The following is a 72,089-nucleotide window of genomic DNA, read 5'->3' as shown; positions in this document are numbered from 1 at the left end:
TCTTTAGGGAAAATTCGTGGATCTAAATTGTCCAACAGCACTTTGTCTCTAAGTTTGAATTGGTTTGTCCTCTTTAAATGCATACCATGGCATTGCTTTGTTACCTCTTTGAACGTTCTCAGGTTATCATCAGTCTTTGTTCGCCACTCATCTAATTCATCGAGTTGCACCATTCTTTCTTCACTTGTCCCTTGATTTCTATCACCTTGAACAAGATATAGTTCTAAAATGTCTTCATGAATGATTTCCTACAAAGCATGTTGAGATACATGATTACTAACATTAATAGAAGAACGAGTATCATCTCGCTCACCAGAAACTCTCACAAAATCACGTGTTTGAAAAGTAACCTCTTCATCACCTACCCTCAACACAAGTTCACCATTATCCACATAAATAATAGTTCAAGCAGTGGCTAAAAAGGTCAATCTAAGATCATGGACACCTCAATTGTAATAGCTCAAAATTGGGTCTAGTTGGAACAGAAGTTTCGGGACCACAAAATCTGAGATATAAATAATTATTTTATGATTATTTTGAGGTCTATGATATGATTACATGATTATGTGAAAATTTCGTGAAGAAATTCTATGCATAAAGTGCTTAATTTGAAGTTAGGGACTAAATTGAATAAGTTGCAAAACTTGCATTCTAGAAGTTTCTAGTATGAAATTGCTTTGAAATATTAATTAGGAGGTCTTAAATATAAATTTTACCAATTTCTAAGTTATGGACAAAAATTGGACATGGATGGAATTTTTGGAAAGTTTAGTAGTAAGGGCATTTTGGTCATTTAGGGGTAAAATGAATTAAAATACAAAATTAAAAGTCAATTTTGCTCATCTTCTTCACCATGGACGTGTATACCAAGGGAGACTCCATGGCTAGGGTTTTCAAGCTTCCCAAGCTCAATTGTAAGTCCGTTCTAACCCCGTTTTTCAAGTTCTTTACGTTTTTAGAGTCCCGGTAACTTGATTTAGCTTATGCTAGCAATAATTCAACCTAGGGTTCATATTTGGAAAAATACCCATAGGTAAAATTTGTGTATTCTGGTGTTTTATAATACAATATGAGGTTTTAAATTATGTTAGACAACTTGTGCTACTCGGTTTTAAGTGAAAACGAGCAAAAGGGCTTATTCGGTAAAAATACCTAATAGTCATAAGTATATGTTAGAGTGAGAATTTGATGTTGCCATAGAAGGGAAAAATGATTAGCATGTCATAAAACATAAGAATAAGGGATGAAGTTTAATTCCCGAGCCTAGGGGCAAAAGTGTAAATATGCAAAAGTTTAGGGGTAAAATTGTAATTTTTCCAAAGTTTGAGTTAAGGACTGTTTGAATAGTACATTAATTAAATAAGTAAAATATGATGTTTTAGATCCCGGAAAATGAGATTTGAACCTAGAATGAGAGAAAAATCGAAAATTAGGAAAGTTGGTAAAATGGCCGTTTTAGTATCGAGGTAAGTTCATATGTATAATAAGCATTAATTTATGCATTTTTCAATGTAAAATTGATATATTTACTATGATTTCCGAGGTGTTGAAAGTATGTAAGTTGGTATGATAATAATACAGCAATAATGCTGTAATTTATATTTGAAAGTTAAATTTAGTGAATTAATTGAATTATGTTAAATTAAATGTTTATGGTGCCCAGTTTATGAATTGATTTAAAAATATGTCTATGGTACATGAAGTGCATTGAATTATCATACGTAAATGTGATTTCTATGATTACGGATATTATGAGAAATTGTAAGTTCATATGATTTTTAATAAGGCAATGTGTAATTTAATGTTATTGCCTTGATATTAAATGAGATGTAAGTTTATATGTAAGTAATACATCACTATTACTTGTATTATGATATTTTATAATAATATTGGAAATATGTTTGTGGATAATTACTTGATTGGTGAAATTGTTGGAAAAGAGAGAGAAATCCCGGTTGAACCTTCGGAAAGATTGGATGATACAGATGGTATGTAGCTAGGTCACATGTATGGTGCTGAGTGCACATCATGTGTACAAGAGAGCTACGAGACATTATGATGTAGCTAGGTCGCATGGGTTATACTATGTGTACACCATGTAGACAAGAGAGCTACGGGATATATGTAGCTAGGTCGCATGCGTGGTTCCAAGTGAAGGACACCATGTAGACAAGAGAGCTACAATATAAACTGGCTAGGTCACATGGGTGGTACTAAGAGTTCACCATGTGTACAAGAGAGCCGAACTATATGATGGGTGGAGCTATGTGCTGAAACCACCAAGTATCGAGGATTGATCCGAAGTGTTCAACAGGAGACTCTCTATGTATTGCTTTGTGAGTTTTGTGATGAATAAATGCAGGAACTTGGTTATGTGAATGATGTGTTCATTAAGTGACCAGGATGTGGTAAGGTTATAAACAAGTAAGTTATACATGAGAATGATTTTATGGTGACCTTGTGATCATGGGCCTATACTTGTGATGTATGAAATGCGGTGAAAATGATTTGTGATATGTATGTTAAAATGAGGTTAATACAAAGAAAGTGTGAAAGAGTGAATTAGCAATAAAACTGTTTTGGACAGTAGCAGTGACGTGATTTTTAAAAATCACCAAAAATAGTATAAATTGAATCAGAGATTGAATGAGATATCAAATTAAATCTTAATGAGTCTATTTTCATATAAAAGAAACAGAGAAAGCAAATGAGTCCTATATTTTGAGATATTTATGTTTTTGTGAGACTGGTTCAGAATGATTACGTGATCCCCTGTTCTAACTTTGGAAAATCACAAAATTTTGGATAAAAATAATTAGAGGCTCAAAATTATATTTTTAAAATCCATAATGAGTATATTTTCAAAATAAATTAACAAGAACATTATTCGAGTTCTGTACTGTGAGATAATTATTTTTTAGTGAAGAGAGGTCAGAACTGTCAGAAAGTGAAACAGGGGAAATTTTAATGAATAAACTGTACTAATTGGATAAACCAAAAATTATGAAAATTTTATGGTGGAACGATATGTGAGTCTAGTTTCAGGGGAAATTTACAGATCTTAATTTGGAGCTCTGTAGCTCGAATTATAAATAATTAAGTGACTATGACTCGTGTGGACAGTTTAATGTGAACATTTATTAGTAAATTGTGAAATCGTACTTACAAAAATGCTATATACATTAAGGATGTGGAATGGAGAGGAGGAGGAGGAAAATAAATATATGTGGAATACATGGAAACTATGGTATATGAAATATTGATATAATGAAATAAATGATATGTGTTTATAAGAAAACAGAAAGAGAATGTTATATATCATGACATGTATATATATATATGACTAGTCTCAATGTAATGCTTGTTGGGTATGTAATTGAATTGAAATGTTTCAGGCAAACATGTTATTCTGCGTATCTGAATTGTGGTATTTTATAAAGATATGATCTAGCTTTAAATATGAATGCTTGATGATTAAGCTGAAGATATTTGATAAGATGATAATCTTGGTATAAATGTATAAGTGGTACTATAATAAACAAGGTAAAATGAGTATGAGAGACACATGTATGATGACATACAAATGCTATGTTTGTGGTTTAATTGAGGATGTTTAATCATTAAATGAATACCATGTTATATGCTTTTATTTTGTATAAGTGTGTAAGAGATCAAGGTTGACCAAAGCTTGGAAAATAGCCTAGGTATATTCCACACAGGCAGAGACACGACCATGTGTCTCAGCCGGGTATGGAACACGACTTTGGGACACGGGCGTGTGGAGCCTTAAAGCATGAAATTTCCAAGATTTTCGTAAGTTCTCGGTTTAGTCCCGAACCCTTTTTAAAGTATGTTTTGGGCTCCGTAAACTCAAATAAGGGACTATGTGTAAGTGAATGAACGCTTTGAAATATGAATGAAATTTTATGGCCCGTATTTTAGTTTAATGTTTGTATGTTTGTCCGGTAACGCCTCGTACCTTATCCCAGCGTCGGGTACAGGTAAGGGGTGTTACATCAATATCCTCATCCATGTCCAATGTAATGAAATCAATAAGGAATATGAATTTATCAACTTGAACAAGTACATCCTCAATAATAACCCTAGGATACTTAATCAATCTGTCAGCTAATTGAATACTTATCCTAGTGGGTTTTGGTTCCTTAAGACCAAATTGTTTGAACATTTTATAAGGCATTATATTTATACTAACACCAAAATCAACCAAAGTTTCTTCTACATTTAAGCTACCAATAAAATAAGGAATAGTAAAACTCTCTGGATCTTTAAGCTTGGTCGGTAGTTTGTTTTGAAGAATGGCCGAGCCCTCTTTATTGAGCTCCACAGTGGACAGTTCTTCTAACTTCATTTTATTTTTTAACAGCTCCTTTAAAAATTTTGTATACTTAGGCATCTGTAAAAGGGCCTCAACAAAAGGTAAGTTAATATGCAATTTTTTCAAAAGTTCAAAAAACTTATCATATTGTTCATTGATGCGGTCTTTCTTCAACTTTACCAAATATGTAATTGGTAGTTTGTATTCTCTGACCACTAGGTTATGTTCTTTCTTGCATTCCTCAACCCCATCATTTTTCTCAACAACCTCTAAATTTAACTTCTTTTCAGGCTTGACTACACCTTTCCACTTCGTACAATGATTGCGTGGACTTGCTCCTTTGGATTGGTTTTAGTGTTACTAGGTAAACTTACTTATTGTCTTTCCAAAACCAATTTAGCAAGCTAGCTAATTTGATTCTCAAGTCCCTGAATAAATGTTTGTTGATTCATCAAAGTCGTTTAAGTGTTTTGAAATCTAGATTCTGACACTGAAAAAAATTTAGTCAACATCTCTTCCAAATTTAACTTTTTTTCTTGTTGATAAGGTTACTGAAAACCCGAAGAGGGTTGTGACCTTTGATTTCCTTGCCCACTTCGAGAGAAATTTGGATGATTCCTCCATCCTAGATTATAATTGATGTTGTATGGGTTATTCTGAAGTCTAGAATGATTATTTATAAAGTCAACTTACTCATGCTCCATGTTAGACTTGAAGTGCAAACATTCCAGATTGATTATCCTCGCTATAGTCACATTGCATTGCATTACTGAATTCACCTGTTTACTGAAACTAAAACAATCAATCTTTTTATTCAATGCTTCCACCTGACTTGCCAACATAACAACTACATCTATATTAAAACACAAGCTACCTTAGTAGGCTTTATTCTCATAACTAGTCACTAATAATTATTCAGGGTCATCTCCTTAATGAATTTTTGGGCTGCCTCAGGTGTCTTGTTATTAAGAGTTTAACCAATTGTTACAGCAATTATCCATGATGATGACACATTCTCAGAAGATTCTTATATCTTTCTCATGTATCATACAATGTCTCAAGCTCAAATTGAGTAAAAGAAGAGATGTCATTCCTCAACTTTGTTGTTTTGGCTGGTGGAAAATACTTCAACAAAAACTTTTTAGTCATTTGAGCCCAAGTAATGATGGAATCTCGTGAAAATGAATTCAACCACCATTTCTCTTTGTTCCTCAAAGGGAATGGGAACAACTGTAAACGTATGGCATCATCAGTAACACTATTGATCTTAAATACGTCGTAGATCTACAAAAGTTAGCTAAATAAGCATTCAGATTTTCATCTTACAACCCATCAAACTAAACATACAACTGCACCATCTGAATTGTGTTAGGCTTAATCTCAAAATTATTTACAGTAATAGTCGATCTGACAATACTCGATTCAATCTCAATCAAAGTAGGCTTAGCATAGTCATATATAGTCCGCGAAACAAGACGTACAGGAAGTTGCAGATTAACAGGATTATTATCTATCTCCACAATAATGTCATTTTGCTCTTTATCATCTATTAAAATCTGTTAACCTTGCCTTATTTCTCTAACTTCTCTACAATTTCTGCGAGCAGTTTTTTCGATTTCACTATAAAGAATTAACGATTCCAATGGGTTACCTCTAGTTATAAACCAATGGAACCTGGAAGAATCAAACAAAATAAAAATTAAAATGTAACAATTAAATTAAAAACAAAAAATATTAAAATTAAAATTAAAAAAGGTTAAATTAATAGAAATAAAGTTTTCATTATATTCTAGTCTCCGACAACAAGGCTAAAAACTTGATGTTCACGGAACTAATTAAAAATTTGACTAAGACATAGGCAACTATCAATTAATAGTATAGCTACATGAGTAAAGATATCATTTCCACGAAAACTAAAAGTACTAGTAATTACTGTTTTTCTATTATTTAACCGAAAAATTCGAGTAATTGATTTAAAAACTAAAATTAACTAGGAAAAATAATCAATTAACATTCAAAAAAATGAAACAATAACTAAAAAAGAATTCACCTAGATCTCATTTGCCACTATCAATCTAAATTACACAAATTCTTTACTTAGCACCTTGATTCATAGAAATCCCTAAATTATGTTAATATCTCTTTCGAGCATAAAAGAAACTGACTCTAAGTTGATTAGTTGAAATTTCTTTCTAATTAAAACATTATTATCGCATTAACTCGTGCTATGAATTCTCCTATTAGATTTAACTCTAATCTGGTAAATTTATGTTGTCCTATTTCTAATATTGTACGCAATTCTACTCAATTACGCAAGATCTAATCTTAAACAGGATCTATTCAATCATCAATTTAAGCACATCAAACATGGATCAATACTCTAGAAATATTAAATCAATAATTAAACACGCATAGTTCAAAATAAGAAACTAAGTATTTATTGTGTAAAAATAAAAATCAAATGACAAAATCAATAATAAGGATCATTTCCCCTAGATATTTAAAAAATTAATTCATGCTTGAAAATAAAAACGTTCAAGATATAATATAACAACAAGAAATAAGAAAACTCATGATAACTTCCTAAGAAATCAACTGAGAATCTTCAATTTTGATGGAACAGAAATATGCTTCAAAATCGACTTCAATGGTATTCTTCGAATTGTTTTCTTGAGTATTCTAAGATGGATCCCTCCTATATTCTTATTATTTTCATATATAAGTCTCAGAATGCTAGAAAAACTTAAAAATTATGACTTTTCGCTATTCGATGCGTAATTTCGTGAAATTTACACTGCCTATCACATGCCCGTATAGCTCTTGTAGCTTGCTCCGACGCTCCGATTTTCGCTCATTTTGCTCCAAAATGTTCTATCAAGTATTAAAACATGAATTTAAATGATTAGAAGCATAAAATTCACAATTAACATTGAATAATCATCCAAAATCGCATTAAGAACGAGGTTAAAATATGTTACTTTTAGCACTTATCAAAGATGAAAAATAGGTTAAAGAGTTAAATGCAAATAAGACATTGTCAGAATTATATGCTATCCAATAATTGACGCGGAGTGTATTGAAAGATGTTTTATAAGATGAGAATATCAAAGTAGGTTTTCTTATTTCTTCCAATGAGCTTATAATCTTAGAACTATGGAAGAATTCTTTAAATGACAAATGGTAATTATTCTAGTAACTCGAAGTGTTGCTGGCTTTATATTCTGGTAATGCAATTTTTTGTGGTAAAGTAAACAACCTTGGCTAGTATCATATTAGAGAGAATTAAGTTAAAAGGTTCACAGTTCTTCAATAATAATCTCTATAACAATAAAAAAAATCAAAGAATTTAATTGCTAAAGAACTTACAGTGATCCAGTGAATACAAGAGGCTCAACTGTGAGTGGTGCAAGCAAGCCAAAGAACTAAGGGAAAAGTGCTAGTGACCAGAGGCGAAGAAAGCAAGGGAGGCTGGGATTGAGAGGCAAAAATAACAAGACAAGTTCAGTACTAAAAAAAGAAAAACAAATAAAGCAATATGTTTGAATAAGTAAAGCAACATGCCCATAACACAACGAAAAAAAAAACAAATAAATAACATAACCCAGCAAAGAAGAAAAAGCTAAATAGGAATATTTCATAATGTGAAATAGGAGATGAAAAACATTTCAAATTTGAAGGAATTTATGTTATTTGGTTTCATAGTCTAGGGATTCATCGGCTAACAATTAGACCAAATCATTGGTCCAAACACCACTCTATGAATGAGTTTCTGCTTAGTTTCAATGATTTTTAACTTGGATTCATAGTCTTGCTCTGCTTAGCTTTGTTATGGGAAAAAAGTTACATTAAACTATAAACTCATGGTGACAAAGCTTATTCCAAGAAATCCATTAATTACTTATTCAATTATGTTTGTAGGTACCACTGAAGGCACAGTAAAAGAATTCTATCTTAAAGTTTTTCTTAATAAGGAAAGTTAAAAAGGAACAATAATCAAACATGGAGCAAAGTGTGTGTGATGAATTTGTCAAAACAAATTTGCTGAATAACTTAAAGAGGAACCTAAAAGCACAAATGATAGATTTGCATCCTAAACAAATAAAACCTTTCTCCTCTTTTAGTAAGCAATTCACCATTCACTTTAGCATACTCTAAATGACAACAAAATCAGTCACCCACAAAATAAACTAATCAAATACATTGCAATTAACACCTAGTGCTTTCTTTTACACAACAAATCAATAAGAACAACAGAAGAAAACAGGCAACCCCAAATCCTCCTTAAAAACACTTCTTTTCCTTTGACTAATTAATGCTTTTAACAATTTAAACCCTAAATAAAACAACATCCAATTTCCTCTTAGAATGAACCAACAATGCCTATATACTTAATCATGAAGTAAAGAAAGAAAAAAAAGAAATCATCCATTAATAAAAAAAGCATAAAGGTCTTTTTTTTAAATGGTGCAATATAAAACTAAAAGAGCTAAAACCCAGTAAATGAATGATATTAAGTTATTAACATATGAAGAAAAGGATCATAGCTTATGTGAAGAAAAATACCTGTATAGGGTTAAAACTTTTGGGTTTGTTAAAAAAAAGAAAGAAAGAAAGGAGAAGCCTTTGAAAATTTTTATTTAGAGAGAGACAAATAGAGGCGACTGTCTCCTTGCCTTTCTCTATGGCATGCCCGAGAAGAGTTTGGAGCTAGTGGTCGGAAGCGAAGCAAGCAATAGAGGCTAGGTGAGAAGGGCTATCGGGTTGAGTAACAAAGGTTTCAGAATGAAGAAAAACAGAGGCAGCTCTCTTCTTGCCTTTCTTTATGGCATGCCCAAGAAGAGTTTGGGGCTAGTGGCCAGAGGCGAAGCAAGTAATAGAGGCTGAGTGAGAGAGGCTATCAAGTTGAGTGAGAAAGGTTTCAGAATGGTGAGGGTAAAATTGAAACATTTGGGGCTAATTTTTTATTTCACACACCCTAAATCACCCATTCAGTGGGAAGGGCAGGGAATAGTTATGTTCTCTCTTCCCTAATTAAGCCCGTATTCAACAGGGGCCGTAATAGGCAATTACAATCAACCAAATAATTGTTTGGTGATAAGCCCGCTGAATTAAGCTATAATGCATTCATACTCTCCCCAACCAAACATGTTGTTAAGGGATTTGTTGTATGAATTATATATATTATTGGATCAATTGCAATTTACATATATATTTACATGTATTTTGGGTATTTAAGCTATGTATATGAGTAATCAAGAGTTCAATACTTTTCATTATGTTTTGCAATTTTAAGAGAGATCGAATGGAAAAGAAAAAGGTTGAAAATGAGGCTTATTGTATCGTTTTGCAGGGATTTTTGCAACTTGTTAGTTTTTAATGAGAAACTCTTTTCCCTTCCGAATCTCTTTAAAATGAAAGGTTAAATATAAAATTTTATTTTTAATGCACTGAAGTTGATTTTTGTTGCTGTCGTTTTTTTTTTTTAAATTTTACATGCTAGTTAATAAGTTGCTATGCATCTATATCATGTTCTTATTATAGCTTAACAGATATACACATCATCACTTCAAGTCTAATAATTCTGTTATATGTGATTAGATTAAACTTCTATATGGGTTGAGTTTGAAATAAGTAGTGGATATCTATATTATTCAAACTTCGGTGTGAATGTTTGAGACAAACTATGTTCAATCTTCTTTTAAGAATTTGGTATATTTGGATAACCATTAGAGGATTATACTTTCATGCTCAAGTTCTGATATGCATCAATAAAAATATTGAACATAATTTAAGAAACATGAAAAGTTGGAGCATTGAATATGGATATGCTTACCTTACAGTTTATGCTGTTATTGGTTATGATCTGTGTTGAGGTTTCTATTACTTCGATTGAACTAAAATTGCTATGATAATGAGGTCTTAATTTGAGCCCTAAAACTACCAGTGTAGGTCAAATTTTGTAAACTTAACCTCTTCCTAGCACAACGAGAACTTGGAAGTAGGTTAACATTATAACGATAGTCATACATTAACTCAGCTTTCTAAGAGATTAGAGATCAAGTATTTAGTAACCCTATAAATAAAGAGAATATTAGGTTAGCAAATAGCAATGAGCATGATATCATTGCACAATCTTTGGTGACTTCTGCATACAAATATGCTCCAAAAGCTAGTAGAGGATCACATAACTGTTATAAACCCCATCCCAAAATGTGCCTATTGCAAAATCACAACCTAATTCCCGAAACAAATCCCCAAAGCTTGTCTTTCTAGCAAAATTCAAGTAGAAGGCTATAGATTAGTTTGCACACAAAATGTCTGCAGAAAAGGTCAGTCAGAAATCAAAGTTGCCAATCTATAGGGGCAGTTCCCATTTGCTCCAAAAGCTGATTTGTGCAAGAGAAATGCCTGTTTAAAAAATATGGATAATTAGATAAAAAGATGGGGACTTAACCCTAGTCATTGATAAGTGATATTTTTATATAGCTTGTAAAAACAAATTCAAAAGGGCGAACAATAATCACTGTTCAGTTTTGTACGTTCCTACTATTTATCTGTGTTGCTCCAACGTTCCATTTTTCTTCAAATACACATGTTCAATGCCCATGTCCAACGCATATCCAGGACAATGATACAGAAATATGATCTTTCAAGGATCCTCCAAATACATGGAAATCTTGAAAAAAAAGTATATATACCTGTGTCGGAACATACTCATGTCCAACACTCTTACCCAAGCCCTAGTAACATAGTTATTTAATACCAAGTTCAATTGGCCCATTGTTGTAACCATAAAATCCAATAATAAACCAACCAATACCTTGGAATCCAAAAACTGAATTATTTATAACAAAGCCAGCAGACTCTATGTGCAAATCACAAAGTGAACTTGTTTTGACCCGTACTAACCTGCAACCAAAGAAGCCTCTATTTGCAGACAAACCAGAAGGATGAGCTGCCTTGAGAATGTGATGCTTTGTCTGATCAATCAATCTGTGACCAAGTTTGCCAATATTATAATGGTGAACGTTTTAGTTTTCCTATTGGAACAGTGCACATTTTATACCTGACATTGCAGTGCACTCTTAAACATACCAACATAGCAGGATACATAAAGCAAGTACATATAGAATAACAAATATCTTAGATTTCAACTATTTTCAACCAATGTTGCTCCGACTTCTTTTTCTTGAAATATTCATGCTCAACAACCACATTTAACACTCATACCCGAATTTGAATAGCATAACCCACACCCATGTTTAGTTGTACTAACACTAGCATACTGCCCTAAAATGGCAAGTGCATGCAAGACGCTAAACGTATATAAGATATTGAAAGGAATTATTCTTTCAAAATGAGCTGAAGAGCAGAATTTAACTTCTGCAAGAAAAAAAATTCCCCGAATTTACAAATATAAAAAGGAAGTGTGGAAAGGGAAGGAATAGGATTGAAACAAAGACGCACTTGGATTTTTCTTGAGCAGAGTTCCCCCATAGAAGAAAAACAACACCTTCCTTCTTTTGTGAGATAGTCTTAATAACAGCATCAGTAAATTGCTCCCACCCTTTCTTTGCATGAGAATTAGCTTGCTGCTTCCTTACTAAATATCAAGAATGAAAACAAAAAACAAAGAATGCTATAGATTAGAAAAAAGAGATGGACAGCTTCATCTCAGTTAAGCATCCAATTGTCGATCTTGGGAAACCCAATATTTAACATATGTGGTATAACACCACTCAACATTCCTTTTCACGAGTAGCTCACATAACACACACAAGGACAACCTTACAAAGGGCCGTCTACCACATTGGATCAACAACATAACAAAGCTTTGACTTTGATCCCATGTTAAGCACCCGATCTAAAACCAATTAGCAATAAGTGGAAGGCCAACTTTAATTTATATCACAGAAAATCCAATATTTAAGAGATGCAATATTGAACCACTTAACAATCTCCAAAGGAGATGATGCCGAGAGGTAGCAAAACATTCCCTAAGTTAAGATTTGTATAACATGACCATGACTCTTATATGAACAAGCAAGGTAACCATGTTAATCTTCACAACCCCTGCAAATCCCTAAAGAGACAACACTTTGATAAACTGGTACCTGGATCTAATTTGAAAGCGTGAGTCATGCAGACTTCTCCTAAAAGGTTTATCTTGCTTCTTTTATAAACTAGCTATTACAATTTGCAGTTGCTGAATAGTTCTCTTTTTAGCTCTTATGGAGTTTACAGTTAAATGATGTTTCACCATACCATTGCCATAATCATCTTTGTCATGAATGCAGTGTACATATTTCCATGACCAAATTCATAAGAATCCATCGTAATCTCACATAAAAATAATATCACAATCTGAAATATGGGTAAGAAAATTACCAGTGAGAACCGTGTTAAGCAAAAGAACACCCTACAAGATATAAAAACAATTAGAGAAGAAGTTACTATGAGAAGAAATCCATATTTTCTTCATTTATGGGTTCAATTATCAGTGCATTTTGATATAAAGTATGCAATTTTCACCTGAACAGCCCATTTGTGTAGATTCCCATGAGATGGAATTGAACAGCCAAGATCTTGCTTGAGTTCCTTAAATATATTCGCCAGGCTTGAGGGAATTTTTACTCCCTCTGGCACTGAAAATGAAAGCCCCATTGCTTGACCAGGTCCATGATATGGGTCCTGAAATCAGTAAAAAATCTATGTTACTTCAAACTCCTGATTCCTTAATACAAAACCCTACCAAACATTGGTATCCAATACATATTAGAGCGTGTAAGGATTTAATCATCCAAGAAGTCTCCAAATACATTTTTTTCTTAAAATTAAACTCATGTGGACACGCCCAAACTCGAGTAACATGGGTAAATCCATACGCTCATAAGTAAACAAAATGGTGCTCTATTTTCGAGGTTTTACCAACTGCCATATCAAGTCTCCCGTTGATGGAGTGTAAATTGATGGCATACATGAAGCTATGGAATTTTACCTGACCAATGATAACTACTTTGACCCTGTGAAACGGAGTAGAATTGAGAGCATTGAAAATTAAGTGCTGAGGAGGAAAAATAGGGACGGCGCCACTGGATAACTCGGCCTCCACAAATTTGCACAAGTTAAGGGCGTAAGGCTTCTGAAACTCTCCGGGTAAGACCTGAAGCCAAGTGTCCTCCACTAAAAGCTCCTCCAGCTTAACATAACCTGATCCTTCAACGTTTTGGGAACAGAGTTTGAGATTCCGTTTTGAGATGGCAAGGCATTTGTTTAATTCAATCCGAGATTTTTGGTCGGCTGTGAGAGAGGAAAATGGTTGATGATCGGAAGAAGTGGAGAGTTTCCGCCGCTTGGCTGGGGCTGGGTTTGGGTTAAAGAAATCAGTTATTGTTTTGGCGGCCATTGGTATGAGATGGGGATGGGGATATAGATGTAGTTTTAAGGAGCTGAGGGAGGAACCAAAATGGAGGAGCATTTATTTTGCTTATTCGGAGGGAAACTTGGGAGGGATTTGGAGGGAATGACGTATGCGATAAAAAATCATCCCAATTTCCCAATTCATTATTATCGCTCCCGCTATCATTCGGTTTTATCCAATTTTTTTCTACTTTGTATTAATTTTATTTTATTTTTTAGTAAAATGTTTTATATTTGTGTTATATTTATGAATGTATTGTATTTATATCACCCACTTATTTTACACTTCGCGTTTAAAGCTCGTAACTATTATACAAATAACGTCTCATGAAGATTAATATATTAAACGGGACTCATTTGACTCATTTGAGCTAACTTGATTCAATAATAAATGACGAAATTCATCTACTTGAAGCATTGGTAGCCCGACAAAGTACTTATGAAAAATTAGGGCTATCTTGGTAAATAGGAAAAGTAATCTTAAAATATTTATAATATGATAAGATTTAATTTTGTAATTTTGAGAATTATTTAAATCTCTTAATTGTAGATATGTTTTGATCTCGTCTGTCGATATAAAATTAGGTATACTATTGGATTTGGGGAACTCAACTATAAATAGAGAATCTCTCTCTCATTTGTAATCATCCATTGTATCATATTTTTTAAGTTAACGAATATATTGAGAACATTTACTAAAACACTTGACATGCTTTTGTTTTTATGTGATTATTTTGTTATTTTGAGCTTTATTTGTCTTTAAGTTGTTTCCGTTTTATTTTCAATGTCTTAGAGTGTGAAAATTCTCATTTTACGAGAGTTAGATTGACTTAAATATATTTGAAACAAAAAAATCATCTAGAGCCGCACGGACTACAAGATAAAAGTTTTAGTCCTATAACACTTACAATTATAGTAAAATTTCATATTGTAAATTGATAAATTATTACAAATCAATTTAAATTATATGTTATTAAATTAAAAGCATTAAAAGCTATCCTTGCTTCAATTCCAATCAATTAATAATCACTTACACCAATTTGTTTATATTAAATTTATCTTTTAAAAAATATTTTTTATTAAATGAAATCACAGATGACTGTGAGGTCAATTTTTGGTTAATGCATCTGTACTAGATTAACTTTAGGGTTTACTAATCTTTACATAATTCGATTATTCTACGTAATATTATTAGTTAATTGAAGTAGTTGATACTCTTAATTATTTTTTTATAGAACATCAAAGTTGAAATGTTCTTAAAAAATCCATTTCACCTTATCATGTAAAAACATTTTTTTATGTGTTACAAAATATAAAGACTAAATTCCAAATATAAACACAGTAAATTGAAGCTACAAATTTACTATTATGCTATAATTACTAAAAAGAGGAAAAATTAATCATGTTTTTAGTTTGTCCAAATAATTAGACAATTTTGATAGCTGACATAGGTTTTTTAATTTACTTATTCTAGCTCATCATGTTGAAATATTTTTTTGTTAGAATAATACTTATTTAAGAAAAATTCACGTTAATAATTTAATTAAATATTTATTAAAATTAACTATTTAAATTAACTAATAACATTATAATTATATAAAGATTAAATTATATTAGAAATTAAAGTTACACGTAAGATATTATTAAGTCTCATCAAGGGGCCTACAAGTCACATCCTCATGCCCTATGGTAGCTTAAATATATTAGGCTATCATTACTAAAGGCCTATGTACTCTAGTTGCCACCATCTAATCTCCATTTGGTCCTAAACTAGGTGAAATGATTGACTCTGTCGCAAATCAAACCTTGCAACGACAATTGGTGTGATCAGCATGTACCAACTCTCAATCTTCAAAATTAGCTCCTCCCAACGAAAGCACTCCCAAAAGTCGTTGGAATCACTTATGGCTATTAATGGTAATTTTAGATAAGTGGCACTAGCAAATTAATTTCTCCCAGTCAAGTCCTGCAATTGACCACCACTCACTACAGGAGAACAGACTTTTAGCGGCGTTTTTTTTGCCTTTAGTGGCGTTTTCACAAGCGATGTAAAAAACGCCGCTATAGACGACGCCGCAAAATTTTGCGACGTTTATTTAAAAAAGCCGCTAAAGGTCATGATTTTTAGCGGCATTTGCGGGAAAAGCGCCGCTAAAGACCATGGTCTTTAGCGGCATTTGCGGGAAAAGCGCCACTAAAGACCATGGCCTTTAGCGGCGCTTTTCCCGCAAATGCCGCTAAAAATCATGACCTTTAGCGGCACTTTTTTTACAAACGTCACTACAGAACAAACCTTTAGCGGCGCTTTTCTCACAAACGCCGCTAAAGAATATAACCTTTAAAAAATATATATTTTATTAAATAATATTTATTTTCTATATTATATTTTATTTTTGAAACTTTAAACTATATAATTTTAAGGATAAATAAAAATATTAATTAATTAAATTTTCTATTAAAATTTTAACTTTAAAACTAAATATAAAAATTGATGAATTTAAATTTAAAATTTAAATATTATGTTTAAATAAATGGGCAATCTACCAGCAACAGAGAGATAATACAATTTATGAAAATTTATGTCGATGAGAATTTTTAAATAAATTTTAAGCACATTTACATTTATGGAAAGAAAGAAAAACAAAAAGACCGTAGTTTTCAATTTTTGTTTGCCTTGCCTATGAGGATGACAATGAAGTTCAGCTTCATTCACAATGATACAACTTTCATCACCTCCTGTTTTATCCAATGGTGGAACTGTTCGACTTTCTTTCCTACCAACAGCACTCCCTGAGCTATCCATGGTCCAGTTATTTGATTGTCCTGCAAAGTTCACGACACGAATTATACCATACAGCTTAGCAGAAATAGACAAAGATAAAAAAAAAAAAAAAACTTGCATATATTACTTGTGTAATAATTTCCCAAGAATTTATATATTTAAAGCTGACTCAATGTATACATTTAAAGATGATAATACAATAGATGTAATAATTGAACAAGAAACTATCTTACTATAATATTTTTGTTATTTATTTTACATAATAAATATTTAAAACTATTTAATATGAAGCAATTTTTGCATTTTCACAAAACAATTTAGAAACTGGAAATATTTTTTTCTGGCCAAGATTTGTAAAGCTTAGTGCTAGTAGGCAGATGCAGTAGCCTATGCATCGCATTTTTATTTTTGTTTTATTTCACTGGAATAATCCAATAGTTTATGACTTATTCCCTTCTATCCACTGCAATATTGCAATAAAGTACATTAGAAACTAGGATATTGGTAAAAGGCACACATAAGGTCTGGGGCTAGGCTTGGAGCTGAGGTGGGTACAAAATGAAAGCAATAATTCCATCCTCAAGAGTCCAAGCACGCAGAAATGTAATTTATTTTAACAAAATTATATGGCAAAAGGAAATAATGGCACGGTCTCAAAGTTTGATCATGCAACATGATAAAGTGTATGATTAGCAGCAGGTGGTGGGAATAAAGGCAACATGCTATGGGGATGTTTCATTGCAAACTAAGGAAAATAACTTATGTTTCTTCTTGGTGCAGTAAAGAGAACACCTCAGATTTGATTGAAGCTAACCTCAAGATGATCAGTAGTTATAAACAAATAAAAGAAGGATTTAGCCGGAGTCATTTTCAAGACTTTATCAACTTTAAAAAATGCAAAGAAGTAATGCTCAAATTCCAATACTGAACTAATGAAACAAATACGGTTCACAAATTGATGCATAACATAGATTGAACTATTGAAAGGACTTGAACAAAGAATGTAACAACTAAGTAAACATAGTGGAGAATCACATAAGAAATTAAAAACCCAACATGCGGTACATATATCACAGCCACCAATCATAAACAAATTTAAATATACGGGACTCACCAAGATGCAATGCAACAATCGCAATTTAAATTGGTAAAACCAGTACTAGGAGGCTCTAACATAACAAAACCTGTAAAATTGAATACCTAATCTTTATATGAGTTCCAGCATACAAATTCCAGTTCTACCATGACCCATTAATAAATAAAAGTTTCTCAAATTATAAAGAAAAGGTTGACAGCAACTAGTACATAAAAGCTCCAATTGCAAACAAAGAGAAAGCACCAGATAAAGAACAATGTCATTAAGTGAAAATGGAAAAAGAAAAACATATTTAAGGATTTGATACAAAAAGTATTATTTGGCATGTTAATAAAAATTAAGTACCAAATATAATTGTAAACAATTTGATTTTTTGCACGAATAACAAAAAATTCAGCACATAACAATAGTCATTACTTTATCCATTGAAAGACAAACCAAAACCAAAACCAAAATCAAGTTCATGCCAGCATATAATTTGAATCTCACCGCTGACCGTAAACTCTTTCTCCATTGAGGCCTTAGTTCCAAATCTGAGCGAGTGTGCATAATCCCACGAGGCAAATCTTTTAATTTCCCGGAAGGCAATTCATTATCCTTGACACAAACATAATACACACCTTAGATGACGACAATGAAGAAACTGAATCCACACAGATTACCAATGTGAGCACTTAATGAATTAAGAAATACACAATAAGTTATACTAAAACATAGTCCAAAGAAAAACCAAGGCGAAAAAGTTTCAAGTTCTTCAAGCTCAGGCGTCAACAGGAACTATAAACTAACTTGGCATGGTATATGTCAATATTAAGATGCTTACCTCTACTGAGTCAAAAGGGTGCAATTTGGTTTCCATCTGACAATAAGAGAAAGCATTTATAAAAGATAAGAATATAGCTTTGGCAAGCCTCACAACACCTTATTACAATATAACAATGCCAGCATGAAATCCTATTTATCTCCTTACAATAAATCAAAACCAGTGGAATCTAGAAAACAAGGAGAGTTGTTTTACCTGTGTCTCATAGTATTGATAATTTTTTCTATATTAAACGCATAAAAACTGCAGGAAATTGCATTGAAGAAAACAAAAGAAAAGGCTACCTCAAAAGTTCTTTTAAAAGTAAATGCAACAATTAATAAGTTCTCACTTAATTTATGCTGAAAGACCATACATGGTAATAGCAAAAAAGACCCAGTTTTTCTTTTGTCTCAGCAAACTGACTTAAGGAAATGGAAGTCGCAAAATGATATGATATGCGTAATGCCATTAAACATTGAAATTTAAGATGTTTAAGTAAGTTGAAGCATGTGCATGTGCATGTAATGGCCAAATCTCAAAAGAATTTATACCCACACCTACAAATTCTAGAATGAAATCCCGGTTATAAAGATTTGACATTAACCAATCCAGCACTTCCCCTTCAGTCAACCACTGGTAGAAGGAAAAAGGAAAAAGGCCTCTGATTATTTGAACAATAAGAAAAAAATGAGAAAGATGTTGTCAAGAAGAGACAAATTTGAGCTTTTGTTGGATCTATGTATGTAGTTATTACTAATTTAAGCGCCTGATTGGGATTCAAAAAATACATGAAATGAAAGAACAATCACTGTAAAGAGCAAAGGTTCGATTTTTAGATTAAAGTAGAAAGATGAAATCCAAAAGCAATGAAAGCTAACACCCTCTATAAACTTGAAGTTCCCGAAATTGTTCAATTCAAATAAAATTTGGAAATGCTTGAACTTGTACTGAGAGACTCTCTATTAGTACAATTATTAAAACAAAAAGGAAAGATTCAATAAAGAAAATAAAGAATGAACAAGGAATATGAATGGGCAGAAATACAAGTCTCTTAAAAACCAGATCTTGATTGAACCACCATTGCCAGAAAATAAAAATAAAAAAAAAACGAAAAACAGAAACATAAAATGAGGGACCTTGAAGATTAAAAGAGGCGAATTGATTGAAAAGAGATAAAACTAGACAGGGAGTAAAGCTCTTCTTTTGCCTTCGGGTAAATTCGGGTCGTCTGATTCTACAACAACCAAAAATTGAATGAATGAACCAGCAAAAACTAACAGAGAGAAAAGGTCATTTAAAAGAAAAACCGAAACAAGAGGACGCAACGCCACGTCTTAAAGGTACATGTGGAAGAACAAAAGGAAAGAGGTTTTGGGGGGGAATCTTTGCTTTTGCTTTTGCATGGGGAAAGGGTTTTTGGTCTCTGCTATGGGGTTTATATGAGTTGTCCAGCTGCCGCTCGTCGACGTCTCCCCCTGCGACAGCTCCCAAACACAACACCTTCCCATTTTTTTGAATACTCAATTTCACCATCTCTCCCCTTCACAGATGATTGAGGCGGCGTCGATGCTACTGCTGCTTCTTCAGCCATTAATTTTGGGGAGGGGGAAGGGAACCGATTTTGGGAAAAAGAAAGGAGGGAAAAAAAAGAGATTTTGGGATTTCGGGGGGGAAAGGAGAACCGATTTAGGGAAAAAGTTTTAAGGCATTTTGGGTAATAAAACGGCGCCGTTTTGTGTAAGATTTTTTGCGGCTTATCTTTTGTGGCGTTTTTTATAAAAATACCGCAAAAAGTCATTTTCTTTTATACAAAATGGTGCCATTTTGCTCTGCTAAAAATCTATTATTTTGTTTTAGTATATATAAACTTTATCATTATCTCTTAAATAATTTAAACTATATTGATAATTTTAATATATTAAAACAAATATTATCTTTTTTATAATTATATAAGAAATTAATTAATATATAAATTAAAAAAATCAGTCATATACCCAAAAATAACTTTAAAATTATTTTAATTAATAGTGTTTTTTTTTTCATTTTTTACATGTGTTTTTCTATATTTTTACTTTTAAAATTTTTTTCAATAAAATCCAAATGTTGCTTCAAATTTCCAACAGTAAACCTTGAACCTAAACCTTAAATTATAAACCTATATCCTAAACCCTAAATATATATATTACAAGGGATAAAAGTAATTAAAAAAGAATCTTATTACTTACCTAAACCCAAAAATAATTTGATTTTTTGTTATCTTATCAAAAATCCTAACTCTTAAACCTTAATAGCCTAACCCCTAAAACCATGAACAGTATTACGATCCTAACTGTAAAACAAAAAACTACAAACTCTAAACTATAAACTCTAAACCAAAAACAATAAACATTATATTATAAACCATAAACCCTTAAACCATGGACATTAAACCTTAAATCTTAAATCATAAATTCTAAACCCCAAAATAATAATCATTATATCATAACCCCTATCTCCTAACTCTAAACCATAAAACATAAACCATAAACCCTTAACCCCAACCCTTAAACCATAATTAGATATTTAATTATATGTATACACCTAAATTTTGATAGAGATACATATCAGAATTATATATGAATTTCGATTTAATGTGTAATTGTAGATGTGAAATTCTAATTGTGGTTTAAATGTATAATTGAGACTTTAATTTTGATTTAATCATACACATTTTAAAAATAAATACATCAATATATTTTTATATTGAATAAATATAAATATTTATGTATGCAATATATAAATATAAAATGATATTATATCAATAATTGTGTTCATAATTTATGCTTTTACGATTTAACTTATTGCACACTAAACCATTGTTCATGTATACTTTTGGGATTTAACCCATTTTGATATATATATTTTTTAAAATATAATTTATATTTATCTTATTTAGATTTATATTATAAAAAAATCCAAGATACACAAGTTAAGTAGTTTACCATATTATAAACTAAATTAATTTTTTGCGGCGTTTTTTCAAAAGCGCCGCTAAAACCTCGATCTATAGCGGCGTTTTTCTAAAAGCGCCGCTAAAACCTCGACCTATAGCGGCGTTTTTCCAAAAGCGCCGCTATTGTTCAGTTTTTAGCGGCGTTTTATTGCAAACGCCGCTAATGTATAATATTTGCGGCGTTTTTTGTTCAAACGCCACTAAAAACGCCACTAAAGCCCTATTTTCCTGTAGTGACTTGCCATAAAATATATAGTATTATAAACATTATTGATATTTTTCTAAGTTAAGTAGAGATTAATGTCGTGTCAAATGTAGCACGCCAACAAATAAGTGAGTGTTAGCAGTTTAGAATGCTAGTAATCTCACGTCATAAAGAGAAACACAATATAAAAAATATATATAAATATCAAAATATGAGTAAATTGGGTTAAAGGACTAGTATACTAATTAGGTGGGTTTACCCATAGGGTTTTGTGTATTTATTGTAGTAAAAAAAGATTGACATTGGGGTCACTTACGATTAAGTTTGGTGCTACAAAAATATTTTTAAATTTTTTAGACTAGTTATAAAATTACTAGTTATTTGATTTCATTTTTGAGGTATTTGAGCTTCAGTCTAGTGCTAGTGCTGTACCAATGTTTTTTTAATTTTTCGAAATAGTTATAAAAATTATCATTTTATTTTTGGAGCACTTCGGCTTCAGTTTAGTATTGCAATAATATAATTTTAATTTTCCAGAATATTTATACAAATTACTAGTTATTTGATTTCATTTTTTGGGGCACATGAGCTTGGGTCCGATGTCGAGACAATATATTTTTTAATATTCTAAGATAGTTATTGTGTCACCCGGTTATCTTTTGGTCTCAAAAATTAAGAAAAGTTAGGATTAAATTGAATGAGTTGGCAAATTGTTGGGCTACATCGAGGAAATTAAAAATTTTGGTGGCTGAATTGTGGTCAGTTGGATCCCAATTCTGGTTTAGTTAGTTTGAAATCGGCAATCTCCCTAGTGGGAGACAAAATAATTAATAGTGATTGGTTAAAATGGACTAAGAAGACAATGCAACTTTGACTATGTGTGTGGAGAAGAAAGAATTCTCCGGAAGCTAGCTAGTAATCTCCTTCTAGTTTGTAACGTCTTCTTTAGTTGCTCCGAAAAGTTTGGGAAGACAAGAATTCAATAAGTTGATAAGCCCCAAGCCTCTTTGTACTCATAAATTAGAGGGAAAAGGAGTAAGAGTTCTTGAAAAAGTTTTTGTATACTTATGGGTCTTAAGATTTGAATACTTTCAAATTAATCGATAAATGATTGTTATGTTTAGTTGACAGGACAAAAGACGCTCAGGCGTTTGGATAAGCTAAGTTATTGAGAACAAATGAAGTAAGGTGAGCTTTTGTACTCAACCTTTTGGGTGATTGCTGATGTGTGTTGCTTACTTAAACCATATTTGTGTCTACTTTGCGTTGTGTCTATAATCATGATTGTGAATGAACATGGAGGTTAAGCGAACTGTGTATGCATATAATGTTGCAAGTGTGGTCATTAACTATTATATAATTGAGAATTTGGCGAATTGACGTATGATGTATTGTACGTGATGGTTCCTAGTATAATGTATTGTATGGAATATATGATTATATTACATGCAGAGTAAAACAAGTGTATGTATTATTTCAATACATCATTTGGTATTTAAGTATGATTTTTTTTTAATGTGATGACTATATTTTTTTTAACCTCACGTGTTTGGTAAAATTATATATGTTGGTACATAAAGATAACATTGTTATTTTTTAATGTTTAATTCGAAATCTATAATTGATTTGATAAAAGTTGATTACTAACATTAATAGATTTAAATTTTCATTAGTTTTTTGATAAAATAAATTTAGTGTTAACTGTGATTGTTAAATATATTTTGATGATTGTTTGTATTTTTCTATAGACTTAATTTGACAAAAATTAATTGTTCAAATTATAAAGTTTGATGAAATCAATTTTAGAATTTAAATTAAATATTAAAAGATTAAAATTGATAAATAAAAAATAAAAAATTTGCCGTTTACAGCTACTGAGTTAATTTTTTTTATGAAACTCAAGTTGAAATTATATATTAATTCATTTAGTCAACCGAGGAAAGAACCGTGGTTAAAATAAATATCTTCTTCTGTTGAGATTGATGATGTGGCAGGGTCGGCGTGATATTTTTCTCTTGGATTTCACTTCGCCACGTGTTTGTCACTACACAGACGAGGACTCTCCCTCTTATCTCTTAGCACTTAGGTATCGTTTAATTACCAAATTGCTACTCTCGGTGTTTAATTCAAAATCACGGTTTTTTGTTGAAAAATAATTATTACAACTTATTAGTTCCAAAAAATATTCAAGATAAAACAATTTTTATGCCAAAACAATATAGTTATAGTAATTTTTAAGAAATAAATAGAAAAACAAATTCCACATGCATGGTCACTAAAATTTAACGTCATCATTTACATAAAATTTAAAAAAATTTTAAACAAATTATTTGATAATTGGTGATGAATTTTTTTAATCTCATAAGTGGGATTAAGAAATTATCACAATTTTTTAATTGATATTTGAAAAGAGTAATTACCCTATACAATGCTAGGGGAATAAAAAAAGCTCCAAAATTAAGTTTTAAGATATCATGCGTTTTTATTTTTATTTTTATAAAGACATATATAATAATATTCTAAATCTGCTTGTGAGCTTTTTATTCCACCGGTAAAATATAAAATTATTATTCATTTTAAATTTGAGACTAATCATGTGAAATTATATACGCGAGCCTTCAATTTTTACTATGTATAGATTTTAGTCTATTTAGTCTTTTTTTTAATATTTTAGTTTAGATTTACAAATTTTTAATCCGACTATACTGTAATAATTTGATCTTATAATTATTCAGTAACACTAAAAAAACTCAATAGTTTTTTGATAAATAAAAAAAACTCCATATTGAATACTAATAAAAGGTAATTTTTTTAAAAGAGATTTTTTAATAAAAAATAAACAGAATGATGATTCAAAACAATTTAACATTATAATCTCATCCATCGTATAAATAATATATAAACTATAATCTCTAATTTAGTCATTTTCTAATTTAATATTTTGAAAAAAATAGATGTATATAAAGTTATTTGAATAACTGTAATAACGAAATTAAAAAATTAAAAAATTGAAAAATAATAAATTTAGAGTTACGAGAATATACATATAGTCTCAGATTTCAACATTTTTATTAAATTAAAGTCTCGTTATTTAATTTATTTTTCATCTCAACGGTCTATTTCTTGATAAAACGGATTGTCAAATATCAAATTCAAGCTTGAATTAAAGATTTAAATACGTTTAAAAATTTTGTAAAATTTCTTGGTGTATCAAAATTTCAAATCAGTTTATTTAGGTAGGCTTGAAATAGGTGTATCCGCAGTTTCTTTTTTCTAAAATAAAGGGGCAAATATCCAGAGTTGGGATGTTCCTAGTTCTTAAAAATATTAATTTGTATTTTCGATTCAAATGAAGGCAAGATTTGCAAAAAGTATAGGTAAAGAAGGGCATTATGGGTAATAAAAGTTATACACATAAATATCTCCAAAAATATCTCCAACAAAGCAAAACAAATCTCGAAGAATGGGAGAAGTAAAGCCCACAACATTCCCATAGGAAAACAGAGGGAAAAAAGAAAGCAAATAATGTCTAAAGGAGAAGAAGTGACGCCAAGCAGTGGAAAACGGCAGCGTTTATCGAAAGATGAAGACCACAAGCTTAAACGAAGGGAAGAAGAAGGCGACGATGAAGATGAAGTAAAGAGCGAGCTTCCTTTGAAGCCAAGGCTGATGTATTACCCTACAGTTCCGACTTCTTTCGTTGTTTCCGATGCTCTTGAACCTGATTTTCCCGTCATTTATGTCAACAAAGTCTTCGAGGTTTTCACGGGTTACCGAGCGGACGAAGTCCTTGGTCGCAACTGGTAAGATACTTTTAATTTTTTTTATCTCAAGTAAATTTTTCTGTTTTTTGGGTTTAAACATAAAGTTCACGGATCTGTTTTTGGAGTGAATTTAAATGAAAGTTTATTATTTATGGAGTTTTTAATTTGTTACTCTAAGTTTCAATATCCAAACTTGATCAGAATATGTAGACAGTGACTGTTTATCTAATAGAGTTAATTCTACTCATTTGATGGTATGAAGCTAAAATTTTAGTAAATTAACATAAAACTAGTTCTTATTCATCACTATATAATATCATTAATAATGCATGTTTCATTTTTTTTAAAAGCATCCTACATTTTATGAGTATGTAAATATATAGACAACTTGAGATACTCTCAGGAAACATAGGCGTCAACTGAATTGGAGTATTTGATCTAATTAAACTCTAATAGATCATATATAGAAACTGAAGCTATTTTTAACAAGTTTTATTGCTCCATTAAATTATCATTTTGATAAAATTGCAATAATTGTCTATTCTTCAATGATCATGAATATTAGCCGATTCGTTTAATATTGTTGATTTGTTCTATATGCCCTAAAGCATACTCCATTCATGTTTCCTTATTGCGTGTTGTTTTTCTCATCTCTTAGAAAGCTCCTATTTCAGAAGATATAAATTGACCCTTTTTTGGATTTTATTCTTTTGTTTTCTTTTAGTCGTTTCTTACAGTATAGAGACAGACGTGCTCAAAGACGGCACCCTTTGGTTGATCCTATTGTTGTTTCCGAGATAAGAAGATGTCTTGAGGAAGGTATTGAATTTGAAGGGGAGCTTCTGAATTTCAGGAAGGATGGCACTCCATTGGTGAACAGGTTAAAACTTGCACCTATACGTGATGATGATGGAATTGTTACACATGTTATCGGTATTCAAGTTTATTCCGAAGCAAAACTGGATCTGAACCATGTTTCATATCCGGTTTTCAAAGAGACTTGTAAGCAGCAGTTGGATCAGTCATCTAAATACTCTTATTTGAGTAGAAATCCACTGTTTAATCATCATCAAGAAATATGTGGGATACTCCAACTCTCTGATGAAGTCTTGGCTTATAACATTTTATCACGATTGACACCAAGGGATGTTGCTTCTATTGGATCCGTCTGCAGAAGGATACGTCAACTAACTAAAAATGAGCATGTGAGGAAGATGGTATGTCAGAATGCCTGGGGAAAGGAAGTCACTGGTACACTGGATATGATGACTAGGAAGTTGGGGTGGGGACGTCTTGCCCGAGAACTGACCACTCTCGAGGCTGTTTGTTGGAGGAAACTGACTGTTGGAGGAGCAGTAGAGCCTTCTCGTTGCAACTTTAGTGCATGTGCCGCAGGGAACCGTCTTGTCCTTTTTGGAGGGGAGGGAGTCGACATGCAGCCAATGAACGACACATTTGTTCTCAATCTTGAAGCTGCAAATCCGGAGTGGCAACGGGTGAGTGTGGAATCATCTCCTCCTGGGCGCTGGGGCCACACTCTCTCGTGCCTGAATGGTTCATGGTTGGTGGTATTCGGAGGATGTGGAAGGCAAGGGTTGCTCAATGATGTTTTTGTTCTTGACTTGGATGCCAAGCAACCTACATGGAGAGAAGTATCTGGTGGAACCCCCCCTCTCCCGAGATCTTGGCATAGCTCGTGTACGGTCGATGGTTCTAAGTTGGTTGTTTCTGGTGGGTGTACGGATGCTGGGGTGCTTCTAAGTGACACATACCTTCTGGATCTCACTACTGAAAAACCAACATGGAAAGAGATTCCATCATCATGGACACCTCCTTCTAGGTTAGGTCATTCACTTTCGGTTTACAGTCGAACTAAAATTCTTATGTTCGGAGGGTTGGCAAAGAGTGGGAACTTGCAACTGCGATCAGGTGAGGCCTACACTATTGATTTGGAGGATGAAGAACCACAATGGAGGCAACTAGACTGTAGTGCCTTCACCAGCGTTGGTAACCAAAATGCCATCATACCTCCTCCTCGACTTGATCATGTTGCAGTAAGCATGCCTTGTGGGAGGATAATTATATTTGGTGGTTCAGTCGCTGGGTTGCACTCTCCTTCTCAGCTCTTCCTTCTTGATCCTTCAGAGGAGAAACCACCATGGAGGACACTGAATGTTCCTGGGCAACCACCGAAATTTGCTTGGGGTCATAGTACGTGTGTGGTTGGAGGGACTAGGGTCATGGTATTAGGCGGACAGACGGGGGAGGAATGGCTACTCAACGAACTGCACGAGTTGCGCTTAGCAAGCAGGCAAGACTTGGATTCATGATTTAGAACTTAAAACTCATGGGTCATCACCATTACCGAACACAACTGTATGTGAGGTGATTTCTTCCACAATTTTTTACTGGACGCCTTCCATGTTTGCCTTGTTTGGTCTTGGTGCATTGTGTGTGTGTTTTTAATGCCTGTATATATTCCATTTCATTTTGATTTTTATATTCAGTGTTTTCCGGATAACATTACATAAAAGTTTTTATGACCCTTTATGTCTTTTTAGGCGCATTACTAGCATCCACCTTCATATTTTTTTCTCAATCAATAAAACTTTATATGTGTAATAAAGTAACTTTATATGCTTTGATAATTTTTTTGCGTGATGAATTTAATCATTCTTCATTGTAATTGAATTATTAAAATATTATTATTTATATTAATGGATTTAAGATGATTATATTATATAAAAAATGTTTTGAATGCATAGATTAAAATATATTTAAAAATGATTATACACATTAATCTGCCTTTTATATGTATAGAGTTTTCTTACTCATTTAAGGGAGGATTCGAGATGATTATACATTTTGGTATTTTAAAATGAGAAATTATTTTATCTATTACTGTAGTTTTTAAAATTTAGATGTGAGAATAACAGGAAATAAAAAGAAATGCATATATCTAAAAAAATTATATTTAAAAGCTATTTTTCTTTAAAAAGTACAAATGTATCCAAATTATTAGAGTAAGTGTGAATTTATCCAAATTGTTTTCTTACATGTGTAGCACTACTGTTCTTGACCATAACTAATAGATATAATTATCACTATTTATTAAAATCATTAAACTAATTTTATGCACATTCCAATTGAATATATTAATAACAATTTTTTATTTGCATTGATAAAGGATATCAATCTTCATTATATTTTAATTTATTTCAATTGAATAATATTTAATTAATAGTTTTTTTTGTGATTTATTTTAATTGAACAATATTTTTTTGAAAATTCAATTGAGTAATATTTTTTTGATAGTTTTTTTGTGCATTTGATATTTGATTAACAATTTAAAATGATACAAGGAAAGGGTTGTAGAAATAATAATATTTTATTATTTGCTTAGTTAGTTAGGGGTTTTTACCCAAATAATATAAAAGGTAAATTATACTAACATTCATTCAATTTTGATGTAGCTGACAAAAAATTACTCTCGAAAAATGAAAAAATTGTCCTTTTAACTATTTTTCATTATAGACCTAACGAAAAAGTGACATGACATTTAATGGAGTGTTAGCTGTCATTTAAACAACCTTATAGCCCTAGCTGGGTAGCAGAAAAAAAAAAGAGAGAAGAAGAAAAAGAAGAAATGGACATATCTTAGCTACGACCGTTTTGTTCCTCCAAGGTAGAGCCATCACTCAGTTCACTTCTATTTGTTGAATCTCTATCCATTTTTTTCTTCTCTTCTTCTTCTTTTTTTTTTTTAACTCTAGCCGCAGTCATTCATGACCTTATCTGGCCAATTGTCATCACCAAATGGCTCCTCTTTGTCTCTTCTCAAATCTCACTTCAGATTTCCCAATAGGCCTTTAAAATACCAAGATTAAAACCTTAAAGCTTCGAACAAGGCTTCAACAAATCTTCGCTGTCCATCGTCTGATCACCACCATATTTCGGCCACAGCTTTTCATCGACCAACTATGACTCTTGACCACTCGGATTATCAAACTGGCTTGAGTTCTCCAACTCACAAAACCTGAAATGGGTGTGTGTTTCTTCTCTTTTGATTCTCTTCTTTTTAATTTAATTTTTTTTCTTCTCTCTTTTGATGCAAGCCAATTTGGGATTCTTGTTCTTTTTTTGTTGGTTTGATTTTGGATGCTTACTATTTGGTATTTTTGTTTTTGCTGACTTGTCGTCAATTTTTATTTGATGCTTCATAACATCGCCACAAGCAGGAGCTCCGACCAAACCGATGCCGATGAATGGGCCGTGATGAGATCTCCCTTGATGTTAGCCCAACCAACAGTTTTGATACCAATCTCAATATTTTCACTGTCGATTTTCAATTTTCCTACTATGGAAAAAATCAAGCTTCATAATAGCTAAGAGCTTTTCTAGGTTCCATTTGCCAAAATTTTTTCCCCTTTCAGGGCCCTATTTTAGGTAAATTTTGGGTAAATTCCATGTCAATTTGCCACGTTAGCTAATTGGGTTAATTAGGTTTTCAACGTGGCAAGTTACTTGGCCATATCAGCTAGTTAACTTGCCACATCAGCGGTCCAGTTAAGATAGTAATAGAAAATGTTAATAAATGGTTGATTTGTCAATTTTTGATAACGTTAGTGACTATTTTATTATTTTTCTAAAATTGAGTGATTGAAATGAAACCTAGATGACTATTGGCGTAATTTACCTTGATATAAAATAAATAACGCGATGGTGGCATATTTGAAATATGCATGGGCCATTTTATTTGGAAGATTTGTTTTTTCAACTTATTTGGGTTTAAAATTTTTTTATGCATTTTTGGTCGATCGAAGTTGATATTATCATATCAAAAAAATAACACTAATCGATTTCCAATTGAAAAACTATTCTTTTATCATATTCAAATCAATCTCAATTATCATTCAAATGAAGCAGAGCAGTTTGAATTTTATTTTTTTAAAAGATTGCTATGATTTAGAAATTAGACCAAAAAGAAAAAGAAAAAGAAAATCTATGGGAATAATAGAGAGAAGAAAAGGGAATCACTTCCAACAGACAGCATCAATGTCATCTCTTGCGGATATGTAAAGCTCCAGACGTTTGGCAATCTGAATTCGCCTATCCATCAGTTGAGGGTCTTCATCCAACATTGCACTCAGTCTTTCCTTCTGCACCCCACACCATTTTTAGCATAACAACATCACACCAATACATACGAAATGGTAAAATTTATAGTAACCCATAAAAAAATCATGAAATATTTTAAGCGAGAAAATATGCAATCACAATACAAGCATGAATAGTCAAATCTAACAACTCAAAGGATCTTTCTAGAAATTTAAAATATTTTAATCAAACTCATCTCACCACATACTCAGTTTCTAACACTCATATCTAAATTCAAGTAATGTAGCTATTAGTTCACCCACTATTTTCTTAAGTTAGATCTTTTATATAAAGACAAATTTTGTATGTTTGATAATTTTTGAGGTTCAACCTCGTTTTACATGGCAATTGATCTATATGCATTCATGAGTTTGTTCTCTAGAAATCAATGCAATCTAAATGGAGAATTAATCTAATTTTTCATATTTGACGTCTCCTTAATCTATTTAAAGCTTTTTCATATATTTAAATGATCATATTTTCATACTCAGGGAAAATGAACGGTCTAAATAACATTGAAACTAACTTGATTTCTCTAAGGGAAATTTTTTTGTGTTAATAGAGTTGATGAGTCCTATTTTGTCATCTTAACTTGATATGAATTTTTTTTGAATCAAGTGAAATTATTCGAGTTATAAAAATTAAACATGTTAAAATAAAGTCATATTACAATATAACTAATTCCATGTTAGAGCATATAAATTTGAAATTATATATATTTGAAAACTTTTTCAAAAAAAAAAAGAAGATACTTTATTATGATCTTAATTAACTTATTTAGGTCTCAAAATTATTATTTTAATTTTTTTTTAAAAATTTAACTTTCTTTGTATATTCTTTAGATTTTTTTTTAAAATTATTATAATTTTTTTTAAAAATATAATTTTTTTGGAAATTTTATAAATATTTTAAATATTTTAAAAATTACTTTGAATTTTTTTTATAATTTTTGTGGAGACTTGAGAGAAACTAATTTATTCATTTTCAAAATTGGCAGGGACAAAGAGGTATTTACACCAATCTGTTATTTGAATGATTCGAGTTGTAAAATTCAACTCGATTCGAATTCGAAACTCGAATTATTTATTCGAGTTAACTCGAATAGCTCAATTCGATTAACTCAAAATATAAATTTATTTTTTGAATCGAATCAAGTTTTACCCACCTTAAATTTCTCAATAAAGTATACCTTAAATTTCTTAATAAAGTATACCAAAATAAGCAACATATAAGTTGAATCCAGACCCCACAAATAACTAGTATACTCTTAAATTCAAATTTCTCGAATGTTACTTGAATTTAGGTATCAATTTTTGTAGATTTTTTCACATATTTAAAAGATGGTTGGAGTATCATATTCATTGATACCTCTTCAAACAAAGTTAGTGCAACATAGTTGAAAGTGTAATATATTTTAAAATAATTTACCTCTCTACTTCCGACTTGGGCATAAAAGTTGGTCAGCAGTGACCTCTTGGCCTCCTTGACTTGGCAATAAACCACCGCCTTCGGTATAGTATTCCTCAATGTATCACAAACCATGGCTATATAAGCATTAACATTTGATCCTGTACCAAGCAACAAAGTTTAAGTCAGCAATTCAACATCTTAAGGAGAAACCATCACCACTAAAATGGACTGATAATGTTAGAATCAAGGAATTTCCTTAATTCCAAGAATAGCTTGAATTTAGGAACTATAACTTGACACAGGCAGGCTCGACATTTTCCAAGTTTTTAATTGTATTTGGAAGGTCATATCCTGTTGAAATATTTGTCTAAATTAAGTGCTAGTGGATCGTAGATCACCATGTATGTCAATTTGAGCTAAAAAAAGATCAACATATAAAAGTTCATATACCAATCCTTCTGAGATAACTTTCATTTAAACGGTCACCAGTGTGAGATTGGTTTGGATTCTTGTCTGGTTCTGCATTTTTTTTTCTTGTCAGATGGGTTTAGGTTCTTCTCTGGTTCAGCATTAAGCTTCCGGAAAAAATCGGCTGTCAAGTAACTGGACTCCATCTCCACTAGCCGTAAAACTGTCTTACGACTTTCATCACGGAATTTTTCCAAAGATTCATTTGCAGCAGTAGCTATGTCAGTTTGAAGCGATGGAAATCGCTTCAATTCCTGCATTTAAATTGAAGTTGCATGTTATCTACAGTAATCCAATAAGTAGTTAGAATCATTTCAGAAAGAAACTTTAGAAATCATCTTTTTATTTTTATTGAAAGGAAGCAGTAGATTGTCATTGTAGCTGAATTCATTTTTATTGTCCTCGTTATCTAGATTCTTTTCTTCCAACTCAAGAAAAATGTCATAATTAGAAGAATTACTTGTGTATTCGTTAAGGTAAAATATTTTGTTTAACCTCGGATGATAAGCCTATAGTAATCCGCTTTAATATGAAGTGAACGAGATGCAAGATTTCTTGTAAATTCAACAGCTTGCTGCGACTTCAAAGTATATGACAAAAAATATATAAAAATGCCAGTGGGATTAAGTTCTACTTTCACACTGATAACACAAAACAAGAAATACTGCACCAAGATTTGTCTACCTGTGTTTCAGCTATCGACTTCCTTACAAGTTCTTTCAATACATAGTGCACCTAAAGATCAAAGCACATGGCATTCAACAGTCAGAATAAAAGTCATATAATAATTTTACTTTTAACAAACTTAGAAAAGAATCAATAGACATTGATAATAAAAAGTAGCAACACACAAATAGAAACAAAGGCTCAAATGACCCTCTTATTAGAGCTAGACTTGTGAGGACCAATCCTATAAGAAAGAGAAATTTGGGAGAAAACGAGTTTGTTGAGAAAGAGGATGAAAGAGAATTTTTTAGAGAGAGAAAAAAAAAGAATCTTATTTATACTTGCTAAATTCCTAAAGACAGGGAATTATCACAAAGCATGATATTATTAGATCCTAATAATGGGCATTATTACAAGATGCAATACTTATAAATTATCTCTACCAACCATTAGTCAATAAATTATTACTAAAATATTTGTAACAAACCTCAATCAACATAATTACTCCCAAAAACTTTTTACCAAATACTAGTCTTCATCCCTTGATTTCCACATCCACAAATAGCATGCGTCAAGAGTTCTTATAAATCTTCCTGGTCGTCTACATGACAAACCAACACCATACAATGTGATCCTAAATAGGTCCCCTTAGTCAAGTTTGATACTCTTTTCAAGAAGCTACACCATTTCAAATAGGAGGGAGAGGGGAAAAAAAGCTTAGAAACACAAACCTCAAATATTTGAAAACCCTTTACTACAAATCTACCTTCATAGAGGATGCCAAAGCATAAGCCCTCTCATGTCTAAGAGGTTTTGGCCTTTTCCCCTCTTGGAAGTTCTCTGACGGATATAGTCTTATTCTTTTTTTAATCTCTACAGTAATAATAATAAGTTCAACCTGTAGTTTCCTTTGCCATCCCTAGCGAGAAAGTAAGAACTAGTAGATAATAACTTGTAGTTTCAGTAACTACTTATTTCCTTCAAGTTTCTCTAGCATTTTGTGTGCAACTAGAAACACATATGATTGAACTTTTGAAGAGTCCAAGGGAAAAAAACTCACAAATGCTCACCGTTTACCCCTACAAAGGAATCACTTGACTATTTTAGCAGAACCAAATGTAATAACAATGTGTCTGTTTGAGCGTGTTTATTCGATGTAAAAGTAATTTCTGTTTGCATCTATCATAAGTTCATGACTCTGAATTGAAAGTTATCCCAACTACAACACAAGTAAGAACATTACGGCATCCACGGAGGCTTCAGCCGGCCCTTTGAAATAGCTGATAGCACCATCAATCAGCCTTCTGTATCCTTGTTCTGGAGCTATCAAATGTGGCTGATAGCCATCAGCCTCTGTGACAACTTTTTGGACATTTTTTAATGAAAGATAACGATCAAAGGGTAGTTTCTTCAAAGCAGCTGGCAATTGGTTGTCAAAAACTCCAAATATCCGATCCCCACCAGGTCGCCTGAACCAATTACTTACTGTTTTTAGAATTATACTACAGGAACTGGCACAGCTAACCACATTAATAGAAAATATACTTCATAAGATAAGACAGTAATGTCATAGAACTTTTTATGTATGTTAATTTTTATAGTTGACTGTCTCTAAGAGTTGGAGATACTCCATACAAGAGCCAAACAGACAACACCGACTAGTAACCGTACTAGAAAGACTTTCTAATTCCTAAGTATAGCCGATAGTCTTAGGTCAGAACTGAAGCTTTATTTGATTGCATGATATGTTTCCTTAATTGCAAGTCTTATAATCACTAGACACATCCCAATACGGGAATGTTCTAAGGAATTACGTCTCATTCTCATTACTTAGAGATTGAAATTAGCAAGTAGAAATTTTGAGATAAGAACTACGGGTGTAAACTGGAAAAAAATAAATCAAGACGAACTAGTATAGAAGTTTCAATGCTGAGTACTAAAAAGCTAAAAATTATGTACTTTACCCTTACCCTCCATCCAGGTGCTCCTTGAAGACACGGTCAAATGCACGACAGAGTTCTAAAATCATGTATAACTGGGCCCGTACATACATTTAATATAACTAAAGTGAACTAGACTGAGGAAGTATCCCGTTCAAGACTAAGCAAGCCGGTTCTGAAAGATCTAAACTGTTTACCCCACCATCAGTTGCAATAGGCCTGCCAATACGGTCCAACTCTGCATTGAGCTCATCAATGGTCTTATTTATCAAAGCAATGATGCTTGGTATGCGCTGCCTGATAACAAGCTCTAAATGCTGCAATAGAAGAGTATAAAAAAATAAAGATAAGGACTCATTTAGAGAGATGTACAAGCTTTTGTGAGTTATTAATATTAAAATTAATTCAAATAACTAAAATAAAAAGTTGAAAAGGACCTCAGACAATAGTTTTGCAAGATACTTTGATCCCATCCTACTTGCTAAGTGCCCATAATCAGGGCTTGTTTCAAAATATTCACGCTCTTTTCGACGAGCAAGAATCATATCAACATTCTTATTTATGTCAGCTTGAGAACGATTAACAATTCCAACCCAAGGATGTTGAAGCCTGTATGCCCTTCCTTTTAGAACCTGAAAGACTTATATCGAGTAATTATAATGTTTATGGGTTTAACATCTACATGGGAGTTTTTCTAACTGATGTTACATCTTAGTATCATGATGCACCAATGCCACACAACCATACACAAGTATATACTACATTCAAAAGAAAAATAAAATGAAAGAAATAGTTCCAAGAGGAATGTCTTAGAACATAAGAAGAGATGGCATAAACCATGGACTTAGGTGGTAATAATGTTCCATGCCATTGAGGATGATTTTGTCTAAACTGCTATGTAGATATAACATTTGCAGTAGATATTATGCATGCTTTCTATGATCAAGGAACTGATGCGGTATGTATGGTTAAATACATACGTCCACGGCATTTGTTCCCTTATCCATAAGATCAAGTTTTGTTAGCACACCAAAAGTTCGTTCACCTGAAAATATTATGAAAAAATGTTAATCTCCTCGCTCATTGGACAATTCCTATTGCATAGCAATGCTTCAGAGGAGTATACATGCATAAAGCTAATTTTTAGAATACCTGACGGATCAACATCTCTTGCAAGCTTTATGGCATCTGAAGTGGCAATGTCTTGATTAGCAGGAGAAATGGCCAATATGATGCAGTTAGGCTACAAAATTGAAAATTTCAAACTGAAACTCTGTAAGAAACATAATGAAGGTGCAAGAGATGTTATATTAGGGCCAAAAGACAATCTAAATGTTGTTTTTTGAAGACATTAGGGCCAAAACTAAGATCAGTTGTTCTCAGTCTGATGGCATAATATGTTGTCAAAGCAAAATGTTGTTTCTTGCACAATTTTTTATGTTGTTTGTCCTTTGATGTTTATGATCCAGTCTTTTTCTCCACGTGTAAAACGCTTTTTTTTAACTGTCTGGGTCACGCATGTTAAGTGGGGTTATACTTCAGCTATAAACTATCAGGTTTCTTGTGGGCTTGTATTAAAGATGACTCACTACATTATGCGTGTCTCAACATCCAATTTTAGATTCATGAACGTAATTAGTTTATACTACCTCAAGGCTCAATAATGAGATTAAAGGTCAAATAAATTAAAAGTAAGAGTGAACGAGATTACAAAGGCCCTAGACGCGCATACAAAGGAAAAAAAATCAAAATTCACTTTCTTGTTTTCCAAAAAATCAAGGAACGAGTCTCGGTCCAATTATACAGTTTTGGAGATTTCAAGAATCAAGAAAATCAAGATTTCAAATCTTGAAATTCTTCACTCAAGAAACCGAATCTTAAAACTTGTGTGTGATGAATTACATGTACGAGAGCCAATTTCGGAAGTGAATGAATCATAAGTCCAAGTTCTTGAAAACCAATCAATGGGATATCCAAAAGCCATAATGAAGTTTCAAGAAAGACTTATTTGAATATCAAATCAAATTATCAAAGTGACCAATTTGTAAATATTTTAAAATTTTTATCCAATTTTAATTAATTGGTGGATCAACATGTAAAAATTCGACCGAAGGACCCATTTAGACCCTTGGACAAATTTCTCACTCAATTTCACACTTAGATTTACTTTCACATATTAATAGTTTGTTATTTGATAAGTTGTCATGCTTAGTTGACACACTCCAAATCTCCTCCCTCCCCCATTTATTCATTCATTGATCATCCACTTTTAAATCATTTTCAAGCTTTGAAGGGGAAATTAGAGTTGGGGATTGTCTATTTGTAACAACTTAATTTTTAATAGTATCAGAAATAGTGGTTTCGAGATCACAATTCTGACGTGTTAGTGTGTAAATATTAATTATTTAATATTTACGAGATCATTAGTATAGTATTAAAATTTGGTTAAGAAACTTTGATGTTTGATAGGTTAATTAAAAAAGGACTAAATTATAAAGGATGTAAAAATTAATCAATATTGATTATTATTAGTTAAAAGGTTTAAATAGTTAAATAGGAGATCTTAATGGCAAATATACCATAAGTGGTGATAGTGGCCCGCATTAGTAAGTTTTGTAAGGAATTTTAATTAAAATAAAGTTAAAATAATTAAAAAAATAAAAGTAAAAAAGAAAAGAACAGGTTGTCATCTCTTCCATTTTAAGTCTCTCCACCGAAAATCCATAGATTTTAAGCCGCTTCGGTATTGCTATTTTCTTTGCATGTAAGTTTATTTGAGATTCATTTTTCATGAATTTTACATTTTTAGGATCGTTGTAATAATATTTAGCTAGTTTAGGGACTAATTTGTAATACTGTTAAAGTTTTAAAAATTCACTATTATTGTTTTTGGAGTTTTCTTAATGTTTATGCTTGAGCCTAATGATGGATTTGAACTATTTTGTAAAGTAAATTTGTATCGTTTTAAGTTTAGGGATTAAATAGATAAAATGTAAAATTGGAAGGATTTTATTGAAAAAAAATTCATAATTTAAGGGCTGTTTATATAGGGTTGAACGTTTAGCAAAAACGAGTATACGAGCTAATTGTGAAAATTAGCTTGTTTTAATATTAAGGATTAAATTAAATAAAATGTAAAAATTTGAGACAATTATAAAAAATTATAAATAAAAAGGACTATGTACTAAATTTAATAAAATATGAAATTGAAGCTAATAAAATGAAATAAACTATTTTATATATCAAGATCAAGTTGATAATTAAGGAAAAGGGAAAGTTGTTGATTAGTCCTTAAACTTTTACTAATTCTGCAGTTTAGCCCTAGTAAGTTCATATGGTTTTATAAGATATAATTTACAATATTATATTGAATTTTGAGTTGTGATATGTTAAATATATCTTTATATGTTGGAATTGTTGTTATAAACTGATACAAGGCAAGACAATAAATTGAACATCGGATAGGATACAATTGGCATGCCAATAGGTTATATTGCGCGCGGTACGAGGTTGACTTGCGATGAGATAATGACTTTTGATTTGATACTTACTATTGAATATACCGATGTCCAACTTTTTTTGCGGACTATCATGTTATATTTATAGTGATTCTGGTGTGTTTTTGAGAGCAGATGTAAAGCCTACTGGCTTGGCACTTGGTGCTCATGTATGTTTTTGGTTGGCTTGGCTCATTTGAGCGTTCTAGTGTGTTTTAATGGTTAACCGCATATCCGAACCTGTTTATACCGTTCATCGGGCAACTTTCCAATGGTTATATGACATGTTATTAAATCTTATAAGTGTTTACATGGTCTTCTGAATGTATATCGTGACTTTATATTGAATGATCTCATGTGAATAAATATATTTTGCAACTTGTATATATTTATGTGTATAAACTCACCTGTTGAGTGATTGTGATTGACATGATTTATTATTTTTTAATCTTGTTAATGAAATAGCTATATTTATACGGTAAGTTTTATTTAATCAACCGTTGAACTTACTAAGCTCTATTGAAGCTTACTCGTGTCATTTTTCATGTTCCTTGTAGATAATTTTTTGTGGAGTTGGGTGATCGGATCAACTTGAAGATCACACTATCTAGATACATTTTGATAGATTTTGGTATGCTTATTTTAGGTTATATGACATGTAATAGGTGTATTTTTTGTATGTTTTAAATATTTACTACATGTGTTACATATGAGATTGATGCAAAGATGCTTAAGATTAGTATTAGCTTGCTTGTGTATATGCCTTTAATCTTGGTGTGAATATGTTCATATAAAGTTGTTTTGGTCATTTGATATAAAACTTATATAAATGTTTGAATAATGGTATGAATGAATGTGAATGAATAATAAGAAATAGTAAGTTTGACATTAGCTATATGTATGATCTTATGAACTTGAATGCAAATTAGTTTGGTGTGACATGTGAATTGAGGTTGATAATTGAATTGTGGTTTCAATGATGATACATTGGTTAGGCACTTAGGTTGAATGTTTTGACATATTTTAAGTTTGTTTAAATGTGTCTTTAAAGCATGGAAATGTTTAATTTTGATTTGGTTCGGTACCTAAGTTTAGGATGAAAGTTTGTCTTGTTTTGGAAGCTTTTTAAGGTGCACACGGCTTAGAGCACAGACTGTCACACAGCTGTGTGCCTTATTAATAGGTGCAGGATTTTTCACACGACCAAAGTTAGTTACACGGTTTGAGCATACAGACGTGTGAGGTAGCCACACAACTATGTCCCTAAGCCACACGGTCTGAGCTCTGTCACATAGCCGTGTGACCCCTGTTAACAAAATTTTCAAAATTTGTTATGTTTTTCTGTTTTGATTCAAATTAGTCATTGGTTGTTTTCAAATTATTTTTAGGGTCCCGTAAATTCGATTTTAGGCCCTTAAATGTATTTATGCTATGAATAATATTTAGTTTTGATTATTGATATTTAGATTAATATATGAATGGTTTAATGATGTTAAATGTTTCAATATGTGTCGTAATACTCTGTAACTCTAATCCGGTGACGGAGATGGGTTTAGGGTGTTACAAGATTCACCTTGTTTCCTATGTTTACTAGGGCTTCTAGAGGCCAATCTCACCTTTTCCATCGCTTTTCTTTTCTTTGTTTTTCCATTTCGATCTTGTTATTTTGAATCTAATATTTGAATTTACTTAATTCTAAGTCTTGTTTCAATCAAGAGGGCATTCTCTTATCTTCTCTTATAGAAAATCATCCAAAAATAAGAGTTCTTTTGCTCTTCTTGTTGTTTGAAATCTTTTGTTACAAAACACTTTGGTTTCGGCTTAATTTTTCATTCTACTAAATTGCTTTGTTATTTTTGTTTCAATATGCTTAGAGGCTTCTTTAGAGTTCAAGAACAATTTATTCTCTTCTGTGAAACCTTGTTCTACTCATTCTTGGACTTTTTTTGGCTGCTCCTACCTTTCTTTGCTGTTGGGTTTCTTTTTCCATTTGTTTTCATTTAAGTTCTAATTTGTTTTGTTTCTTTTATTTAGATATCAATTCGACAACTTTTTCTTCATCAATGACGCCTGAATCACTTCGAATACTGGGGTTTCAATTGTTCTTGTCTATCTGAACTTTCCCTTTAATCTTTCTTGTGATTTCATTCGGTTTTAGTCTTTATTCTTCAAATATGTTCTAACCGTTTGTTTTCACTTAATTGGCAGTTTGATTTCGTTTGACATTCATCAAGAACAAGTGTTTCCTTAATTGACTTGGATTCCTTCAAGAGCTTTAATTCTTAATTCGGTCTCTGTTGGTGCAAGAGACAGCAACAAGCTGATTTCAGCTTGCTTAAACAGCAAGTCTCGAGGCTTGCAGCAGAAACAATCAAAAACTTGCAATGGAAAACAGAAAAGAAAGAAATATTTTGAATGAAAATGAGCTGAATTTTCATTAACTATATTAAGGAGACATGATGCCAATACATATAAGGGATTACATTAGCAAAACAAACAAGTTACCACCTAATAACTTACCTAACACCACTAATTTGCCTAGTAACTTGGTAAACTTGGTTGAATACATAAACAGCTACCTAAACTTGTCATTCATCACTTAGTTACATCAAAATGCAGCTACCAACTAAGTTTGATCCTAACTAAATACAAAACATTCAATTAAAGAAACTAAATGGATAGCTTCAGCTTGCTGCACCAATTTGCTGTTGAAGCACGTTCCCTGCATGGCCACCTTTGCTGCTACATGGGATGACTTCAACACTCCTCCTCAGCTTCTATGCAGCAGACTCCTAGTTCCCTCTTTAGGCTTAGAAATCTTGATACACCAAGAGGCTTTGTGAAGATATCAGCAATCTGATTTTCAGAACTGCAATGAATCAGCTCAATTTCTTGAGCTTGTTCCATCTCCCTTATCACATGCAGTTTAATATCGAAGTGTTTTGTCCTACCATGGAAGACAGGATTTTTTGCAATAGCAACTGCTAACTTGTTGTCACAATGTATCACAGTTGCTTCATTCTGCTGTAGGTTTAAATTACTCAAAATTTTTCTCAGCCACACAGCTTGATTAACAGCACTAGCAGCTGCTACATACTCAGCTTCAGCTGTTGACTGAGCCACCATTGTTTGTTTTCTTGAGCTCCAACAAATCATTGCAGAGCCAAGTGTAAAAGCATAACCAGAGGTGCTCTTCATGTCCTCTTTTGAACCAGCCCAATCGCTGTTTGTATAGCCAATCAATTTCAACTCCTTGACCCTTTTGAAACATATACCATGGTTCAAGGTACCTTTGATATACCTCAGAACCCTTTTTCCTGCTTTATAATGCTGCTGATTACAGCAATGCATGAATCGTGACAGAAAGCTCACAGCAAATAGAATATCAGGTCTTGTTGCTGTCAAATACAACAAACAGCCAATAAGGCTTCTATAATCTGTTTCACAGACAGATTCATGTTCCTCTTGACTCGATAGCTTCATGCCAATAGCCATTGGTGTGCTCATTGGTTTACAATTCTCCATTGAGAATTTAGCCAGCACTTTCAAGGCAAATGTCTTTTGTTTCAAGAGGATTCCTCCTTCTACTTGATTGACTTCCATTCCTAGGAAATATGTCATCAATCCCAGGTCTGACATCTCAAACATTTCCTTCATTTTTGTTTTGAAATCTGCCAACATAAACTTGTCTCCTCCAGTCACTAGAAGATCATCAACATACAGTGACACAATAAGCTGTGTTTCAGCTCCATTCCTCTTAACATAGAGTGTTGGTTCACTAGCACTCCTTTCAAATCCCAAACTGACCAAGTATGAGTCAATTCGAGCATACTAGGCTCGAGGGGCCTGTTTTAGGCCATACAAGGCCTTTCTTAGCTTATACACCAAATGTTCCTTACCAGGCATTATAAAACCTGGGGGTTGCTCGATGTATATCTCCTCTTCTAAGAATCCATTGAGGAATGCAGACTTGACATCCATTTGGTGGATTGTCCACTGGTTCTGAGCAGCAACTGCAATCAGCAATCTGATTGTATCGAGTCTGGCTACTGGAGCAAATGTTTCCAAGTAGTCCAGACCATACCTTTGACTGAAGCCCTTTACAACTAGCCTGGCCTTTAGCTTGTTTAAACTTCCATCCGCATTGTGCTTCACTCGATAGACCCATTTTACACTAATGGTCTTTCTGTTGGCAGGCTTTTCAACCAACTCCCATGTCTGATTCTTCACAATCATGTTGATTTCATCAACCATAGCCTGTTTCCAACCTTCATCTGCTTCAGCTTCTTCAAAACTACTAGGTTCTGCTATAGCAACTTGTGCTCTTTCATAAATCTCATCTAGGGGCCTTGTGCCTCTCACAGGTACATCATCAACATCCATTTCAGGACCAAGGTGCTCGAGTTCAGCTTGATTAGGCACCAGGTCTTCTGAAGCAGCTTCTGGTTTACTCTTTTCCCAATTCCAGCAAGCCTTCTCATTAAAGATGACATCTCTGCTCACTTGGACTTTGTTTGTCAAATGATCCAGCACCCTGTAGCCCTTCTTAACTGAGCTATAGCCTATAAGAACACCTGGTTGAGCCCTTTCAGAGAGCTTGTCTCTGTTTGCTGTTGGTTTTTATGCATAACACAGGCAACCAAACACTTTCAGATGTGCCAATGAAGGCTTGAAACCGAACCAAGCCTCGAAAGGTGTCTTGGATGCAAGAGCTTTGGTAGGAAGCCTATTTTGAAGGTAGACAGCAGTGTTTACTGCCTCAGCCCACATGGTCTTGGGCAGTTTCTTCTCAAACAGCAGGCACCTGGCCATATCCATCAAGCTTCTGTTCTTTCTTTCTGATACCCCATTCTGCTGAGGTGTGTATACATTTGTAAGCTGTTGTTTGATACCAGCATCATTGCAAATGGCTTGAAACTGAGCTGAAGTGTACTCAGTGCCATTGTCTAACCTTATCGATTTCAGCTTGCAACCTGTTTCTGTCTCTACTACAGTTTTAAACTTCACAAACACTTGAGCTACCTCAGACTTGTGTTTTAAGAAGAAAATCCAGCAAAACCTTGTAAAATCATCAATGAAGAGGATGAAATACCTGTTCTTGCTGAGTGATTCAGTTCTCATTGGGCCACATACATCATAGTGCACCAGCTGTAGTCTTTCAAAAGCTCTCCAAGCTAAGTTTGTAGGAAATGGCAGTCTTGCCTGTTTCCCTATTTGGCAAACTTCACACACATCATTATGCTTTACTGAGCTGGTAAAGTTTTCTGTCAAGCCCTCTTTGGCCATTCGAGCCAGTGATCTGAAGTTGGCATGTCCGAGCCTTTGATGCCAAAGCTTGGAATCATCAACAGAAGCTGTGTATGCTGACTTTAAGTCATTTGGCCAGTGCACCTCAAAGCATTTGTCAGTCATTTTGACATTCATTAGGCTTGATCCACTTGGATCAGCAATCTGGCACTGTTTGTCCTTGAACACAACAGAATAGCCTTTCTCGAGCAATTGAGCTATGCTGAGAAGGTTTCTGTCAATCTCAAGCACCAAAAGCACATTTGGAATAATCTTGTTGCCTGTAGGGGTACTTATCAGCACCTCTCCTCTTCCTTCAGCCCTTATGAACTGACCATTTCCAACCTTGACCTTGGTTTTGCAACTTCTATCCAAGGTTTTGAACAAGGAGGCATCTGGTGACATGTGGTTAGTGCAACCACTGTCCAATAACCAGCCTTTTGAGCATTTCTTCTCAGCAGCTAAGCAAGACACAGCAAAGACTTACTCTTCTTGGTCACTACTGTCCTCAGCTACCTGAGCTTCAACCTTTGGTTGTTGAAATTGGCTCTGCCTTGGCTTGGTTCTATTTTTGCAAACCCTTTCAACATGGCCTTTCTTCTTGCAGTATTGGCATACTGCATCTGGCCTGAACCAGCATCTACCTTCTGGATGACCTGGCTTTTTGCAATGTCTGCAGGGCTGGTCATTGCTCCTTGCAGCATCAGGCTTAGGTCTGCTTTTCCAAGGCTTTTTACCTCTAGGAGCATTGATACTCGAGGCTTCTCTGGCCTTGACATTGAATGCACCTTCCTGGTTGTCTTCAGTTCTGCTAGCTCTTCTTTGTTCCTGAGCATAGAAGGTGTTGATTAACTCAGTCAAAGAGATGGTAGCAAGGTCTCTTGAGTCCTCTAGAGAGGATATCTTGGCCTCATATCTCTCAGGCAAAGTGGAGAGGACTTTTTCCACTATCCTTGCCTCATCAAAGTGCTCACCTAGGAGCCTTATACTGTTAACCACTGCCATGATTCTGTTTGCATACTGGTTCACTGTTTCTTCTTCCTTCATTTTTAGGTTCTCGAAATCCCTTCTCAAATTCAACAGCTGCTGTTGCCTTGTTCTCTCAGTGCCTTGAAACTCCTCCTTAAGCTTATCCCAGGCCTGTTTTGGAGTCTCACAGGCCATGATTCTGGTGAAGATGACATCTGACACACAGTTTTGGATGCAGGACATGGCTTTGTGCCTTTTGGTCCTCTCATTAGCATGTTGCCTGATCTGAGCTACTGTGGGATTAGCCCTCAATGGTGCTGGCTCAGTATCTGTGTTGACAACTTCCCACAGATCGAAGGCCTGTAGGTAAGTCTTCATCTTGACCAGCCATATGTGAAAGCCTTCTCCATTGAAGACTGGTGGGGCTGCTGGTGAAAATCCTGAAGAAGCCATCAGGTTTCTTGGTTTGAAACAACAGGTCCACTAAGACAAGGGCTCTAGATACCAATTGTTGGTGCAAGAGACAGCAACAAGCTGATTTCAGCTTGCTTAAACAGCAAGTCTCGAGGCTTGCAGCAGAAACAATCAAAAACTTGCAATGGAAAACAGAAAAGAAAGAGAGATTTTGAATGAAAATGAGCTGAATTTTCATTAACTATATTAAAGAGACATGATGCCAATACATATAAGGGATTACATTAGCAAAACAAACAAGTTACCACCTAATAACTTACCTAACACCACTAATTTGCCTAGTAACTTGGTAAACTTGGTTGAATACATAAACAGCTACCTAAACTTGCCATTCATCACTTAGTTACATCAAAATGCAGCTACCAACTAAGTTTGATCCTAACTAAATACAAAACATTCAATTAAAGAAACTAAATGGATAGCTTCAGTTTGCTGCACCAATTTGCTGTTGAAGCACGTTCCCTGCATGGCCACCTTTGCTGCTACATGGGAGCTGACTTCAACAGTCTCCCTATTCTTTTGTTACTTGATTTTTGTTGCTGCTCTTCTAATTCTGACTTGGATTGTTTGCATTTCAAGTTGAGTTGAGCTAAGTGTTTTTCTGTTCGTTTAGAATCCTAGGCCAGAGCTGCGACTTGAACAATTTTGCGATCCTATTCCACACGCGTCCCTCTCATTCCTTCATTTCACCTATTACCAATTGAGTTAAGGTCAGATGCTGAACATGGTATCTAAACCCAAGTTTTGTAATGTTGCTCTTCCTGCGTAATCCTATTTAAGGTGCACGGCCTCTGGTGTGGTTGTTGGTATAAAAACCTAGGTTTTGTAATGTTGTTCTTCTCGCCTAATCGTATATAAGGTACACGACCCCTACTGTGGTTGTTCACATGTAGGCAATATGAGCTATAAATGGGGAATGTTATGTAATTCTCTTAAGTATTAGGTTTCATGAAGTCGTATATTATAGTTGTGCCTCTTCTATTTCCAATTGGATTGAGGTTGGATGCTCAACAATGCCTAAACGTGAGAAAACTGTAAATTGTACCACTTAAGTTTGAGGTTTCTCATAATCTTATTATATTTAGGTGATGCCAATTTGTTTCAATTATTAGTATTGGTCCTATAAATGGGGAGAAGTATTAAGCGGTATCAGCCAATGTTTATGGACTATCTATCTATTCTCAGTTTGGTTTTAGATAGGATGATCAACAAGTTTGTTATCATCTTAATCCATTTTAGAAGAACCAGCATTGGTTGGCACCATGCTAGGAACTTTAAAGACACTTTAAACAGATTTGAAAATTTGATAGCAACTAAGGAGGTAAACTTGTGATTATAATTGATCGATCTTAGTCAGCAATGGCTCCTATTACCTATAGATAAATCTAAACAGAGAAAATTTATGGTGAAAACATAGTAATCCTATAATATCATAATAATGGCCATATTCCCTGTAAGGATGAGTTATTTAGCGAAGTGGCACCTATTAGACCCGAAGATTGAATGATATAGAAGTTCCATCACTGCTCCATGGTAGAGAGACATATCACACATTGACAATTTTATTAAGGGTTAAATCACATTTTGAGGCTTGAATTTGGTAACTTTTCTCACACTGGGGCTTGAAATTTTTTTAGGTCCAAGTTAGGCATTGAATTTGATAATTATTCCTACATAGAGATCTGAACTATTTTTGGTCAAGTTAGACCTTGAATTTGGCAAATGTTCCCACATTGGGACTTAAATTTTTTTTAGTCCTTGAAAACCTAAAGTTTAGGACCCAATATGAAAATAATTGCCATGTTCAGGGTTTAACTTGAACAAGAAAAAGGTTCAAGTCCCAATGTGGGAAAATTTGTTAAGTTCAAATACCAATGTAGAAACAATTGTCAAGATCTGGACTTGGACAAAAAAAAAATTTCAGACACCAATGTAAAAAAATTGCCAAATTCAAGCCCCAAATAATGACTTAACCCTTTTATTAATGAAAATTGATCGTTAAACAATGTCTGTGAAATGTGGAAGTCTAAACCAGTCTAATAATCATCTATTGTATAGTTGTGCATCTATTCCTAATTGAAATGTACCAGTTTAATCTATCCTGAATCAAATGGTTACAAAAAGTTCTGTGTCTATCCATCTTTTCATTGTGCATATGTTCCTAATTAAACATAGCAGGTTAATCTATCCATTTTATCATTGTGAATGTACTAATTAGGACATAGCAGTTTAATCCATCCTGGGTTAATTGGTCAAATTCTGTGTCTATCCATCTTTTCATTGTGTGTTAGATAATCGTCGTATTCTCTCAAATTGGGATAAATAATAGACTACAATGATCACTTGTTTCCCAGACTTACAGGTTCGTACTTTTGATTGAGTTCATCTTTCTTGTTCGTTGTAAGATTATCGTATATCCGAGCCAAATACATCTAGCATTGAAAAGACTACGTCACCCTTCAAGATATCAGAAAGTCAAGTAACCCACCTTTTCAACGTAAGTACGCACCATGTTTTCAATATCTTCGACTATAGTCTCCGACTGTCCTTCTGCAAAAACCATAGACACGTCCTTCACGATTAATGATTCTGTGTTGCGTGCTTAGAGGGAGATCAAATCATAGTTTGTTAAAAAATAAAAACTATTGTTATTACCTACAGCAACTTTTGTCAACCCAGGAAGATCTATAAGTGTTAAGTTGACAACTGCCAAATAAAACCAGACACATTATAGTCATAGAAATCGAACCAGTAAACACCTTAAAAGGCTTAACCAAAGACGTAATGATCAACCAAAAGGAAATCAAGACTTTACCACGGGGGACTTAAGAAAACAAGAACTAAAAGAATAAGCATAGGAACAAAATCTCATCAAAAACCAAATCATAATGCAACAATACACACTGTCACACAGTTAAAATGAAACAGTGGCAAAGCCATATATAAGTTCCAGGCAAAGAGGTACTACCAAGAGGTGCAGAACACCACCATTACCGGGTTTCCTTCAAAGAAACTCCTGATGGAAGTACTTGGTATGAGTTTTGACGCAATGCACTTTTATCTGTTAACAGGTAATGATCCTCATGACATGATCGTACTCAAAAGTGTATGATGAGCAACAATCGATGAAGAGAGTCATATTTATGGAAATTACATTTATGATTTAGACAAGCAGTTTTATTCTCTATTTCATGTATATATTTAGAGAGGAAAACATCCAGTTATATTTGGCCCTTAAAACTTGAAAACCTGGCGTACTTGTCCCCAATTTTACTTTCCTCAGAGGAACAACAAAGGAATGAGCAAACAACTGATTGAGCAATATTTAACAAGAGAGAGAGAGAGAAGGGTATCACAATACAAATGGGATGGAGACAGTAGAATCATAATTTCCACAAATGTGTTCAGTTCCTGTATAATTGTAAACAAAAAAATTCACCCATGTTCCATTTTTCGATGACTAAATCATCAAAGTTGATAATGGAACAATATTATAATAAGAGCACAATTTAGTGTGCTCAGTAGAATGATCCACTAGAATATATGCTCAAGTTGATAATGGAAGTAGATATGCATTATTGTATCTGGTTATCTGATAAAAGAAAAGAAAAACTTCGTTCATTGTATAGTTAAGAGGGTGGCATAAGTGCAGACCATTTGGAGAATATATGCTCAAGTGAATTGGAATATTAGAGATTTGCTTTGTCTTCCCAGTTATTCGATCTGTTTCATCTGCAATCTCCTTACGAACAGCAACTGCATAAACAGTATTTTCGTTATTAATAATAAAATCACCTGAATTTTGATAAATCAAGAACATGAAAAGAAATGAGTAATGGAAAAAAAAAATCTGACCAACTATATGGGGCAGCAAAATCATTTTTAAAGTAAACAGTCATTATATGGATATATGGAGAAGATATATTAAGGAACTAGAAACTGGCAACAATAATGTTGGTGAGGAAATGAAAGAAAACAGTTTCATCTTGGAGGAAATTGTTCAAGCTTATTACTCTGCAGTCTGAATTTACCATTACACAGCTACTTGCATGGTTGTTCGAGGCTTATTAAGTGCTTTGTTGCATGGGATGACCATCAATCTCTGATTATTACCCAAAATAGGATACCAACGCAACACTTGTCATGGTTTGCAACAATCAAACCTAACATTTATGAAGCCAACGCAATATGGTTTACGCTGGTAGACTTTATAGAAGATTCCGAATTAATGTCACTCCTTCAGAGCTACAACTGCAGAGCCTCTTACAAGAATGCCATGATTGTTTCTTCTACTCAACTGAAAAATTCTTTTTATAAATTATACCTCAATCATGGAATGGAAGGATTTTTGTTCTCTTTTCTTTTTATCAAATAACTGGATTCCTGGGCAAGCACTGTTACTTCAAAAAGTGATGGAAAAAGAAGCTGTCTATAGTAACATAATGCAATACTTGACATATACATTGCATCTGAAGATTAATCCAGAAGAACACAAATCTCAAACTCAGTCTATATCCTATAAATCACAGGATAGAACTCTGTCCCAGCATAAAAAAAATGTTGCACTTCTGTATCAAAGAAGTCCTATTATTCGGTCTCTGGTACATATAAACTTATCCCATCCCCAGAAAGAAGTTAATGAATTTCATGCATGGATCACCCAAGAAAGCAACATAAACACCAAAAAGTAAGTTAATAATTTCGAGAAGATGGATAGATAACAAATTCAAAAGTTTAAATGAATATCGAGCACCATGATGGAAATACCGAAATCAGTGAATCTCTTCTTTGGTGCATGAAGAAACTCTGCATATTCAGTCCCAGATTCTGTCTTATGAAGTTGCAATACCAATGGCCTCCGAGTAACAATGCCTTATAGAGCAAGAACAAGGAGTTAGATTTTGAAAGGAGTACGTTCTTCATCATAACCAACTTCGCATGGTATATGGGTGGATGTCATTTTTAATCATAAATCACAGCATAAGCATGATATGGAATCTAGAATACAGATCGTGGTGGATCCTTTCCAATTTAGTCATGATCCATAACACCTTTCAAATGATATATTTAGCTAAACTAATAAGTGATAAAACTGCATTATAATTGTTTACTTAAAAAAAAAAAAAGATCTTTTAAGTACCAAGAACCAACATTTAAGTGTTCTATTTTTCCTTTTTTTAAAATTCTATTATTAAAATTCCAAATTCCAGGAAAAGAAATAAAAAAAAAATTACCAGATCCACGAGGCAAGAAATCTCTCCCTACAACACTCTCCAAAACCGAAGATTTTCCAGAACTCTGATTTTCCATTTGAAAAAAAAAGAAAGAAGACAATTGTGTAAAAACAAAACGTGAATAAATAAATAAATGGATTAAAAAGGAATTTTGACCTGGCCACCAACAACAGCAACAGAAGGGAGAATTTCCCAGAGAGACATTCCTTGGCCACCATGATCGCCAAGGAGGGTGCAGGCTCTTTGGATCTTGTTTATCAACCCAATCAAGCTCGTCACCGTCGCCATTTTTTACCCAAAATAATAGAGGGATTTGGATTGGAGAAGACAATGTGGGATCGAAATGGATGCTCCTACGTCGGATTACAAAATTTGGAAATGGAAGTTTTGATTCAGAGAGAGAGAGAGAGAGGACGATAATAAACGGCGAAACAATTTTTAACGAAAGTGATGTTTTGCATGGCTGACTATTTATATTTATATGTGCTTTGTTTTTTTCTCAACTGTATATGTACTCTGGCCAAAAAAGATAAAAAAAAAACTTTAAATGTGCTATTTTTAAAACTAATCCTCTGTTTGGATATTTAACTATTAAACCCTGCTCTGTATGTTAATCAATTATAAATTTAATATTTATAAAATTATTTCTAATTTAGAAAAAATTAAAATGTAAAATATCTTTTTTTTTAGTTATAACACTACACCATAAGCTTGTATGCCATAATTACTATATAAATAGTGACAGTAAAAATGAAATTATTAATTAAAATAAAAAATTATTAATTAAAACAAAAAAATTATTAATTAAATATTAAAAACCATTATTAATTAAAATAAAAAAAATATTAATTAAATATTAAAAACCATTATTAATTAAAATAAAAAAATTATGAATAACAATATTATTATTTAGGAAAATATCATTGCAACAAGAAACTAAAAATTTAACAATAAATTTGCTTTAAAAAATTTAATACAACTATTCATATCCCTACCAATTTGCACATACGTTAGAGCGTCCGAACCTGCATCGGTAATAATATCAATGCCTACCAAACTAAAATTTAATTGATTAATATAACTTTATTTTAATAGATAAATTTAAGTAAATTACTCAAGTTCAATCAATAAAATTAAACTTAATTACAATTTCTAAAAGTTCAAACTCAAAGCCAATGAATTAAATTTGGCTTAAGGGCGTAAAAAATCCTCAAATTTTTTCAAGAAAAGTAATTAAGTCACTCCTTTTTTTTGCACTTAATTGAACACTTGAACTTTCAAAAAACATCAAAAAGGTCCTCAAACTTTTTTAAAAAAACAATTAAGCCCATACTTTTTTCACTCGGTTAGGTACTTGAACTTCAAAATGCATAAAAAAGACCCTCAAAAATTTTCAAAAAACCAATTAAGCCCCTACTCTTATTAAAAATTAGAAAAAAATATACTAAATAATAAGTTTTAGAAAAATTATTAAATTTTAATAAAAATATAAAAATTAGATTTTTTTATAAAAATCGTATAAAAATTGTAAAATTTTATAAAAAATCATAAAAAATAACAAACCCTATTTTTTTAATTAAAGTTATCACGTGTCGCAACACAACGTGACATGTGGCAAAAAATGATAAAAAAATTCAATAAAAGTTATAGAAATATTATAAAATGCTTCTTTTTGTATGATAATTTTTATAAAAAATATTTACGAAATTTATATTTCTTTACATTTGTATAATTTTCTTACGACTTTATAAAATTTTATAATTTTTTTTATATTTCTAATTTTTAATAGAAGCAGGGGCTTTATTGTTTTTTTTAAAGTTTGAGGGTCTTTTTGATGCATTTTGAAAATTCAAATACTAATTGAGTGTAAAAAAAAAGTAGAGGCTTAATTGCTTTTGTTAAAAAGGCTTGAGGGCCTCTTTTATGTATTTTGAAAGTTCAAGTACCCAAATGAGTGAAAAAAAAAGGACTTAATTACTTTTTTTGAAAAAAATTGAAGGCTTTTTGCACCATTAAGCCAGTAAAATTTTAAACGAATTAAAAGCATCTATAATCATATTATACTTAGAAAAATATATTGTTCTCTTCTTACCATTTGCTTCTTTAAAGTTGACCTCGAATAAGTGAATTGTTATATATTAGTACCTATATTTTAGAATAGACAATATAAGTCGTTTTTTAGTTTTTGACCAACACAATCTTTTTTACTATTCTCGAATCATGATTGGCTTAGAATGTGGGCACTGACTCAAAAACCAATTATCACAACGAAAATTTTATTTATACTTAGTGGGAATATCAATAACTCTCAAGGGCTAGAAATAAAAAACCAAAACTCTATCAAAAGTAGAATTTATTTAGAAAATAAATCTCATTGAATTTTGATTGAGTGTGGACACTTAGTATGGTGTATGGTGTTTTTCATCCTAGCCAATGATTTCTATGTATATAGAGAAATACAAGAGGCTTACTTAAATAAGGTGAAGCAAAATACTCTTTTAATAGAAAGTACACCTATACCTTATTGGTATAGGCTATGGGTGGCACCAACCTTAGTTTGTGGCACTCTTATTTTGGAAACTAGGGTTGCTGCTCATCATACTACTAAATAAGCTTATGGGTCTATCTTGTGCATTTGATAAAATTATATATGTTATTTGAGCTTTCAGCCAACTTATATAATTTAACCAACTGAAAAATTATTTTTATTTCCCAAAATATTATTTATTTAATTAAAATAAATTTAATAAATTTACTTAATTAAATTCTTTTCTTAACTCAATTTTAATTTCGTTAAAGTTATGACAACTTTACTGTATTAGAATCTATGAGTTAAAAACTTTAATTATCTAGCTCAATAAAACTGCGATGACTTATTAATTTAATTTCTACTTCAAACTTCAATTATTTAATTACAATTAATTAAATAACAATTTAAAGAAATTAATTTAATCTCTAAGGTATTTCTTACTCATAGCGAGAAAACTCATTTACTATAATGTAACACCCTTTACCCGTATCCAACACCGGAATAGGGTACGAGGCATTACTGGACTTTTACACAAGCAATCATACAAAACCGAGGCGTAAATTTTCATCCAATTTAAAACTTTTTATATACATTCATATCGTCCCTAAAACGTACCTACGAGGTCCAAGACATGCATTGGAAGTAGTTCGGGATGTAATAGCCTGATTTTAACTAAATCAGAACAATGATTTCAAAACCACAAATCCGAGGTTGTAAAATTATTTTAATATTATTTTTAGTGTTTACAGCATGTGAATATATATGTGTAAAAATTTTGTGATTTAATTTTACCGTATAATAACTCAATTTGAGAAAAAAGACTTAATCGCTAAAACGCAAAAGTAGCATGCTATAAGTTAAAAGTGCCAAATTGCTATGGTTTATTAAATGGGAGGTCCTTATGTTGTAATTAGACCATTAATAGCTTGAGTGGACCATTATGTACATGTATTAATTAGTTTTCATGTTATATAACTAAGGTTAAATGTGTAATTTAGTAAATTAACATATAATAAGTAAAAGCAAAAGTCAAAATCATGTTTAATTATCATCTTTGGCAACTGAAAATTAGAAAAGGAAGATAGGTTTGAAGCTTTTGAATTTCGGCACTTCTCTAGGTTGATTGAGGCACGGTTTTAGCTTGGTTTTTTGATGATTTTTATATCTTTGTGATCATTGCTTTGAGTACTAGCTAGCCCATGACTCAATTTTTGAAAGTGTTGATCATTTTTGAAAGTTTCCTTTGATGAATTCATGTGTTTTTGGATGTTTGATGATGAAATATGAAGGTTTGATGATAGATTTTAAAGTTTTGTTAAGTGATTTTTTGACAAAAATGTCAATTAGGGATTAAATTGAGAAAATGTGAAATGTTGTGCTTAAAAGTGTGAAATAAATGAAAATATGGGCTATCATGAAGCTATAGAGAATTCGACTAAGCATGGGCCATATTGAATTTTGTGAATTTTGTGTATTTATAAAATAGAGACTAAATTGAATAAATGTGAAACTTTAGGGGCTAAAGTGCAAAAATGCCCAAATATGTGTTTGTGGACTAAATTGATTGTGTTGATGAATAAAATAGTTAATTTTGAATGTATATAGATCAAGAACGAATAAATCGATTTAGATCGGGGGAAATCAAAAGTTATCGAATAGTCGACCTCGTCCGTTTATTTCGAATACGAGGTAAGTTCATATACAAATGAATGCATTTAAACTAAATTATATGTGTATACTTATCATTGAAATGTTATAAATGTTGAATGAACAATTACGAGTAAGAATCGACAGAGTTACGATATCCGAAAGTCCCGTATGAACCTTAGGAATAGTATAGGATACGATGTCATGACATTAGGTTATCGAGATGTGATTACATATAAGACCATGTCTGGGACATTGGCATCGTTAATCAATTTGGTGTAAGACCCTGTCCAGGAAAGTGGCATCGATATGTGATAATATGTAAGACCATATTTGGGATATGGCATTGTACGAGCTATATGTGATTTTCGAGTATCCTTAATGATTTCGATCGGTTCAACGGGCAAAGTCAAGTCGAGAAAGAATAGGTGAATGAGCTACGTGACTCAGGTACGTACGAAATTCATACGAGTATTGAAAAGGGAAAGTAACTGATGAACTCGATTAAGATATTGAATATATGTTCAATGAGAAAGGTTTGTGAATTTGAATGTGATTAACTATGTTTAGCATATTTGAATTGATATCCAAATGTTATGTGATGATTTATTTGTATATGGCTTACAAAGCTTTTAAAGCTTACTTTGTGTGTTATTTCGCTGTTTTATAGATTATCGAAGCTAGCTCGAACTCGGGGATTGTCGGGAAAATTTCATTACACTATTGATCATCTCGTTGGTACTTTTGAAGCTTTGTATATATGGTATATGGCATGCATAGGCTAGTGTCATTTTGGTATGTTTTGAGTCATGATATTAGTCATGAGATTTGGCTTGTAAATGGTGATGTGTATGGCCATTTGAGTTGGCTTGATTTATATGTTGACAAGTGATTTATGTGATGTTTATAAGTTACCATGTGTTTTGGCATGTTTGCCATAGTTGTTGGTATGGCTAAGTGGTTGCTTATTTGGTTAGTTATTAGTTGATATATTAATACTTGAGAAGTGGTATATTTTGGTATGATTTATAGATGATGAATTGGTATGTTTGAGAAGCATAATTTGGTTGATAGAAAGGTGAGAAAATTCATTTTAGAGATATGTAAGTTTTGATGATGTTGGTATATTGATTTGGTATGTTTTTGAATATGGAATTGAGTAGTTGAAATGGTTGTGGATAGATGGCATGATATGTGAATAATAACATGTTTTGGTTGCTAAAATATGTATTGAAATGGTACCATATGGGTTGTTTCGTGTGCATGAAAGAAGGGTGGCAAATTGACTTTACAAATGGCCTATTCTTGTCCACACGGGTAGAGACACGGACGTGTGTCTCAGCCATGTGCGACACACAGTCATGCTGCACGGCTGTGTGTTCCCTGGGGTACCCTATCGAATTAAGTCAGTATACCCTATAGGTTTGGCACGGCCTAGACACATGAGCGTGTCTATTGGTCGTGTGTGGCATACGGGCTGGCACATGGGCTTGTGGCCGGTCGTGTGGCCAAGTCAGTAACCTCCCTAGTTTTTCCACGGCCATGGCACAGGGGCATGTCCTCGGCCGTGTGGTACAAGTTAGTATGTATGCCCTATTTTCACACGACCTGTGACACGGGCGTGTTTGGTGGCCGTGTGAGGCACACGACCTGTTCACACGGGCGTGTGACCCCTAAATGCTTGAAAATTTTTTAAGTTTCTCAAAGTTTGTGAATGTTATCGGTTTAGTCCCCTTCTAAGCATGTTTTAAGGTATCATAGGACCTTATAAGCGATAATGTGATTGATATAAATGGATTTTGATTATGATTGCACAAATTTATGTGAATGAGGTGTGTTTTTGGTAATGCTCGTAACCCTATTCCGGCGTTGGATATGAGTTAGGGGTGTTACACGGGACTAAACTGAGAACTTTGGAAAATTTCACAACACTTAGAAAATTTTTCATATTTTAAGAGCCACACACCCGTGTGGCTTAGGACACGCCCGTGTGGTCACACACACCCGTGTTCCTAACCTGTGTAACTCTCTGTTTGTCACCCAAGATCAAATTGAAGACACACGACCAAGTCACACGCCCGTGTGCTAGGCCGTGTGGTTGATTTAATTTTCATAATTTTTCATAAAATAGGTGCAAACTTCACATGCCCGTGCCTGAGGCCGTGTCATCCACACTGCTGAGACACACACCCGTGTCTCTGCCCATGTGCTCAATTTTGAGCATTCTGTTTTGCAACAATTAAGGTGTAGGGGACACACGGCCGGAACACACACCTATGGGGCAAGCCGTATGTCACACACGGCCTAGACATACGCTCGTGTGTCTACTCGTGTAGACAAAAACAAGGCTATTTACCAAGCCATTTTATCACCCTTTTATGCACACACCTACACAACAAAACATAACACCAACCCACGCAATTACAATCAACCAATTCAGTCAAAATTAAGACATCCACACATCATTCACATGCTACCATTTACCACATACAAATATCACATACTTATTAACTTCAATCATGCAAACTTCCACATCTATGAAAACCTCATCATATGCATATATACTAAACTAATATTAGCCAACTTCATATGGCCATTTACAAAATGAATTATCAACCAATATAGGCCAACACATTAGGCCAATTCAATTATGACACATAACAAAATAACCAAGTCCCTATACATGCCATAACTCAAAATGTTAAATTCTTTGGTACCCAAAATAATAAGTTGATAGTGTGAGCGGATCTCCAACAACCTTCGATCCTTGAGCTAGCTTGGTGACACTATAAAACAAGGGAAAAGAAAAGGAGAGTAAGCTTTAAAGCTTAGTAAGTTCCCATGCAAATAATAGGCATCATAAACACACATTTAACATACAATTAACATAATGATAATTAGCATGAATATCAATAAACTCTTATAATCATAACTTACTCAATCATAATCTTACTAAGGGTTCATCACATAACAAGCTCATCACGTATGAGTTTTTCGTACATACCTAAGTCACTTCGAATTAGATTTACACACAATTCATCCTTTACATACTTATTAAATTACCCGTTGAACCACTTGGAATACTAAAGGATACTCGGGAGTCCCGTACACACGGTACCATACCAATGTCATATCCCATATATGGTCTTACATGTAATCTCATATCGATGCCAATAGCCCAGTTATGGTTTTACACGAAATCTCATATCGACGCCATATCCCAGATATAGTCTTACACGAAATCCCATACGATGCCATATCCCAGATATGGTCTTACACGTAGTCTTAGTAACCCTAATGTCATGACATTTGTATCCTATCTATTCCTAAGGTTCAACCGGGATTTCACTCTTGTCGAAACTTTGTCGAACACGCTCAATGGTCAATCATAATTCATGCAATAGTAAAGTATTTAAAATATAGTTAAAACAATGCATTATTTACATAAGAACTTACCTCGGTACAAAAATAGGAGAAATGAGACCTAATCGTCAAACATTTTATTTTTCCCCCAATCTAGGTCCGAACCTCGTTTCTTTTGATATATAATAGCAAATTTAACTCATTTATTATTCACATTACTCAATTCAGTTCAAAAATCATATTATGACAAAATTACATTTTTACCCTTAGACTGACATTTTTACACTTTGGTCCTAGGCTCGTAAATTGAAATAGATTCAATTTCTTCATTACTCAAGCCTAGCCGAATTGTAATGGTGCTCATAATAGCCCAAATTTTTCATTTAATCACACTTTTACTACCCATTTTGTGGCTTTTTACAAATAGGTCCTTTTTGACATTTTCAACAAAAATCACCTAGCAAAAGTTATTTATCTTACATCTAACATACATTTTCTACCATTAGACATAAAAATGCACAAATATTATTCATGTTTAAAATTTTTAGACTTCATTTTTCTTTCAAATTAGTCCTTGAAATAACTAGATTAGGTTACAAGGATCTCAAAAACATAAAAATCATTAAAAACGGGGTTAGAACGGACTTACAATCGAGCTTGGAAGATGAACAAACCCTAGATATGGTCCCCCTTGAGAATTTCAGCCATGGGAAGAAGATGGACAAAAATTAGCTTTTAATTTGATTTTTAATTCATTTATTAGCCAAATGACCAAAATGCCCCTAACTTAAAAATATGAAATTTCTCTTACCTCATGTCCATTTTTGTCCACTAACTTAACAAATGGTCTAATTACCATCTACGGACCTTCAATTTAAAATTTCATAATAACTAGACACCTCTAGCATGTGGAACTTAACTTTTTCACTTTTTACAATTTAGTTCTTTTTGCTAAATTGAGTGCTCAAACGTCAAAATCATTCCATAAAACTGTAGACCTTAAAAATGTAATAAAAACAAGTTTTACTACGTCAGATTCGTGGTCCAGAAACCACTATTTTGACTAGGCCCAAATTTGGGCTGTTACATGTGACCTATTTCTCTAATTTATTGTTTTCATTTATTCATCTCGTCAATTCAAATGCAAACCATCAAGGTTGTACCAAGCTAACAGAGGGACTATTGGACATATATAATTAGAGCTCAAATAATTTGAAATTAATTTTTGACTCTTTATCTATTAATTACAATATTATTTAACCATGAAGTTATTCCACTAAAGTAACATGATTAAGTTCTCCCTATTATATACTATTATGAAAGCTACTTTTCAAGTGTTCGTCTAATGACTTTGTCATATATGTGTTACCCTCATAGGATATTCTTAGTCTCTTTGAGTTAAATTTGTTCTCCCAATATGATCCTATTTTATCTATGGTAATCATTACGTCTTTCTTCATGAAAAAGTCAATTACTAATAAATAGTAATTAAATCATTTTTTCTTGACAAATGACCCATGACCACGTTACTTTTCCATCTATCATGTAATGTCATTGAGAGAATCATTTACCCTATATTGGACTATGAATTCCACTATCGTAAGTGAAACCATGCCATATAAAAGTTGTATACCCAACGTACCAGCTTTCAACTTTATTACCAATTGAACTCAAGTTTTCAATACATTAAAGTATATGAGTCATACACACATAATTCGTCACTTACTCAAGTTTGAGGTAACTCACACTATGAACGAATATAGGATTTATTTTATTTGGATTTTATCTGATGTGTTGTCACTCCAAACAATCACATCTATGTCTCTATCTTCTAGGAGTTATTTGCTTCGATACTCAAGACAAAGTGTAATGACCTGAAATTCATGGGCACCAGAAAAGTGAGTTATAGGGCCTCCGTCTTAGTGAAATAAGTTCGAAAATAATTATTAAAAATATTTATGAGCCTAGTGGTGTGTCTAATTAGGATCTAATTAAGTGAATTTAGCTTAATTTAGAGTAAGTAATAAAAAGGATTAAATTGAATAAAGGGTAAAAGTTTAATTATAAAGCAATAGAAAATAAAAAGGATTAAAATGGAAATTAAGCCATTGACTACAAATGAGGTGGCATATTGGTGAAATAAAATCAAAGATTTTATTTTTTAGGTTTTATATATTATAATGATTATTATTATAGTTTTATATTAAATTGTTATGATTATTTAATTGATAATATATTATAAATAAATTAAATAGAAGACAATTGTATGGTAATAAAATATACATGTGTAAGAATTGTATTGGTACATTTGTAATTTAAATATTTAATTACTTATAATTTAAGTATAAAGATATTTTATAATTATTAATTGTATTAATTAAATAATGAGATTTTTATTTAATAAGAAAATTAGATAATAACATTTGTAATAATATAAATATGTACACTTGTTATATAATTATCAATTTACTTAATATTAAAGTAAAAGATATTTTAATATATGATATTAATATTATATTATGTTAATAAAATAATAAAGTATAAAAGAATTAAAGAAATAAAGAAACAAAAGGGAATAGAAACAGAATTGAAAACGGGAAGCAGGGGAGAAAAAGAGAAAGAAAAAGGGAAAGAAAAATAAAAGAGAAAACTAAGGATTTGAAGCTTGGAGTTAATTTGGTAAGTCAATTAAGTCATTTTTAGTTAATTTTGATGGTTTAGGAGCTTTGAAAGAAGATTTTGATGAAATTAAGTTGATAGTTCAAGAGTTCATATGTTTCCAAGTAGGGTTCATGTTGGAAAAATTATGGAATTAGGGATTTAATTGAATGAATTCTAAGTTAGAATTGATTAAGGGATTAAATTGTAAACTAGGCTATAAGTTTTATGTTGTAGGGACTAAATTGAAGAAATTTCGAAATTAGGGAAATATGCTGGAAATTTTATAGTTAAATATAAGTTTAGACAAAATTTGAATAGAAAAAGAGAGTGAATTGGATTAAGAAAATAATTAAGTTTAGTTAGGATTAAATTGAGAATAAGGTAAGAGTTGTTTAGAAATTTAATTATTTATTATAATTAATGCTGTAAATAATAATGTAAATTACTATTATTTTCGTAGCCAACAAAGAACCTGAAGCATCAGCATCGAAAGGAAAGGAGAAAGTCATCGAGGACTAAAACGGGAGAATTACGGTGTGTATTACTATAATTCAAATTTTAATGATTATTGATTGCTGAAATTTTAATTGTTATGTATGGTAAATAAGACTTGAGGTAAGTATGTGAAATTGATATGAATATTGAGTGAAAATGAAAGTGATATAAATTGAATCAAATTGAATTGAATAAGTGAATTATGGAATATGTGATTATTTGAAAAGTGTATTGATTGAAAATAAATAAATTGTGACAAATGTATGGTGTTGATGGTATACACTTGTGTGAAAATTAATTTGTATATGAGTTAAGATAATAGATATTTGAATTGAATGAGTATTGAAAATTTTTGTGTAAATGAAATTGAAATTAAAAAAAAAGTAAAATAATACCCTATTAACTTGTCGGACTAGATTCGATACAAATGGCATGCCATTGGATTTGTGATGTGATGAAGAGATTGTAGTTCGGCCGAGAAGATGTTTCTGTTATTATATACTTCGGTTTATCCGAATAGGCATTTAATGCCTTATTGGTGTGTTTGGGAGGATATATTATACCGGTGAGTTATGGAGGATTTATAATATTCCGGGTGTGTTTGGGTTGGATATTCTGGTGTGTTTGGATGGAATCCGCGTATCTGTCATAGTCCGAGCTTTGTTAATAGGGTAAATAATTGAAATGAAATTTTGAAAATGAGATTATTTGTTTTAGCACTATTGAAAAGTACGAGAAAGAATGCATGAACTAAATTATGAATTGAGTTAGTATGAGAAAAATGAATTATGAATTTAAGATTTATGAAGTAAAATAATTATATATAAAAGTAGTTTAAATAATTATAAAATTTATGGTTGATGTTTGTAATTTATTAATGTTAAATAGTCTTGATTTATAGTAATACCACTGAGTATATCCATACTCAGCGTACGGTTGTTTCCGTGCACAGGTTAGTAGAAATCAAGTGTCCTGGCTCAGCATCCAGAATAATCCCGACTCCAACACAAACTTGGTGATGTATATTTTTCTTTTGGGTAAAGGTGGCATGTACATAGGTGTTGTTTAGTCACTTGAATATGTATATTGCTTTGAGTAGTGAAGGATGATTTATAAGATTTAGATGGTTACATGATATTTTGATACATGAACATTAAGTTGTTAAATGAATGAAGTTTATAATCAATTTTGAATGATGCTATGATAGTTATTAAGTTAAAATTATGTTAATGATATAAATATTAGTTATATGAATGTGAAATATTGGTGTTGGTTGTTTTGGTTTGAATTTGCAGGAGGTTTAGGTAAAAATAAGTAGAAATGCTGCCGAAATTTTTATAAAAAAAATTGGAATACTCGAATAAGTCCCGTTCTACTTTTAATACGTGTTTGAACTTCGAGAGTTCAAGATATGGACTTAATTATTATATTATACTATGAAAGTTATATTAATTATAAATTATTCGTAAGTTGTCTGATATGTCCGGTAATGCCTCATAACCTCGTTCCGATAACGGTTTGGGGTTAGGGGGTGTTACAATTATTGGTATCAGAGCTATCAGGTTTAGCCGATTCTCGGGCTAAATTGGGCTCGAAAGTGAGTTTAGAAGTACATGCCACTGTCGAGTCGAAATTGAGTCGGGATTTTTGGATGCTAATGTATTTATTTGATTTTGTTTTATACATAAAATGTCAGATGAAAGAATGGATAATGTTGAACAGAAAATGTATATTGGAAGTCGAGAATTAGAAGAAATTGAATCTGTTACACCTAGTGTGAATCCGTTAAATAATCAATCTCCTAACGTAGGGAGAGAAAGAAATACCTCACAAGTGTTAAGAGATATAGCTGATGCATTACAGCATATAGTGAGAGCTATACCTACTACTACATCTATACCTACTGTCAGACAGGCCCCGATTAAAGAGCTACGAAAATATGGTGCCACGGAATTTCAGGGATTAAAAGGAGCTGATCCATCCGTTGCTGAAAATTGGATAGAAACAACAAAAAGAGTTTTGCAACAATTAGACTGCACCCCCCGAGAGAGTCTGATATGTGCTGTATCACTGTTACAAGGAGAAGTGTATCTCTGGTGGGAATCTATGGTTAGACATTTGTCGGATGATCAGGTAACTTGGGACTTGTTTCAAAAAGAATTTTAGAAGAAGTATATTGGGGAATTGTACATCTTTTAGTGTTGAAACAGGGGAATATGTCAGTACTGGATTATGAGCGAGAGTTCTCTAGATTGAGCAGGTATGCTTTAGAATATGTTCCAACCGAGGCTGATAGTTGTAAACGATTTCTACGGGGACTGCAAGATGAAATCAAGATTCAATTAGTAAGTCTCAGAATTACTGAACTTGTTGATCTGGTTGAGCGAGCAAAAATGATAGAACAAGTACTGGGTCTGGATAAAAAATCAAAAATTGGTAAATCAGCTGGGAAACGTATGGGAACTACTAGTTCTAATCCATTACTAAAGAGATTCAGAGAATCAAGAAGTGACTGGAGATCCAGTTTTAGTTTAGATAGAGGTGGTAGAAGCAGAGGTAAACAGATAACAGTATCTACTAGTAGTGTGAGAGGTCCATCCCGAAGTATAGAAATTCCAGACTGTGAGCATTGCGGAAAGAAACATTTAGGTGAATGTTGGAGGATAACTCGACAATGTTTTCGATGTGGGGCCACAGATCATTTCATTCGAGATTGTCCGAAAGGTGAAAGTGCCACACCTGCAACATCTCAAATATCAGTACCTACTGTTCGTGGCAGAGGATCTAGTAGGGGTGGTTCGGGTTCTGTGTCTAGAGGTGGAGGTGTCAGAAGAAACAGCGATATAGTTACACAACAGTCAGAGGCCAGAGCGTACGTAGTCCAGACCCGTGAGGAGAGCGATACACATGATGTTGTTACAGGTATATTTCTATGGTATTCTGAGCCTATTTATGCTTTAATTGATCCGAGTTCGTCACACTCATATATAAATTCAAAACTAGTCGAATCGGGGAAATTAGAATCTGAAATGTCTAAAGTTTCTATAGAAGTGTCTAGCCCTTTGGGACAAATGATGTTAGTAGATAGAGTATGTCGGAGGTCCCGTTAATAATACATGATAAAATGTTTCTTGTAGACTTGTTGATCATGCCTTTTGGTGATTTTGATATCATTTTGGGTATGGACTGGCTATATGAATATGGGGTAGTTTTGGATTACTGTAAAAAGAGGTTTAGTATTCAAACAGAAAATGGGAATAGAATTGAAGTGAATGGCATCCGTACCAGTGGTTCGACATGCATTATTTCAGCGATGAAGGCTAATAAATTACTGCAGCAGGGTTGTCCAGCATACTTGGCATAAGTTATTAATTCTGATTATGTTGGGAGTCAGTGCAGTTAGATTAGGACTGTACGTGAGTTTCCAGATGTATTCCCAGAAAAATTACCGGGCTTACCACCTGACAGAGAGGTTGAATTTGCTATTGAGGTGTATCCAGGTACAACACCAATTTCTATACCTCCGTATCGAATGTCGCCCACTGAGTTGAAAGAGTTGAAGGTGTAGTTACAAGATTTACTAGATCGTGGATTTATTAGACCAAGCATTTCACCTTGGGGAGCTCCAGTATTGTTTGTTAAAAAGAAAGATGGCTCTATGCGACTTTGTATTGATTACCGACAGTTGAACAAGGTAACAATTAAAAATAAGTACCCGTTGCCTCGCATTGATGATTTATTTGATCAGTTGAGAGGAGCTTCTGTGTTTTCGAAGATTGACTTAAGGTCGGGTTACTATCAGTTGAAGGTAAAAGAAAGTGATGTACCGAAAACAGCTTTTCGTACGGGTATGGCCATTATGAGTTCTTGGTAATGCCATTTGGGTTAACAAATGCCCCAGCTGCTTTTATGGATCTCATGAATCATATCTTTCAGCCGTATTTAGATCAGTTTGTGGTGGTTTTCATTGATGATATATTGGTATATTCGAAGACAGAGGCAGAACATGATCAGCATCTTCGAATAGTTCTACAAATTTTACAAGAGAAACAGTTATATGGAAAGCTCAGTAAATGCGAGTTCTGGTTATCAGAAGTGGTATTTCTAGGACATGTAATATCTGTAGATGGAATTCAAGTTGATCCGAAAAAGATCGAAGCAATTGTTCAGTGGAAGGCGCCAAAGAATGTATCGGAGGTACGCAGTTTTCTTGGTTTAGCTGGGTATTACAAGAGGTTTGTAAATGGATTCTCGAAGATAGCACTACCAATGACTAAACTACTGCAGAAGAATGTTCCTTTTATTTGGGATGATCAGTGTCAGAAAAGTTTTGAAACATTGAAGCGAATGTTAACTGAGACACCAGTTTTGACATTGCCAGAATCGGGTAAAGATTTTGTAGTGTATAGTGATGCTTCTTTGAGTGGTTTAGGTTGTGTATTGATGCAGGATGGGAAGGTAATAGCTTATGCATCTCGTCAATTGAAACCACATAAAAGGAATTATCCCACTCATGATCTTGAGTTAGCAGCTATGATTTTTGCATTGAAGATTTGGAGACATTATCTTTATGGTGAAAAATGCTACATCTATACTGATCATAAGAGTTTGAAGTATCTTATTTCTCAGAAGGAATTGAATTTGAGACAAAGGCGTTGGATCGAGCTTCTGAAAGATTATGATTGTGTTATAGACTATCATCCGGGAAAAGCTAATGTTGTAGCTGATGCATTAAGCAGAAAAGCTGTAATTGAAATAAGAGCAATGTTTGCACGGCTTAGTATCACTGATGATGGGAGTCTTTTGGCCTAATTAAGAGTAAAATCAGTAATGTTTGATCAGATTAGATCAGCTCAGTTGGAAGATGACAAATTATTGAAGAAAAGAGAGATGGTACAGAATGGCACAGCAGAAAATTTTAGTATTGATGATTGTGGATGCTTGAGGTTTCGAAATCGGATTTGTATTCCAAATACTTCTGAGCTTAAAGATTTAATTCTACGGGAAGCTCATGATAGTTCATTTGCTATGCACCCCGGAGGCACGAAAATGTATCGAGATTTAAGAGAATTATACTGGTGGCCAGGGATGAAAAGAGACATAGTAGAATTTGTAAGTAAATGTTTGACTTGCTAACGGGTAAAGGCAGAACATCAGGTTCCTATTGGATTGCTTTAGCCTATTAATATTCCTGAATGGAAATGGGATCGTATCACGATGGATTTTATTACGGGATTACCGTTGTCAGCAAGCAAAAAGAATGCTATTTGGGTGATAGTTGATAGACTTACCAAGTCAGCACATTTTATAGCAGTCAGGACTGATTGGTCATTGCAGAAGCTTGCAGACGTGTATATTCGAGAAATTGTTAGACTACATGGCATTCCGATATCAATAATTTCAGATCGAGATCCTCGGTTCACATCGAGATTTTGGAGACAGTTATATGAGTCGTTGGGTACTAGACTTAGTTTCAGTACAGCTTTTCATCCCAAAATTGACGGACAGTCCGAACGGGTAATTCAGGTACTAGAAGATATGCTTCAAGCTTGTATTATTGATTTTGAAACAGGTTGGGAGCGATATTTGCCACTAGCTGAGTTTGTCTATAATAATAGTTTCCAATCTAGTATTCAGATGGCTCCGTATGAAGCGTTATATGGTCGAAAATGTAGATCACCAGTATGTTGGACGGAATTGAATGAAAGAACAGTAATTGGGCCGGAATTGATTCGTGAAACAGAAGAAACAGTCAAGAAGATTCAACAGAGATTAAAAGCAGCTTTTGACAGACAAAAATCTTATGCTGATCTGAAACGTCGGGACATTGAATATTCAGTTGGAGACAAAGTATTTCTTAAGGTTTCTCCTTGGAAAAAAGTTTTGAGATTTGGTCGGAAAGGTAAATTGACCCCACGTTTTATTGGGCCGTATGAAATAGTGGAAAGAATTGGACCAGTTGCATATAGATTGGCTTTACCTTCTGAATTACAAAGGATTCATGATATTTTTCATGTTTCGATGTTACAGAAATATAGATCAGATCCTTCTCATATAATTTCTACAGAAGATATTGAAGTTCGACCTGATCTATCATATGAAGAAGAGCCGGTTCAAATTTTAGCACGGGAAGTGAAAGAATTAAGAAATAAAAAGGTTCCTTTAGTGAAAGTCCTATGGAGAAATCATAATGTTGAAGAAGCGACTTGGGAACCAGAGGAAACTATGAGAGTACAATATCCTCATCTCTTTTCAGGTAAATTTCGAGGACGAAATTTATTAAGGGAGGGAGAAATGTAATGACCTGAAATTCACGGGCACGGGAAAAGTGAGTTATAGGGCTTCCGTCTTAGTGAAATAAGTTCGAAAATAATTATTAAAAATATTTATGAGCCTAATGGTGTGTAATTAAGTGAATTTAGCTTAATTTAGAGTAAGTAATAAAAAGGATTAAATTGAATAAAGGGTAAAAGTTTAATTATAAAGCAATAGAAAATAAAAAGGATTAAAATGGCAATTAAGCCATTGACTACAAATGAGGTGGCATATTGGTGAAATAAAATCAAAGATTTTTTTTAGGTTTTATATATTATAATGATTATTATTATAGTTTTATATTAAATTGTTATGATTATTTAATTGATAATATATTATAAATAAATTAAATAGAAGACAATTGTATGGTAATAAAATATACATGTGTAAGAATTGTATTGGTACATTTGTAATTTAAATATTTAATTACTTATAATTTAAGTATAAAGATATTTTATAATTATTAATTGTATTAATTAAATAATGAGATTTTTATTTAATAAGCAAATTAGATAATGACATTTGTAATAATATAAATATGTACACTTGTTATATAATTATCAATTTACTTAATATTAAAGTAAAAGATATTTTAATATATGATATTAATATTATATTATGTTAATAAAATAATAAAGTATAAAGAATTAAAGAAATAAAGAAACAAAAGGGAATAGAAACAGAATTGAAAACGGGACGCAGGGGAGAAAAAGAGAAAGAAAAAGGGAAAGAAAAATAAAAGAGAAAACTAAGGATTTGAAGCTTGGAGTTAATTTGGTAAGTCAATTAAGTCATTTTTAGTTAATTTTGATGTTTTAGGAGCTTTGAAACAAGATTTTGATGAAATTAAGTTGATAGTTCAAGAGTTCATATGTTTCCAAGTAGGGTTCATGTTGGAAAAATTATGGAATTAGGGATTTAATTGAATGAATTCTAAGTTAGAATTGATTAAGGGATTAAATTGTAAACTAGGCTATAAGTTTATGTTGTAGGGACTAAATTGAAGAAATTTCGAAATTAGGGAAATATGCTAGAAATTTTATAGTTAAATATAAGTTTAAACAAAATTTGAATAGAAAAAGAGAGTGATTTTGATTAAGAAAATAATTAAGTTTAGTTAGGATTAAATTGGGAATAAGGTAAGAGTTGTTTAGAAATTTAATTATTTATTATAATTAATGTTGTAAATAATAATGTAAACTACTATTATTTTCGTAGCCAACAAAGAACCTGAAGCATCAGCATCGAAAGGAAAGGAGAAAGTCATCGAGGACTAAAACGGGAGAATTACGGTGTGTATTACTATAATTCAAATTTTAATTATTATTGATTGCTGAAATTTTAATTGTTATGTATGGTAAATAAGACTTGAGGTAAGTATGTGAAATTGATATGAATATTGAGTGAAAATGAAAGCGATATAAATTGAATCAAATTGAATTGAATAAGTGAATTATGAAATATGTGATTATTTGAAAAGTGTATTGATTGAAAATAAATAAATTGTGACAAATGTATGGTGTTGATGGTATACACTTGTGTGAAAATTAATTTGTATATGAATTAAGATAATAGATATTTGAATTGAATGAGTATTGAAAATTTTTGTGTAAATGAAATTGAAATTAAAAAAAGTAAAATAATACCCTATTAACTTGTCGGACTAGATTCGATACAAATGGCATGCCATTGGATTTGTGATGTGATGAAGAGATTGTAGTTCGGCCGAGAAGATGTTTCTGTTATTATATACTTCGGTTTATCCGAATAGGCATTTAATGCCTTATTGGTGTGTTATGGAGGATTTACAATATTCCGGGTGTGTTTGGGTTGGATATTCTGGTGTGTTTGGATGGAATCTGCGTATCTGTCATAGTCCGAGCTTTGTTAATAGGGTAAATAATTGAAATGAAATTTTGAAATTGATATTATTTGTTTTAGCACTATTGAAAAGTACGAGAAAAAATGTATGAACTAAATTATGAATTGAGTTAGTATGAGAAAAATGAATTATGAATTTAAGATTTATGAAGTAAAATAATTATATATAAAAGTAGTTTAAATAATTATAAAATTTATGGTTGATGTTTGTAATTTATTAATGTTAAATAGTCTTGATTTATAGTAATACCACTGAGTATATCCATACTCAGCGTACGGTTGTTTCCGTGCGCAGGTTAGTAGAAATCAAGTGTCCCGGCTCAGCATCCAGAATAATCCCGACTCCAACACAAACTTGGTGATGTATATTTTTCTTTTGGGTAAAGGTGGCATGTACATAGGTGTTGTTTAGTCACTTGAATATGTATATTGCTTTGAGTAGTGAAGGATGAATTATAAGATTTAGATGGTTAAATGAAATGGTAATGAAAGTACATGATATTTTGATACATGAACATTAAGTTTTTAAATGAATGAAGTTTATAATCAATTTTGAATGATGCTATGATAGTTATTAAGTTAAAATTATGTTAATGATATAAATATTAGTTATATGAATGTGAAATATTGGTGTTGGTTGTTTTGGTTTGAATTTGCAGGAGGTTTAGGTAAAAATAAGCAGAAATGCTGCCGAAATTTTTATAAAAAAAAAATTTGGAATACTCGAATAAGTCCCGTTCTACTTTTAATACGTGTTTGAACTTTGAGAGTTTAAGATAGGGACTTAATTATTATATTATACTATGAAAGTTATATTAATTGTAAATTATTCGTAAGTTGTCTGATATGTTCGGTAATGTCTCATAACCTCGTTCCGGTAACAGTTTGGGGTTAGGGGGTGTTACACAAAGTATCTCCCTAATTGGACTTGATAAACGATATAACAACCTTTTAATTGATTTGCTCAATTCCAATTAGAGAATGAACCATTTAGATTACCTACTAATATAAGTTGTCTTCTCACATTATGAGTAAACCATATAATACATCTTAATATTTGTTAAATATTAGGTAATTAGTGAGTCAATATTTACTTATACATTTTGCTTTGCATGAAAAAATTGTTGAGAACAAATACAAATGATATTAATGTAAATGAGGAAATTTTATTAAATAAATTTGTTTGAACAAATACAAATACATATGACGAAAAACTATACTAAGGGCACTAGATTTCAACAAAACATGTGACTATTCACGTGCTTGAATGATGTCTAAAGATCTTAAAAATTTTAGAAATGAAGTGTTATTAGTTAGTATTTTTGGCGCTAATAGCTGTAGGGCCATTCGGGTTGCAAAAATTAGCCATCCAGATGGATGGCAAACTATTTTAATAAATGTGATTTTGTTAAAGTGACATCTAGACAACGTTAAGATTATTTTGAAGTGCGTTGAAGTGTTTTGGATTTTCGAAAGTTCATTTAATAAATTTATCATGTATAAACATCTATGAAATAATTCAATATGATTTTAAAATTGTTGAAAGCCTTATAAAAGAAAGTTTTCATTAAACTGTTTAATGATGAATTTATTATAAAAAATTCTATAAAAGCTAAGAAAATATTATCGCGACATCACTTATTTGTGTCCATCGCCAAACTAGGTAAGGGTGTTACAACTTGCTAACAAAAAATGAAAAATTAGCAACAAAACCTTCCAATACTCCAATAGTTCCCCTTTACGAAAAAAATGATGGTGATCACTTATCGTGAAATATTCTGGGAGGTAGTTGAGAGATTAAATTATCTCACTCTTACTCGATCCGACATTGCATTTGCAGTTAGTATTGTTACCTAATTTATGTTTACACCTACAATCAAACATTGATCAACTTTAAGGCAGAATCTATATGAGCTATTGGGCGTGGCATATTGTACAATAGTTATAGGCATATTTACATTGAGTGTTTTGAAGATGTTGATATAGCTACATCCAAGATTGATAGGAGGCTTACTATCGATTACTATGTTTTTGTTGGTAAAAACTTAGTAGCAACAAGAAGTAAAAACGAAATATTGCCTCTTGATGTAGTGCAAAATCTGAGTGTAAGGCTATAACACAACCTACATGTGAAATCATATGGATGCATCATCTTTTAACTTAAATTAAAGTAGAGCATTTATTACTTATAAATATCTAAACTTTAGTACGATAATCAAGTCACATTTCATATTGTCTTAAATCCAACCTAGGATGGTTAATTACCATTTCATCAAGTAAAGATCTTTGAAAGCTTAATCTTCACCAGTTATGTGAAGACAAAAGAACTTGTTGATTTGTTCTGATAATGTATTTGGTTGGCTGTAATAACTAACCGAATCACGCATTTTCTTATGGCATGGTTTTGTTCATAGGATTAGTATTAAATGGAATACCACATTCAAGCCTTTGAATAGTCATTTCACCCTTCCACAAAATAGACAAAAAAAAAATATTTTCCAAAACACACTTTAACATTTTACTAATTTTCAAATCATACCTCACCAAAAATCTCGAAGTGTTTGAAATTTGTAATATATAAGGTGTAGGATTTCTCATATTTGTTAAATAGATACTCTTATTGCGATTTTAAAGGCAAGAGAGAGTGTAAGTTTTTGGTTTTGGCTAAGGTAGCATGTAACACCTCCAACCTGTAT

The 72,089-nt window shown here is 32.5% G+C and overlaps 3 protein-coding genes, 1 long non-coding RNA gene and 1 pseudogene across 10 annotated transcripts; 2 read left to right on the top strand and 3 right to left on the bottom strand.

Annotated features, from left to right (window-relative positions):
* Positions 1-6,920: 6,920 nt before the first annotated feature.
* On the bottom strand, positions 6,921-13,914 carry LOC107916773 (uracil-DNA glycosylase, mitochondrial). Of its 2 annotated transcripts, XR_001689598.2 has the most exons (7): positions 13,335-13,897; positions 12,869-13,027; positions 12,725-12,755; positions 11,804-11,939; positions 11,246-11,329; positions 7,703-7,804; positions 6,921-7,207 (listed from the first exon to the last, which is right to left on the bottom strand). XR_001689598.2 is itself a non-coding variant. In XM_016846143.2 (6 exons), the coding sequence occupies exons 1-6, from the start codon at positions 13,812-13,814 to the stop codon at positions 10,678-10,680; spliced, it is 957 nt and encodes a 318-aa protein (XP_016701632.2). In that variant the 5' UTR covers positions 13,815-13,914; the 3' UTR covers positions 10,433-10,677. The 2 variants fall into 2 exon arrangements, 1 of the variants encoding a protein (XP_016701632.2); XM_016846143.2 differs by lacking the exons at positions 6,921-7,207; positions 7,703-7,804 and adding an exon at positions 10,433-10,744 and having other exon boundaries at positions 13,335-13,914.
* Positions 13,915-16,297: 2,383 nt separating this feature from the next.
* Positions 16,298-20,141, bottom strand: LOC107916567 (uncharacterized). Of its 6 annotated transcripts, none has more exons than XR_005906327.1 (5): positions 19,766-20,130; positions 19,576-19,673; positions 18,458-18,493; positions 18,124-18,231; positions 16,298-16,579 (listed from the first exon to the last, which is right to left on the bottom strand). XR_005906327.1 is itself a non-coding variant. In XM_041083088.1 (5 exons), exons 2-5 carry the CDS (start codon positions 19,037-19,039, stop codon positions 16,466-16,468), a joined length of 297 nt encoding a protein of 98 aa, XP_040939022.1. In that variant the 5' UTR covers positions 19,040-19,072; positions 19,576-20,141; the 3' UTR covers positions 16,298-16,465. The 6 variants fall into 6 exon arrangements, 4 of the variants coding, with proteins under 4 accessions (XP_040939022.1, XP_040939021.1, XP_040939023.1 ...); XR_005906326.1 differs by having other exon boundaries at positions 19,784-20,129; XM_041083088.1 differs by adding an exon at positions 19,001-19,072 and having other exon boundaries at positions 19,576-20,141.
* A 4,932-nt stretch (positions 20,142-25,073) lies between these two features.
* On the top strand, positions 25,074-27,954 carry LOC107918113 (adagio protein 3). Its single transcript, XM_016847630.2, has 2 exons — positions 25,074-25,439; positions 26,125-27,954. Exons 1-2 carry the CDS (start codon positions 25,162-25,164, stop codon positions 27,728-27,730), a joined length of 1,884 nt encoding a protein of 627 aa, XP_016703119.1. The 5' UTR covers positions 25,074-25,161; the 3' UTR covers positions 27,731-27,954.
* A 2,305-nt stretch (positions 27,955-30,259) lies between these two features.
* LOC107917415 (dynamin-related protein 1C-like) lies at positions 30,260-50,947 on the bottom strand (annotated as a pseudogene).
* Positions 50,948-61,159: 10,212 nt separating this feature from the next.
* Positions 61,160-62,332, top strand: LOC121210994 (uncharacterized). The gene is made up of 2 exons (XR_005906324.1): positions 61,160-61,236; positions 62,150-62,332. It is a non-coding gene; the product is annotated as an uncharacterized lncRNA (long non-coding RNA).
* Positions 62,333-72,089: the final 9,757 nt, after the last annotated feature.

Source organism: Gossypium hirsutum, chromosome A12 (assembly GCF_007990345.1).
Source record: "Gossypium hirsutum isolate 1008001.06 chromosome A12, Gossypium_hirsutum_v2.1, whole genome shotgun sequence".
NCBI classification, from domain to species: domain Eukaryota; kingdom Viridiplantae; phylum Streptophyta; class Magnoliopsida; order Malvales; family Malvaceae; genus Gossypium; species Gossypium hirsutum.
The sequence above is the reverse complement of the archived record's forward strand: the minus strand, read 5'-3'. Positions and strand labels throughout refer to the sequence as shown.

Excerpts from the sequence above, each read along its gene's own strand:
- LOC107916773 (XM_016846143.2), bottom strand. The coding sequence starts at position 13,814 with ATGCTCCTCCATTTTGGTTCCTCCCTCAGCTCCTTAAAACTACATCTA. Across the intron at positions 12,756-12,868 it reads TACACAAATGGGCTGTTCAG|GGTGTTCTTTTGCTTAACAC; the intron begins GTGAAAATTGCA and ends TATATCTTGTAG. Across the intron at positions 11,940-12,724 it reads GCTTAACACGGTTCTCACTG|TAAGGAAGCAGCAAGCTAAT; the intron begins GTAATTTTCTTA and ends CTTGATATTTAG.
- LOC107916567 (XM_041083087.1), bottom strand. The coding sequence starts at position 19,039 with ATGTCAAATCTTTATAACCGGGATTTCATTCTAGAATTTGTAGGT. Across the intron at positions 18,494-18,994 it reads TCATTCTAGAATTTGTAGGT|ATGGAAACCAAATTGCACCC; the intron begins GTGGGTATAAAT and ends TCTTATTGTCAG. Across the intron at positions 16,580-18,123 it reads GAAAGAGTTTACGGTCAGCG|GACAATCAAATAACTGGACC; the intron begins GTGAGATTCAAA and ends TGAACTTTGCAG.
- LOC107918113 (XM_016847630.2), top strand. The coding sequence starts at position 25,162 with ATGTCTAAAGGAGAAGAAGTGACGCCAAGCAGTGGAAAACGGCAGCGT. Across the intron at positions 25,440-26,124 it reads GAAGTCCTTGGTCGCAACTG|TCGTTTCTTACAGTATAGAG; the intron begins GTAAGATACTTT and ends GTTTTCTTTTAG.